Below are 72,089 nucleotides of genomic sequence, written 5' to 3'. Positions count from 1 at the left end.
ATCTAATGATAAAAGGTGACATTGCAGCCCAATGAAATTCTACGTTATTTTTAGTAGAAGTCACAAATTTGTGAAATTCTGGGTTATGGAAATGTTGCTATTAAACATGTTTAGAAATAGAAAAAAAAAACACATTAATAAAGACCGTCCGCCCTCACGGACTGAATATCACTCGTGTTGTACATATCTGTAGACAGATATCTAAACAGATATGCCCACGAAATATGATACGTCATCAATCCTAAATGACACGTGATACATATTTAACCAATAGGAATTCGTTTTATGATGAATGCATAAAAAGAGTGTCTCTCTTCATGTAGAGATGAAATACGAATTAGTCGTATACCTATATACCTACATTTTAATGAAATAACGTGTTGTGAAATTCTGATGTGAGCAACATGTAAATTAGTCAATGCGTTGTTGATTTCCGACAAGTGCAGCCTCCAACAGAATGGTTCAACAGAATCCTTCACGCCTACCTTTATTACACAACCACAATTCGCAGCTTATTACAGTCTGACACTTAATCACAATTTTAAATACCAAGTAAAAGACGTGTTTTCAGACGGTCTAGAAAGTTATACAAAAAGTATCAGTCCTTAGAATACATAAGTGTTTGCCGTAGGATCGAAGGAAAAATGTCCAAATAACCAACATCGTTTTCGTCGTTTTGGCCATACCATTCGATGCGTGGATCGTCAAAAACCTGATGACATAAAATACTCAGCATATTTAATGTAATATGCATTTTTTAAATGTTATTGGTAACGAAAGTATATTCTAAAAGAAGTTTCAAATAAATACAAACACAACTGCATAGCTGAGTGGCAAATGATCACGGTAATGCAATCTGGTCCTGCTGCGTTTCACAATTGTTGATTATTCCTTGGTAGTGATTATTAATAACGTACAAAAGTAAATTCCATGAATTCCTATGAAATGCAAGTAAAATTCAACTTATCGTATGTAAATGCTCGATGCGATACAATATCCGCCATGTTTTGTCTCTAGCAAGCTGACCTGATACGTCAAATCGCTAATTAACCAATCAAAATGCTGGGTGATGCCAACTTGTTAAATTAACATAGACCATTCAAATATGTTAATGCTAATGAACGCAACACGGAAGAGATTTGCCGATGTTGTAGTAGGATCTTTTACCTGAGATTTTAAAGGGAAAACGGCATGATTTTTTTTAAATCAAGAAATTAGTTGTTTTCAAAAACGAAGCTTACCCATTTACGCTAACCACAATAAACATCCTACTCTTGAATAGGTGTCAATGACTACGGTAAAACCTGTATGATCGTGGGTCAGGGGTGAGTGTTGTTTTGACTCCTAATTGCATCCTAAAGTGGAACAGAACATCTTCGCGTGGTTTTAATTTCGCGGTTTTGGACTCACCGCGAAATTCGCGAAATTAAAACCACGCGAATATTTTGTATTATGTTATATAAAAAAATAATATACATGATATTTGAATTATAAAAATTAAACCTAATGTCATCAAATACTAATTATATCGTTCCACCTGTCAAACAAAACAGTTTCGGTGATAGACCATTATATATACTGAACGCAATCTAAACAGAGTTCAAAGTCAACTCAATGTTAATACAGAAACGATGTGAATGTAATAGGTAACATATAGAACAATCAATGAACTACCTAAAGCTGTATTAGTATTTCAATCAGATCAGATATATTGTTGATATAAATATATATCCCTTCGGATTATCTGTGTAGGAGATATTGAGACACAATTTACAACACACACAAAAATTAAATTGGGAATGGCTCACGAGCGAAAATGTATATGTTGAAGTTACCATATCGTATACTCGTCTTAATATCAATCCAAGGCATAAATTAGTTTGTTAATAAGATCAAATAAAAATAAAAAAAAAACAAAAAAAAAACACACACAAAAAAGCATACAGTCATGGACCTATATGCTGCGAGGAGAATGGTTGATTTAATCTACAGCCTATCAACACTTACCTTTCGAACAACATAATGTGATTAATTATTCACTATAACGTTCCATTCGGATAAACAAAAAGTTTAAAAGATAGTGAATCCAACGAGGGATTCCCAACGGTTTTCCTCATCAACCAGTGGCAGTGTTTTCGGGATTACTGCCGTTTTAGAACTTGGCATCCGTCCAAATTCTACGTCACAAGTCTCATATGACATGTGGTAACCAGTGAGACTCATGTTTTATGATGGAGACACAATATAATAGTCGTTACAAGATTTCGGCAAAAGATGTTCGTTCATGCAAAGTTGAAAAACAAATCAATCGTATACGTATATCATTCATAATATCTATATTTTAATGAAATAACGTGTTGTAAAAGCCTGATATGAACAACATGTAAATTACATAGGTATGTATTTGATGTATAGATGAATAGTGGTACTGAAGCATCTCTTCGTCATTTTTCGGATTGTTTCCTTGGGGAAATTGTTTCTGTTGGAATATAGGTATTTTTACGAATATTATCAAAGAAATATAGTAATTTGATGTGGTATCACCATGGTAGCCATAATATCATGTAGAAAGTTTGTTGCATTGCTTCCAGGTGACACATTCGCCATCTTGTTTTTATGGAATGACGTCATCCGTTGACTACAGCATTAAGTCAAATGTGAATTAAGGAATGTAAATTTGATGATTGTATTAATTTTACTTTTCTACATAAATTTAGAAGTAATAAACATTGTGATTAGTATAATCTGCTGTAAAATTTATATTTAACAATCTACGAATCCCTTCCAACCACCACGACATTCTGAAAATGAACAAAGAGGACGTTTATCAGTAATTGTGTAAATATATATTAGCGGCTGTTAAGTTCACAATGCAGAAGTGAATAGTTATGAAAATCAATCAACCTCATATTGGATCGTGCAATAGATAATGATAAAATTAGCCCTAGGGAAGAGCATTCGCAATGAATTCATTTAATTAGTTGTAAAGGCGTTCAATCAGACTAACACACCGTAAACGCGGCCATTGAACACAGAAATAGTGTAAAATGAAGTGGTATTTTAAAAATAAATTATATATATTTAAGGTAATTTTTCAGTGCTTTCCAAGGCATTACGTTGTCCGAATCCATATTACTGTAAGATGTTAATGTGTACATGCCTGAGAAAACCTTTGTTATATTTTGGGCCAAATGACAATAGTTTTCTTTCCCCACTGCACAGGTCTTTGTCAATATATTTGAAAACATATGACAAATATTGCGTTATTTATTTTTGTAAAGTCCTATCGTATGACCCTTTAAACATCATAATATTTTTTCCGCCAATCCGCCAAATATTTCTCCTACACTTAAAGAAAAAAACCTGCACGCTTCTTGTTAATTTTTGGAAAATTAGCAAAAATGCCCATGGGTTAAATAGGGTGATCAACATTGTAAACATTTTACATGGAAGCAATAAAAATGTATATTTAGTAAAGGGTGAAAATAGTTGAAGCGTTAAAATAAATCATCGTCACAGTAAATGCAATATGTTTGGTGATGAACCAATCGGACGGGTTTCACAAAAGGTCCATCAACTAATTTTTGTCGGGAAAAAATCTCGCATTTATACTTAGATTGTGTTTCAGAATTTGACATTTTCCATTGAATGCAAAGGTGAACATTACGGTACTATACAATCGGTACTGTTGCAGTAGATGTATGTTTTTTCTTGCAGTTATCATCCATAGTAACGAATTTTGTGCACATTATAGTCTCTCCAATCTACGCTGTTTTTTCTTTTTGTGCGTGTTTTTATTTAAACTTTTGTTATGTAGACACTCTAAATGTATATACTTTACTTTAAAAGTTACTTATAAAAGGTACATTGAAAGTTTAAATTCTACGTCACCAGTCTCATATGGTACGTGGTAACCAGTGAGCCCATGTTTTATGATGGAGACACAATTCATTAGTCATTACAAGATTTCGGCAAAAGATGTTCGTTTATGTAAAGTTGAAATACAAATCAATCGTATACATATATAATTCATAATATCTAGATTTTAATGAAATAACATGTATCGTAAATCCTGATATGAACAACATGTAAATTACATAGCTTTGTAGTTGATGTATAGATGAATTGATAGATAGTGGGACTGGAGAGAATTTCTCTGCCATTTTACGAAATGTTTGTTAGGGAAAATTGTTTCTGTTGGAACATAGATATTTTACGAATATTATCCGAGAAATATAGTAATTTGATGTGGTATCACCATGGTAGTCATAATATCATGTAGAAAGTTCGTTGCATTGCTTCCAGGTGGACACATTCGCCATCTTGTTTTTATGGAATGACGTCATCCGTTGACTACAGCATTAGGTCAAATGTAAATTAAGGAATGTAAATTTGATGATTGTATCAATTTTACTGTTCTACATAAACTTAGTAGTTGTAAACATTGTGATTAGTATAATCTGCTGTAAAATTTATATTTAACAATCAACGAATCCCTTCCAACCACCACGACATTCTGAAAATGAACAAAGAGGACGTTTATCAGTAATTGTGTAAATATATATTAGCGGCTGTTAAGTTCACAATGCAGAAGTGAATAGTTATGAAAATCAATCAACCTCATATTGGATCGTGCAATAAATATTGATAAAATTAGCCCTAGGGAAGAGCATTCGCAATGAATTCATTTAATTAGTTGTTAAGGCGTTCAATCAGACTAACACACCGTAAACGCGGCCATTGAACACAGAAATAGTGTAAAATGAAGTGGTATTTTAAAAATAAATTATATATATTTAAGATAATTTTTCAGTGCTTTCCAAGGCATTACGTTGTCCGAATCCATATTACTGTAAGATGTTAATGTGTACATGCCTGAGAAAACCTTTGTTATATTTTGGGCCAAATGACAATAGTTTTCTTTCCCCACTGCACTGGTCTTTGTCAATATATTTGAAAACATATGACAAATATTGCGTTATTTATTTTTGTAAAGTCCTATCGTATGACCCTTTAAACATCATAATATTTTTTCCGCCAATCCGCCAAATATTTCTCCTACACTTAAAGAAAAAAACCTGCACGCTTCTTGTTAATTTTTGGAAAATTAGCAAAAATGCCCATGGGTTAAATAGGGTGATCAACATTGTAAACATTTTACATGGAAGCAATAAAAATGTATATTTAGTAAAGGGTGAAAATAGTTGAAGCGTTAAAATAAATCATCGTCACAGTAAATGCAATATGTTTGGTGATGAACCAATCGGACGGGTTTCACAAAAGGTCCATCAACTAATTTTTGTCGGGAAAAAATCTCGCATTTATACTTAGATTGTGTTTCAGAATTTGACATTTTCCATTGAATGCAAAGGTGAACATTACGGTACTATACAATCGGTACTGTTGCAGTAGATGTATGTTTTTGTTTTGTTTTGCAGTTATCATCCATAGTAACGAATTTTGTACACATTATAATCTCTCTAATCTACGCTGTTTTTTTGTGCGTGTTTATATTTAAGCTTTTGTTATGTAGACACTCTAAATGTATATACTTTACTTTAAAAGTTACTTATAATAGTTACTTTAAAAGTTTAAATTCTACGTCACCAGTCTCATATGATACGTGGTAACCAGTGAGACTCATGTTTTATGATGCAGACACAATTCATTAGTCATTACCATCATTTCGGCAAAAGATGTTCTTTCATGCAAAGTTGAAATACAAATCAATCGTATACGTATATCATTCATAATATCTAGATTTTAATGAAATAACATGTAACGTAAATCCTGATATGAACAACATGTAAATTACATAGCTTTGTAGTTGATGTATAGATGAATTGATGGATAGTGGGACTGGAGAGAATCTCTTCCTTGGGAAAATTGTTTCTGTTGGAATATAGATATTTTTACGATTATTATCCGAGAAATACAGTAATTTGATGTGGTATCACCATATTAGTCATAATATCATGTGGAAGTTCGTTGCATTGCTTCCAGGTGGACACATTCCCCATCTTGTTTTTATGTAATGACGTCATCCGTTGACTACAGTAATAGGTCAAATGTCAATAAAAGAATGTAAATTTGATGATTCTATTAATTTTACTTTTCTACATAAACTTAGTAGTAGTAAACATTGTGATTAGTATAATCTGCCGTAAAATTTATATTTAACAATCCACGAATCCCTTCCAAGAGCCACCACATTCTGAAAATGAACAAAGGCGACGTTTATCAGTAATTGTGTAAATATATATTAGCGGCTGTTAAGTTCATCGGAAATGCAGAAGTGAATAGTTAGTTATGAAATGAACCTCGTATTTGATCGTGCAATAGATAATGATAAAATTAGCCCCAGGGAAGAGCATTCGCAACGATTTATTCATTTATAGTTATTAAGGCGTTCAATCGGTCTAACACACCGTAAATACGGCCATTGAACACGGAAATGGTGTAAAATTAAGTGGTATTTTTAAAAATTATATATATTTATGATAATTTTTCAGCGCTTTTCAAGGCATTACGTTGTCCAAATTCATATTACTGTAAGATTTTATACAATCGGTACTCTTGTAGTAAATTTATGTTTTTGTATGCAGTTATTTTTCACAGCAACGAATCTCGTACACATTATAGTCTCTCTAATCTACGCTGTTCTTGCATAAATCTTTTACTTATTTTCTTATATACTTTAGTTTAAAAGTTACTTACGTTTCCTTTTTTTGTGAAAGTATTTTTTAAAATTTATTTGTTATTCTATGTACCTTCTGTTGACTTTAGTGTACTGTGCTATAACTGGATAATTGGGTGTATTATGTTGTTTTCCTTACTTTTTAAGTATATCGAATATAATACATACTGTGGACTGCAATATATCTACGACAGGTTTTCCTTTTTTGTGTGTAATTTATATTTTATACATATATACACATTTTATATTACACATTGGCTACTTACTTTTACTTTTCACAGGGTTCTCTTGAATTTCGAGCTGTGTTAAGTAGTCTCTGACACAGGCGTTTACCACCTCTCCCAGCTTATCTATACCCTTCGGAGGAAGCAAAAAAAAATGAAGATAAAGCGAATGTATTTTATAATTATCTTCAAATAAAATGTAAAATAAAATGAATTCGAACAAATGGTCACTTCGGGCAGCAAAGTTGGGACAGAAACAGTACATATGACATTTGCTTACCACGATACGATGTTAGCAAAAACGAAATATTTAGAGTGGTCTTGAAGATGTATCGAAAAACTAGCGAAATCATTTGGGAAGGGGCCCAGGGTCACGCACAGCTTTGGTCAATTTACAGTGCCCATACTACGTCACCCTAATTCGGCCTGGCATGAATACACCTACTCGAACATACATTGTTTGTTTCATTTCCAGCAAGTGAACTAATCGATAATATTTCACAATCATCATTAAATGAGATCGATGATGATTAACAGATCTAGAAAACAACTCTAAACAATGTAGAAAAAAATAAACTCCCGAAAATGCTAAATAGGAAAAATACAAGATGCCAGTTTGTTGTAATATCTCGTCCTTGTAATGAGAAAAATGTCAACTACCTGGGGGCTTATTTCAAAATAATATTTCTTTGCGCATGTTTAATGCCAGGCATTTTTTTAGTTTTTAACGATCAGAACGTTTGTACGTGAATAGACCCCTTCTCCTCCACTACAAATACGTTGAAATGATAAGCTTCAGCCCACCTACACCTCTTTCGTGTAGTGAGACTAAAGACTGATATCGACAATAAGCAACAATTCCAGGAAAGTTGTATCTGCTATACAGCGAGTAGAGAAACATTGTAAGAAACCTACCTCTCGAACAGTCTCTTCCTGTGCAACACAAGTCATCGCCATCATCACCGCACATAAACACAACAACATAACGGTCTTCATCTTTACTCGTCAGGTACACGGGCTTGTCAGTACAGGATAAATTGTCGAGAACAGTGGCATGTGAAACACGGAGTCGATTGCATCCACTTTATACCTCATATTTCCGCCTGATTGACGTAAAATGGCACTTTAATGTGTATTGTTACATTTGAAGGGAACACAAACATTGTCAATATAACAGGTTAACCCATGTGACTAATTAAGTAAAAATATGCACGAACACGATTCCAACTGTTGGGCATACCAACAATGATGCTAATTAAATGATACGCGAGCGTTTGAAATTATTCGCGAGCGAATACAGGAATGACGAGACAAAATGTATATGTATACTAATTGTTTCATTCCTTGTTATTATATGATACAACTAGTATGTGTGAATAAATACCCTCGTTAGCATTGTATTTTCGCGATAATTGTTATATTAGCTGTCTAATCGTTTCCGGTCCATATCGTAGTAAATTAAAATTATTCTCACTGCTCATTGCATGGACACAATGAAACGTGAGTCGAAAAGCTTCTCCGCAAATACAAATCTTTTCATATGAACACGAATTAACGAAATAAAGAAACATCCAGGGCAATCAGAGTAGTAATTAATATACTTTTATTCCAAATGTGCAAAATGGTAATTATTTAAATAAAAAAAAAAACGCGGTGACATATGTTTTTCGTCGGGAAGTGTAGGACTATTGTGCAAATAGAAAGATGAGGTGTTGAATGCAATTTTCTTTTCAATATGGAAATATAACCACGTTTTGCAATAAACACATGTCTATGTAGTGTATATTACAGGTTAGTCTATGTAAGCTTGTTAGTCAATATCTGTTTAGTAACATTAGTTTTTTAAAGAATTTGATTTTAACGGAACTGTACAATGTTTTGATAAAAGGGATTTAGACAAGTTTACACTATGTTTTTTTTTAAATATTATTTTGAATTTTGTTCAAAAAATATTATTTGGGAATGATTTCCGTTGGTTTCCCTCCTATGACATGGAACCTGGGCTTTCACAGGGTGGATTAGGTATATTATTTTACTCTGTGGGAGCTTGCATCACCAACAAATGTAACCACATATATAATATATTAACTATTATTATACATCTGTCATCGTAACGCCATAGGTTACAGCGTGCCGTAATTTTAAGGAAATGCGAATTCCAAATATGGAATGAGTACGCGCGTAAGCGTCCTCTAATAATATAAACAAAAATGGCTTCCATCGGGGTTTGAACAGATTCTGTTTCAAACCTTTTGGATTTCGGCATTCCCATGACGTATCCTCGGAAGGAAACGGTGTATAATAATAAGGTTATTCCGAGAATACTTCAAAGTATGTACTCAGACAGTACGCCTCGCATCGTCCTCCGCTGCGCGTCGGTCGATACTCCAGCTGTACTGTTTTCGTGCATACTTTGAGGTATTTTTGTAATAACTTTATATTATACATCTACCAGCGAAAACAATATCATTTACCATTCCGTTCATAGTTAAAAACTTTCTTTGTTTTCATTGGACGCAGTAGCGCTATTACGGCGTATGGTAACCGCGAACTCAATTTAAACGTTCATATACCACAAAACATTTCTTCTTTGTCTCTTCGGGCCGTAATCTCGCCATCAATTAATATTTCAAGCGGGAAAAATAATAATAATTATGCATTCAGACATACTAAGTGGCACTGTGAGATGTATAAACGCCGGCTAACTTGAGCGGACTTTGAGCATTTGCTTTTGAGAAATGGTGGATCTCCATGGTTTTGACATATTCCAGCATAATCATATCAAGTCTGATGTGATTTCCAGCAATAAAACTAATGTTTTGAAATTGTTGAATTGTTTTGCAAAAGTCAGAAAGTATCTTTGTTTCCAAATGTAAGTCAATGTGTACTGATCCAAAAATACATTACAATGTTTACTTTCTTGTATTTTGGTGATCCTTATATTGATTTAACGTTTTCTGTATTTGTTATAGATGATTTCATTTTCGACAACATTAAATTATTTTGTATTGTGAAACTAACGCACGAATTGTGAAAATAACGCACGTGAAAATTAATATCAGAAACCATTTCTTGTCTAGTATTTTGATGTTTTTTTTCGTGTTTTAATAATTATTCATTGAGTGTAGAAGGTAGGGTTCAATGTTTTGCATACACATCACATTGCTAACTTACTCATATGTATTTAAGTCTATTATGTGCGAGTCTGCTCCATCGACGAAACAGGTACTAATAACGTAAACTCTTGCATGATGTTAGATTGTTACCCTAAATAATTTCCGGTACAATATGACGGCAAAATATTGTACTATCAATGTCAAAACAAATTATTTTGTGGATTTTAGCTTTAGCAACGCTAATTGCCGACAACTATTTATAACTCGCATATCAGATTTCTTATAACGTTATTCGGTAGGAGAGCGGTACTAACACTATCAAAATATACAGCTTTGTTCCACTGTTTCAACGTCGTTTTGCTATATAGTTTTGTTGATGCCTGGGTAACATAATTACTAAATTTGTCAATTCAAACAATGAGATTTTACAATTCGTAAAAAAATGCGACTACACATAGTTAATTTGAAATGACGTCTGATAAATTACATATACTTTATCCAAATTAAAGGCACATAAACGAACACATGTTTTAAATTCGCAACTCGGCAAATGCGCATCGCTCCTCTTTACGGCACAATGTACTGCCCCCCACAGATGAATGTAGGAGAAACCGTAAAACAGTAAGATAACATTTTCATTTCGGTTCCTAAATTTATCAGTTATTTTGTGTCGCGGATTAGTTTGATTCTAAATGCTAGCTCTTCAATGTTGTCTTTAGTTTTGAACTCAGCAAATGAATCTCAGACAATATAATTCGTATCTCAGACGTCAAAAACAACATGCAGAATTTCTGCACACAACACTAACTTTAGCTGACACCTGAAACTATCAGAACTATTGGGATTAGTATATTTCCTTATTATAATTATTAATGTACAGATGATTTTCAAAACTCAACTCAAATGTTAAAGACCTTAAAATGTAGCAATAATGAAAACAGACAATACACAATATCTCGCAATACCGTCCATATCAAAACTATCTACCGGGAACATCTATTCTCCGTGACAATTATATAACAAGTACCTGTTGCATAATTTAGTAATAAGATTTTCACCGACTATTTGCCACGGTTCCAGGGTACTCCTGGAATATGACGATGAAGTACTTGGTTATATTGACACTTTGTGCGTTGCTTATCAAAACAGTGTTTTACCTAATATAATCTTCATATATCAAAATTGGGGATGTCAGGAAACCGTTTAGATGGGATTACATTCGGATCGGTAAAATCTCACATACGCACAAGTGACGTGGACTCCCAGCATTCGACATAGTCTGTATTTTTGTTGTTGCCAGAAACAACCAGTGTTCACGATGTTAGTTTCTACCAAAATCATTATTTGAAAGTATTTACACTTGCGCTGAAAAGAATATAAGAAGATCATTTTTAAGAATATACCAGTATGTATATTATAGTTGTAATCAAGACTGTTTTATGTTAATTTTCAGAAAAGTGTTTCTTTACACAAACTGATATAACAACTTCATATCATTTCTTCGCAGTACACTATGGCGCATGTGTACTACAGTTGCCACTGGATATAAAAATAAACCGAAAAATAATTTCAGGCATCACTCATACAGAGTGCCTAATTATTTGTGAAAGAGCTTATCGATCCTAGCACGTTATTACCTGAGTACTGCGATAGTTTGGGTTAATTTGAATTACATCGTACAACTTTAATTAACGCATATATTCAAAATGTTGAGCTGAACCCAGCGATCGTGACATCTCGAAAAGAAAAAAAAACACAATTTGGAAACCAATAACAATTGAATATTTCTGTAATCTGAGTCTTGCCTCTGCTTAATGGCGTCAATTAAAATATCGGACTGTCCACCGGAAACGTATATTCTCGGTGACAATTATATAACGAATACATGTTGCATAGTTTATTTAATTTTCATCGACTATTGGCCACGGTTTTAGGGTGCTCCTGGAATATGACGATGAAGTACTTGGTTATATTGACACTTTGTGCATTGTTTGTGATTGCTACGTGTTCCGCTGACCGGTTCGACACTAGTGTAAGTTACGGTTTGTTTGTTCGTTTTGTTTTTGTCGGATGGAGATAAACCGCTTTGTGTTCGCAATTTAGACTTTAAAAAACTCGTAAGAGGGGTCACGGCATGTGATCCATCTCGAAAGTTTCCAACATTCGGTACTTAATAATCGTATTTGAACTTTTCTGCAAGAGATGAATTCTTGTGTCCTGAGTCATTGTGCAATAAAATTATTTCGTTATTATACGTTTGGCGTGTTTTCCATGGACAACTTGGACTCTTTGGAAATGTAGACAAATTGCACATAATGATCAGTGTTGATTTTTCTCACAAGAACGCCGATGGTGCGAGGCAAAACAGTGTAGTGTTACAGTGTATTATTCGTTCATGCCTTGAAAAGCTGAAGAATAACTGTTGTTTTTGTTTTAATCATTGTATAAATAAGCCTTTATTTTTTTAACTGCTCATAAACATATTGGCAAACTGTAGATTCAGAATTCGCCGAGACACCGTAGTACTTGGTCATTATTGATGTATTGTCCAAATCACTGACCAGTACGCCAGACGCATTTTCACGAGCACAAATACATCTCAATAAACTTTACATAGTAAGTTTTGACAGCATTACGAAGACTGAATGCCACTTTAATCAAAAGTACTTTCGTTATAGAATGAATTGCTGCGGGATTTCGAAGAATATTTAAACACAATGGACAGATCATCAGAAGAAGATAGCCCACTGCGTAAAAGAGGTATGTGTGTAATTATTGGTTTGCAACGTGAAACTGTGGTAGCGTATATTCTCATTATAAACCTATTCCACGTTTTTAATGTTTATGTCGTTGTTGATACAAAGCTCGTATCGAATCATTAAAAATAAATATTGACCGAAACTGCAAGGCAACTATTTTATTATTTTTTTAATATCACTAGGAAAAACCTTTATCAATGTCAAAGAATATTTGATAACCTTTCTCACCGTTTTCATTATTATATAACTAGGAAATACTTTTATAAAAATGCAAGAACTCTGTGTCAACTGTTACTTTAGATATATTCACAGCTCAAATCGACATCACAATTAATATTATTAAGCTAGAGAGGGGACAGTGTGTTCACCACCTATTGTAGAGTATTGACGTCTTGAGTGTAGCTGTGTATTAAAGCGCGGTGGTCGTCGCGTAGCGCGTATTCGAATTTCATGTAAATAAACAATGTATTTTAGACGCGTTGTATACGTTGCTATGAGTCTCATATCGGACAGGACGCAGCGCGACGACTACCGCCCTTTAAAGTCCTGTGATTCAATTTCAGGCTGGTGGTTTATTTTTGTCTCTCCGATTCAAATGTTTTGAACTGCTTGTTGCCTGCAGCGAACCCGATGTTATTGACGATATCGACTATTTTGCCGCTCAGGAAATTTTATAGATTCTGACCCGATACTGCACATGGAACTCTTGGAGCAATGCGCCATATCCATCTATCGGTTAAAAGAGAACTAATTTCTTCCTCGTTTAGGTTTTCAACTTTTTAGGATAAAACTGTTTCTCTGTGCAGTACTCGTGTTCTTCTCATGGCGCCTTCTTCGTATTTTTCGAATGTCATCGCACTGTTTTTTTTTCGATTTAGCTCATTATCAGAAACAATAATTTCCAAATCGAAACATGTATAGAATGTTGGAGTCTGGGCTAGACAACACTGGGTTTGTTTTGTTTGTAAACATTGCAACAGCGAGGTAACTTGATTGTTGACTTATTGTGGGGCTGTGTAACGATGCTACGTGGCGACTACAGCGCTATAGATATGTAACAGTGATTATAGCTTAAAACAATCAAATACGTTGTTTGTTTACAAGAGTGTGATGTACGTGACGTCTTTAACGCTCCAAGTATTTAACACGAACTTTTTTTTGTAGGTTGTGTCCGTTGGAAATGGTGGTGTCGCTGATTGAAACCTGAATTCGATTATGAAACGCGTTTTGCTGCATCATGGAAACAATTGCAGAAATATGCCGACGATGCCCGTCTCTCTTTCTTTCGTATGAATGTCCAAATTAAACTGGACGCCTATAACAATTGTCCTCGTTATTTATCCGAGATTCTAATATACGTTCTGTGCTTATTTCGTAGTGCAAGGCTTTATGGATCTTATCGAGCGCTCTTATTGAATTAACTTGTTGATTTGTTATCATTCTTCGAACAACAACATTTTCCTCTTTATTTTTATTCAGTGTTATAATGATCAACGTATATAAATCATAGGTACGTGTATTGTAATAAATAAGTGACGTCACCAGCGAAATAAAAAACAAACAAACAAAAAACTTAAATACATTGAGGGCGCTCGACTTTTGTATTGTGGGACACCTTTAATGTACAATAACATTATCTAGTTTATTATCGAAAGAGGTTTGAAGTGTACGTAAAATGAGATCGTGTTTCACTTTGATTTCTCTTTAGGCTATCTATGATTTGTTTTTGAATAAATTATTGTAGGATACTGCATATTATAAGTTTTAGTGTATATGTTGTTGGTGTTTTTTTCACACCCATCTATTACATAGATTCATTTGAAGTATACAGTCTGGTAGTCTCACGGACATTTCGAAGCAATAACTAAAATTTCCTAGATTATCTTTATCTTTAGACAATGTTTCAGTCTGTTCATATTTATGTTTTAAATTTGACATTATCTTCGTTTCTAGATTGAGGTTGTCATGGAAACTCAAAATAAATCAGCACATATATCTTTGGTTTAATTTTTTTATCAGACAATGGTGTGTGTTGTATGTTACACTCGCTCTGGTGTAAATGTTGTAACAAGAACACAATTTAAGCTATCTGGTGCATTCGATGATCTTATCACGTTGCAGGGCACTAAACGGGTCAATGTTCTACACTGAAAATTTGTCTGGTCAGCGATATGATTCAGTATTAATCTAGAATATAAACTGGGCCGATATCAAATGTTTTATTATGAGGAAATCTCATATATCCAAAGAGAGTCCGAGTGAAAGGATTTATTTGTTTAAATATAACCAGATAGAGATGGCCACATCAATATGGTCCAAAGTGACCTTGCACAAGGCTATATCACATAAAATGCGATTGAAATTGGCCACTTAATGAGAACCGTAAAAAATTATAATGCACAACGCACACAATTATGGTACGTAACACGTAAAACCATCAGTGAGGGGCCGTCTGATAGAGGCTTAGCCTCTGAAGATGACGACGTATTTGACATGATATCCCTTAGAGACTCCGGTAAGTTGTCGTCTTCGATCATAATTTCAATAGATAACGCTTTTTGAACACCTGGATGCAACCCCTCGGCCATCTTTTATATTTGCAAGTTAATTAATATACAACGTCAGTATTGAGCGAATATGATATACTTTCAGTGCCAATTTTTCGGTGACCGGCGTTAAAAATTGATTCTGATGACACCGGAAAAGTTTTATTAGAAACAAAGATCGGGGGAAAAGATCGATAGTCACAGCTATTGTCGCTTTAAAATCTAACTCGCAAACACTGTGAAAATACGAGTATTGAAAGTTTGAAGACATTCTCTGAATCCCGCCAATAATCATGACTTGTCTGTGATTTAACACAGTTGACATAAATCAGCGTACGGGAAAGTATTTTTTTAAACATGTCATGTGAAATTACTCTGCATTATGCTGTGCAGTTATCTCCCCCGGCATTTCAACGCCGAATTTTCGACTTCTTCGTATGTGATAAACAGTGTGAATATCACCGTGATGGTATTCACTAAATACAGCGATGAATTTCGTGTAAACAACCAATGTATTTCACGTCGACAATCGGCCTTTTAACAAGCTATGAAACATTTTGAAAAATACCAAAAAAGAAATTGAGACGATAGGTACATATTGTCGATTACGACACGTACAAATATATACTATCAAAGAATCATGAAGTAAGACCCTGGAATGGAAAGTATTGCCCCAAATATACCACAGAATTTATATTGACAGAATGAATAAAAGTGTAACACACACTGAAGCAAAACACATCGGTTATATAAAAGAAAACAAAATCAAATCCTATAGTCAATAATAATGTCGAATTATTACTAAATGTGAAAGGCAGGTTTACACGATGCAATTCACGAGGAAATACAACGAGTAGTGCATGCGTTGTCCCATGAGTTGCCTCATGACAGTGTTTGATATATTTGTGTATTGATTGGTGGATTGCCGCGTGTAATACAGACTTGGGATTAAAACAATACAATTCAGTAACAAAAAAATAACACACAGGCACGTGGTTGATCATGGGATCGCCTGCCCGCTCGAGATATTAACGACATCACCCACACTTGAAATCAACACTACATATTTACGCCTGGTTACGTATTAAATATATATTTATGATTTATATCGTTAGCGACTTGACATTATTCAGTGTTGTATATCAAACATACAAACTTACGTATGATTATTCGAGAACCAACGTCGAATATCTTGATCTGAAAATTTTCAACAATGGTCAAGCCGTAAGTGACATACACGTGTGACATACACGTTCAAAGGTGGCTACGGACTGGGACAAAAATAGTTCTATTGTGGTATTTTGTCTATCATAACAGAACCCACACAGATGATCTAGTTGATGATTATTCATTCAGAAACTGATGAACTCTAATCAGTCCGTCCCTGTACAAGTTACATCTTGTCATCGTAAGTCGTTGTTTTATGGCCGGATCAGTGATTATTCTACAGCTACCATATTATATTACAATACGTATTATGTTGGGGAAAACAAATAACAGTTGTTATGGACATGGAAAATTTGCACTAACAAAAACACAAACCGCGACAAGCTTCTTACAAACATAAAATCACTCGCGTCGTTGTAAATGATATTACATCAAGAAAAAGTGTAAGAACACCAATGGGATATTGAAACGACCCCAAATTGTGCATGGAAACATGAACATGTCAACGTTCTCTGATTTGATAATATCAACAAAATTCGCCGGGAACGCGCAGAATACTGTCCAATAACGCGATGCGAATCATACGAGACTGTGAGCAGGCATCGTCGAAGCAAAACGAGCAACGTTGAAAAACAGAAGTAGCGAATGCCACACTGCGGGTAATGCGAACAGAGACTTACTAGACAGACACGATTTTGTTATTGATATCATTAACAACTACAGAATCCTTTGGAAGTATTATAATTTTTAAAATGGATGTCTCGCCTTCAAAAAACGTAGAGGCCTCGGCAATAAGAATCGCCATGGAGTTTGTCACGGCAGCCGGGTAGGCAGCATATTAGACATCGTCATTACCCGATCTTGTGCATGGTACGTCAACTGAATATATTATCTGTCCTTACTAGTTAATACGCAAACTGATTAAAATTAGAGTACCTGATTTATGTCTGTTTGACACTCGTACATTCAGCGGGTCCGGTGACGGGGAGTGAAACATACGTCCATTAATTTGAGACTCCTCCCATCTAATCTAACGACGTCGAACTTGTCGTCTCTGGTGCGCACTTTAACGAGATGTGGGTAGAACATCTTACTCACCGTAGTTTGAAAGAGAATTCCCACGATCGTTGAGAATTGTTTGTCCCACAATCTCATGCTCATCACATATTTGGTGGATGTGCAGAGTGTACGTTTGTTTAAAACCGCCGAGTGAAGAGCTGGATATGCGTTAACCCCCCCCCCAAGCCCCCTAAAGCTTGTTGCGAGGCTGATACGCTGACCACCACACCACGCCCGGATTGCCATGTATTTACCTGTTTATCCTACAGGTCTCTACCAATCTATATGTAATAATGAAGCCATGTAGCAACTTTAATCTTTTCTTTTATCTCAATAGCATACGAGACGAGAAAACAAAACGTCACTCCGTAAACACTCATATATTTTTAACAAGAAATGTACCTTTGTTGACCAGTCGCGAATCAAATAATGTCTACAATTTGAATATATGCAAATGATCAATATAATGGTTAAAGTCTAATAAAGCTACTAACATTCCAAAATGTGATGCGCTAGATTGTTTTTATTCACATTCTACTTTTGCGAACTGTCGCTTATTCTGCAGATAGAAACTGAAGAGTACACACTGTACAAAACAGCTGATCAACGGCCACGAACAGTGGTTTGAATAACAATAGGGGAAGGCGGTCGCCCCCAATCAAGCTGAAACACTTTGGGTCAGCCAAATTTTCCTCTCAAAATGCAGGAAATAGCGTTTCAGAAGGTCAAGATTATTTTTTTTTCGGAGGAACATGCCCGGACCCCTTAGTAATGGCGCAAGGGATGGTGCCGCCACATCTTGGATCAATTGGTAAAATGAAATTACAAGTACATGTATTCCATGTATAATAAAACACAGATATAATCAAACTATTAACCAAAATACAGAATTAGGCGATACAATTTACGTTCATTACTATGGGCCGATCTATTTACGGAGAAGCATTTTCACAATTCAATTTCATCATTTTTGTAATGATCTCGACTTATACTCAAGCGTGCACAATTAAATCATGGACGTCAGATTTAGTGACACATGTCCCAATTGGCGGTGTGTCAACTGGGCACGGGCATTTAGAAACGTAAATAGAAAATCCAACTTCTGATTTCGAGATACGCAAATACGAACAAAAATCGTGTGTTGGTGGCATTCTGTAATATTTTGTACATGTTTTATACAATCCGTGAATGAAAAAAAGACAATTTGATAACGAATACTATCTTGCATAATAAGTAAAATATTTATGCACACAATACATAAAAGACATACAACTTTACGTGAAACATAAAAAGCATGACATCGGTGCATATCGAAATGCACGAAAGATATCAGAAGATCCATTTCTTGTAAAATTGAATGTCGGGTCGTCTATTATTTCGTAGACTGGATAGATTATAACATTACTATGGTTATACCGTCATTGCATATGTGTAGACTGTGAAGATACGGCGTATACCAGACATCCACGACTCGAAGATTGTTAACAGCTTCCGATCCAACTACCCTTCCAGAAAAAGCAACCTAGAGCAAGAGCAAGAGAAAGTAGTCAATAAATTGAGGAGAAATTTTAAATTCACGTAAGTAAGGCTAGATGGAAGGAATATTGAGATAATATATTTCTCACGACGATTCTTTAATAGCTCAGTATTTCTTTGATAAAGGTTTTGTTTTCAGTCGAAGGATACAAATGTGAATTTCTATCTCGATGTCGGTTTGTTCTCTGATACACAATCCTACAATTTCACAAAATACATATGTGTGTGTGGATATAAAATGAGTTGTCCAATGATCATATAATAAACGGGTCACATGCGTCTGAATGGCCAATCAGTCGATACTCGCCTCTCTTGCTCGGTGGTTTCGCATTCTCTGTCCTGGCGGCGTCACGTGCCCTTAGATATTCTTCGAAGTCCTCTATTAAGTCGGTCTATAATAAAAGTAATGGAATTCGTCACCAAATATTAAAAGAATGCAGGGAATTTTTGAATCTGGCATTCTACATCACTGATCCAAGTTGGGCTGATCGATTGTCTTTTAAACCTGAACGAGCAAATAGTCACCTACGCCTCTGAGAGGGTCTGCTGTGAAAACTAGAAAAGTCAATCAAGATACTTTTCGGTAGTGTGCGTTTGTTTCAGTGGCAATGGCCTAGATAAGTGAAATTTAATTTTCGAATTAATTCTACGCACCGGGTAGTAACAAATTTAATTAGTATTTAGTGACCGACGCCATTTTAGGCACTCCATAGATGTGATGTATATATAAACTGTGAAATAGTTTTGTTTTCATGAAACTGTAATATTCTTAATATCAGAATTACTGTCGCTCTCCTATGGTGGGAAATCTATGGTGTAGCCATTCGTTTAATCTATTGTATAATGCGTTAACGAAATTCATTTTAGGGCAAAGTTAAAAATTGCAAATGTTGAAAACGATGCACAGGTTTTCAAATACACCAATATTTAGTACAACAAAACATACATTTAGACTTTTGAAATTAATGGCCATTCGTTTATTTGATTTCTAGACTGTTATGGAAAGTTCGTCCAAACCACAAAGACGCCCGGATACAAAGTAAGCGCTGGAAAAAACCGTCTGTTTTATGCTAATTATCCAGTAGTGTAGAAAATAATATTATTGGCTCATACTATAATTGCGGGGGGGGGGGAGGTAAGGGCCACGTCACAAAACGTTCGACGTTGCGAAGAAACGCACCAGTGTACCACGTATTCCTTAGGGGTTCTATGTGGGAGCTGCTTGTGGAACGCTAGTCCAAGAGTTGGTGAAAACAGCTCAACAACACAAACTAAACTATGATACAATCCTGAACAAGAAAATGTATATATGTTGTAGAGGTAATCTTTTCATACGATTCAGGAGAGTCTAACTAATTTTGCCGGGTGCGTTTGCATTAGATTTGTCGTACCAGGGTGTGTGCAATTGTGGCATCTTGCTCCAGGGATATGGATACATTATTGCAATATTTTGTTTTAGCTTGAGTACTAGTAAATGATAAGAAATACTGTATAGCAATTGTGTTAGCAAAACAGCGATGAAAATTGCCCAATAAATTATTCTCGCAATGACGGGGGGGGGGTCGTCACGGGAATTTAGTTCTAAGCGACGGATAACCACATACGTTAAAATCGCAAAATCTCATGTGTAGACGCTTGTTTGTAAACATCGACCCGCTATGGCCGTCTGCCGCATGCACAAGTCTCGATCACATTCCCGCCTGTTTATACTGACAAAAGAATGGGACATCGCTTTCAATTTCCCATGCTGGCTACACGCTACAGCATGCAACTTCGTGGAAATACGCTTTGCAATCATTGGTAGGCGTAGTCTCAATGACAAGTTTCAACTTTTAACAAAAACATAAAACGTCTGTTTCCTTTTCCCACGCTTATATTGTTTCTATCGGCGTAATTGTGGTCTGCACGAACTTTTTATAACAGACCTGCTGTGAAATTGATAATTGAAAATTGAAAACAAATTTCCAAATTTCATTTCCAGGTTGAACACTATGGGTGTCATTGCCATCATCTCTTATAATTCTATTGTTGTGATGAAAATCAAATAAACGAATAGCCACCAGATGCACTTCATTGGGGAGGGGGAGGGCATTAATTTCAAAAGTGTAATGTTTTGTTTTGTTGTACTAAATAAAACAGCAAAATATTGATGTTTTAGAAAACCTGTGCACCGTTTTCAACATTTGGTATTTGACACTTTTCCCTTATTCTCAAGTTCGTTAACGCATTGTACAAGAGAATAAACGAATTGCCACCATATGCCACGGATTGTGGAACTTGCATTCGACCATTTTGGAAAGTGCTATTTTCGATTATGGGTAGGCTGAATACCCCAGAATTTTAGTGACACTAGTTGTGAGTAAATAACAATTTTCAATAATTGAGTAATAAAATCGTAAAACTAGTTTATTTCATAAAGTCGTACTTTGGATTCACAAAATGTTAATAGGTATATTAAAAGTTGAAATATTCAATGTCACTTGTGAAATCAATGCAATGTTAAATTTGCACCGTGCTTGTTTTTGTTGTTGTTTAAATTAGTACACGATAGTCCGCGATTTCCGGTATTTTAAAATATCAGGTAAAAACGTATATGACATAAAGCCGCACATACTTCAAATTCCACATCCTCAACTTTGAAAAATTTGAGAAAAAATGATTTTAAATTTAGTAATTATATAATCAATGCGTCACTAAACTGTAAATATAGCAATGGCTACAAAAATAAATATATTTATATATATTTTTTTCGTGAACGGCGATCGGTTATGCAAATGATCAAGGACGCTATGGGATGTCTTGACTATGCAATCAAAATTGCCGTTAGTTTTTGGCATATAGAGTATGCGAAATTGACTTATGCAAATACAGGATATCAAAAGATTAATTAAACGATTGTAGTAGTTTTATTTCTTTCCAGGCGAAAAACAAATGAAAATTACTCTACGAGTTTATCTTATAATCTAGGGTCACTCATGTGACATCGTCTATTCATCGTCTAGTGCATGTAACAATTGCTAACATGTTTTTTGAAGTGGACTAAAAGTGGGATAAAATCACTTTACATCCAACCTATTTCGTTCTACGATACCTGTATTTCGCTTACCTTCAAGTCGTCTTCGTCGGCGTAACAAAAACCAACTATAAACAACACACAAAACGTAAAAACAATAAAGTACTTCATTGTAAACTTCTGTACAAGTCGACTATTCAAGGAAAACTCTAGCTGGTTATCGATGTTTGAATGGTGATAACTCAGTAATGTGTATCTTATATAGGTTTAGAGTTGGCGAATGAATCAATGGTTTTCAATTGTTTTCCGGTGTATCATAACCAAAAATTGTAATTAACGCAAACTGACAGGTGACAATGTTTTTTTTTATTATTATTATGAAGATATTCATCTTTCAATGACTTAAATTGATCTTGTTGTCTCATTTACTTATGTTTCAATTCAGTTTATGGGATACAGTTTGGTTTTGGTGAATACATGTGTGAATGTATGAATGGGTAATAGCGTATAATTAATCACGCGCCTTTACAAATCAAATACAAATGCGTTATAAAGACGGTGACGTGAGGGTGTGTGTTGACGAAAAATGTTTTTTCCACGTCTTCCTGTCATATCCAATTATTGCTTGGATGTATAGTATCAAGCTTTAGTTTAGTTTGTGTGTATCTAAGGCATTAATGACACTCCAGATTTCCCTGTCCTTCAGTTTACTAATTAAGTTTACGGAAATGGCCTAAATTGTAGTGTATGTTTTATGAAAGGTAAGAGAGTGTACGGAGAAAATGAAATAGGCAGTTTTCACCATAAGGAGATAGTTGAGGGTCTATTGTTGGAGTAGCTACACCACATGCTATCCAATAACGACTGTATCGAACGGAGCAATGGGCCAACAGTGATTACCTTCATCGCCAAACTTGTCAAAACTCTTCTTCAAAGCGAACACACGGTGGTTTTCCTGGTGAGAAAAACAAAGTTAAAAAAAATTTCCCTCTTAGCAGACAGAATTATTCGCGTGTAGTTACTTCAAGTTAAAAGCAGTGTTAAAATGTTGATTATTTAAATAACGCCGATAGTCAAGATAAACAAAAAAAAATCCCCCTATACAAAGCAGAAGTATAAGTATCTAGTTAGAGTCAATATTAAATGCCGGTAAAATGTTACTTAAATAACGCAGATACTCAAATTGATATATGTAAAGAGATTTGGTCAACACGGTGTTTAACTATTATTGTATACATTTATTTGAAAGTCAACTTTCTACCTGATGAAAAGTCATCTAACTTTTTGAAACATCAGTTGTTGTTGTTGTTGTTGTTAATGTTAATAAAATGGCTTAGTTCATTTCTGTCTCAGTACGTCTGGAAATCCTAGGATGCAGTTGTAGCATTATTATTCCCCGTCAGTCACATCGACAACTTGTATTTGGGGGTCCGTTCCTCCGCCTATTGCTATCTTTCGGGAATGCTTGGCCATACTGGTTGATGTTTGACAAAGAAATGACATAATTACATATAAACCTATATTGTAACAAATAACAGCACATTTTTTTTTTCATAGAACAACATCACAAATCAACACGTCATCAACCGTTTCTCGGCCGAGTCTGGACGTATTTCAGTATTCGACCTAAAAAACGTGGATTACCCTTTCATACTAGACTCTTACCTTCTACCCGAAGGACAATCAATGAAGCTTATCATCGCCCCTATCATTATAAAGTGAAGACATCACTCCAAACTGTTCCTATTTTTAGGGCTTTGTCCTTGTACCACTAAAATGTTACTTAACTGTTTGTTTTGTTTTTTGTTCACAAATTTGCAATATATAAATTAATTTATTCAGCTTTTTATGCTGAGTTAAGAAGTAGTCTGACGCATAATAATTTCCCGAAGAACACAGACTTTGCTAATACAACAGAGATGGGATAGTCTCACGTACGTAAAGAATTAGACAAGTTACCTCTCTCTTTTGTCGCCATTATAAAGTAACACAGAATAAATAACATTTCACTGTAGTTAATGTATGTTCAATTAAAATCCAGGAGAAAAATAATATAATTCACTTTAAACTCCAAAAATATGAACACCATTTAAATTCACATTTACGTCACCATTGACATACTGCATAAAAACGTTTGTTATTGACAAGGCAAAATGATTATTTTATTCATAGTTACGCACGTCAATGTATTATTCTTCTGAAATTTCTTTCTAAATATTATTTGAATTTTATATTTTACTTTATGTCGGTTTATAGGACATTGTCCGATAATGTGATGAATGTATGAATGGTTAATGAGGTATAATTCACACATCTTTACAAATCAAATACAAATGCATTACAAAGACAGCGACCCGATGGTGTATATTACAATTTGATTGAAGTGCATTAATTTTCAAAAATACTGTTTCAATAATGTCATCTTTACCTCTGTGTGTTTGGCTGTATGACAAATGCAAACATGATGAAAAATAACTTTTCATAGAAGAAAGTGTTTCGTTCAGGTTTTATGTTGATATTATTTAACAGATTTAATTCATTTATGGATGGATGATTCACCAGACACAGTCGTAGAAATGTCATTATTAATTTCCGTCGGACGTATCTAAAACGAGGACTAACGTGTTCAGTTTCGTCCGTCCATCGACATTTTCGAATGACCGCCACATTATGTCAGCAAAGCTTTGTCAGGCGGGGTAGGTCTATTTTAGAAAATAGGACTCATAATAATTTATTTATTTTTTATTTATTTATTTATTTAACACTTTATTTAAAGAGGGTAGGCCAATATACAATAAAGTTATTTTCATTGGGCCCTCTGTAGGGACAAAAAACACAATATACACACAATAGGCTTGAGCCATTTACAACAAATTTTTCACTAAGATGAATTTTGTAAGTTTTCTTAAAAATGCCTAAAGAGGCTGAATTTCTGATATGGACTGGCAAGTTATTCCATAGGGTTACCCCTCTATACTGAAACGTCCTCTGACCCATGGATGTTTTCCTTTTAGTAATGCGTAAATTATTTTTAAGAGAGGAACGTGTACTATACCTGTGTGTTTAGGAGATAGAACTGAACATTTCGCTTATATATAAAGGCACCAAGCCAATGATTGCCATATACATTATGATACCTAGAAAATATGAAATTCGGTAATCGATAGGCAAAATACTATGTTTTTTTGAACAGTTCAAACGACGATTGGCTAAAGTTGTCAGAGGAAATCACACGGACTGCCCTTTTCTGAAGCTTATACACCCGACATAAATTTGATTGACTTGTATTTCCCCATACTATACAGCAATAGTCCAATAACGACTGAATAAATGAAAAATACAATGTTCTTCTGACGGAAATAGGTAAGAAGCTTCGAACTCTCATAAGAACATCAATTCTTTGGCTAAGCTTTTTACAAAGCATATCAACATGATGATCCCATGATAAAGTTTTATCTAAAACCACCCCGAGCGACTTTTCGAAACTGACTGTTTTAATTATTTCACCATTGAAGTTAACCAGAAAAACTTCACCAATATTATTTAGCCTTTGACGGGATCCAACAAGCATAGATTTTGATTTAGATGTGTTGGTTGACATGTAATTGCAATTAACCCAACGCAAAATTGGCCAAACATCATGATTAATGCACTTTGTGACTACATTGATACTTGGTCCAGATGATAACAGAGTTTTATCGTCCGCATACATATCAATGGAACTGTTTTCAAGAAATAATGGTAGGTCATTAATAAATAGAGGAAATAATAATGGTCCTAAAATCGAACCCTGTGGTACGCCATGTCGAATATTGACAGCATCCGACTGTTTACCCATCAAATACACAACTTGCTTCCTGTCAGATAAATAAGAATTAAACCAAACAAGGGAGATTGAAGAAATGCCATAAATTGAGAGCTTATTTAATAATACCTGTTTATCTACTATATCAAACGCCTTGCTTAAATCAATGAAAAGCAAACCACACAATAAGCCATCATCCATATTGCTAAGTAATGCATCGCATAGCTTAATCATAGCTGTATGGCAAGAATGTGATTTCCGAAAACCTGACTGCGATTTAGAAGTTAAATCATGACTATTCAAATAATGGTATAAGTGATCATGCACGTGTTTTTCAAAGATTTTTGAGATTATTGGGAGAAGCGAAATTGGACGAAAATTACACAAGTCCTGGGATCCGCTCTTGTGTAATGGAATAACTTTGGCATGCTTAAACATGTCTGTAAAATACCTGATGAAATGCTGAGGTTGAATATATAAACAATACTTTCACAAATGAATGTGACAAACAAACTTACACAACATTATACCTTTGTCTGCGGAAAAAAAACATAGCTTTCACCTTAATATTTACTACTTTTATGTGACGTACAGTAAGTTAAACTTGATGTCTTGTTCTTGCATCGACGTCAACCATGATCGACCCAGGAATATTCGGACGATTGAGGAAAGCGAAACCGGGTACGTCCGACAGGAACCAATAATGACATTTTCTAAAACTGTCGGTATTTTACAGCCGCACCCATACATAAATTAATCAAGTTACTAATATCAGCTTAAGAAAATAATTTAATATTTAAGTATATATGTCTATGGTGACCACAGCTATGCACAAGCTTACATATGTCAACATGTATATCATTGTTATTTTAGTCAACCGAGTACGGGTAATATGATCTATATTGGTAACTAGTTATGACTATCTTCAACGTGACCCCTTCTCTCTTGAACAAGTTTGGCACGCGTTCATATATATATTGGCGAATATGACAGGATACATGCACATTATTGAATAAAACACACACCTGTATGTCTTTGTAGCGTGTTTAAATGCGCTATTAATTACGCCCCACTACCATTCGTTCACGACATATTCTGACAGTCCTATAAACTGACATAAAGAAAAATGGCATTACTAATTCAAATGAACCTCTAATGCATTCACAAATAATGTAATAAATTATTAAGAGCTATGATTGAATGTTTATTCCATTTATTGTTCTCTTGACAATAATAATTCTATGTAGTATATCAATTATAACATACATGTGAAATTGAATAAAATATAGATTTTTATTTGTTTTGACTAAAGTACACTTGAATATATTGTAGATTTTAATCCATGTGTTAACCATGTGTTACCACAGATTGTATTTCTCCTTATTTATCCTCTACTGGCTTCAAGAGGAGCAGCTGGGAAAGTACTGATTTCTGACATGAAAGATCGTAATTGTATTAAATTATACTGTTCTCATTCAGTTGTATTAAGAAATACATGTGTTACTTTCCGAATTATAATGCAATGATCCATTCGTTTCCAAATCATCGCTCATTCTCAAGTGTTGAGACATCATTGTAGAACCTCATTTGTTTGTCATTTATAACTAAACTACTTTCTCATGCTAACCACCTCCAATTGTTCACAAATCGCCATGCACGTTTTGAATCTTCACAAGTAAATCACACTTCATTTGTTCCAGGGAAACGCATATAATTAATGATATTCCTGAATAATTAATATAGGGGTAATGTGAATACTTTACATACAGAAACTGAATTGAAGCTTGATACTGTACATCCGACAATAATTGGCTATGACAGGAAGTCACGGAAAAGATACATCAACACACACCCTCACGTCATCTTTATAACGCATTTGTATTTGATTTGTAAAGCTGCGTGATTAATTATACGCTATTACCCATACATACATACAATATTTCAGTGAATTTTTTAACAGTGAAGAATGAACTGAATTGAAACAAAAGTGAATACAACCATAATATCAATTCTAGGTGTTGAAATACAAATATCTTCATATAATACAATTGTCATCATTCGGATGTGCGTTACTACAACCTCTGGTTATGATACACCGTAAAACGATTAAAAACCATTGATTCATTCGTCAACTCTAAACCAATATAAGATACACATTACTAAGTTATCACCATTCAAACATCGATAACCAGCTAGAGTTTTCCTTGAATAGTCGACTTGTACAGAAGTTTACAATGAAGTACTTTATTGTTTTTACGTTTTGTGTGTTGTTCATAGTTGGTGTCTGTAATGCTGATGAAGTGGTTAAGGACCATCACACATTTTCCGATTTAGTTTAAACCAGAACTTTTTGCAATTTGTGAAAAGAAAATCGCTAACAAATGTGAAATGACGTTCAAAATACAACCGACTTCATATCGCTCATGCGTTTCAGCTAAACTACCAGATATATTCGAATTGTTCTAATTTGAAAAAATAGAATATTTATTTTGATAACGCATTTTCCAAACATCATAGATACATTTCAGTTTTACATTTTAGTTTCTCGATGGTTATAGAATGTTTTCAACTAATGCTTTATTAACATTACTGGGTAAGTCCACTCAACCGATCTAAAATGCGGAAAAAACAAATTAATTCTAACGGGATTTATTACACTGTCCTCTAGAATAATTTTTCATGAATATACCATTATCACTGATGTCGCATTAGTGGAATATCCACAAGTTGAATTCAGCTAATAATATCATCTAGTGGACCCCCTGAATGGAAATCACCTTTCTGGTCCAGAAATATGCAAAAAAAGTTTTTTTGTTCAATATGGCGTTCATCGTAATGACGCACAAAAAACGCACAAAATAAAAATAAAAATTGAATTACTCGTTTGCTTTTAAAGCAATACCCATATATTGTGAAATTCTGGGGTAGGCGAACATAAATCATTGAAAAATAAACTGATTCGTGCGCACGTTTTTTTCAATGAACTACTGAAGTATAGTAAAAATGTTTTGTAAAATTAAACATTTTGTTCATCTTGTAGTACACGCTCAAATGTATCAATTATGTCTCCTCAATTTATTGAATACTTTCTCTTCTCCTTTTCAGCTTGTTTTCCGTGGAAAGACAAAATGCTTGGAGACTGTTAACAATTGTAATCCGGTATATGCCGTCGCTTCACAGACAAAGAATATATAACATCAATTATATAATTATGTGTTTAATCGACGTGATGAACGCTAGTGATCAGTTAATATAGTGAAAACATACGAGTCGAAAATTTTACGAGAAATGCATCTTCTGATTTGCTCTGAATATTTCGATATGCAGGGAAGTCCTGTTTTTCTGTTTCATGTAAAGTTGTATATCGTTTAATGTGTGCATAAATATATTGCTTATGAAGGAAGAAAATATTCTTTATCAAAATGTCTTTTTTTTCAATCGCTCTCGAAACATACAATTTGACCCGAAGCAACTAGTTTTTTCATCGAAATAATGTATGGTGAATTTGGTATAAATGCTATAATCGATTTGCAATTACTGTCACCCAGAGTCAAAATGGTGCCATAATGGTGTCAGTGCCCGGCCTCTTTTACACTGAATCAGTTGCCGATGATTCATTTTGCACACTTTATATAGACTTGGGCCCAACAACCGAAACCATCCCCCCACTTAGGGATTTTTGCACATCATGTTTAATTAGTTAGATGGGACCCTCAGCTATCGAAATCTGCCTGCTTACCATATTAATGGTGGGTGTGGGCCGTTGACGCTGCAGGTCTACGTCCTTTCTACAACAATCTGACGCATATCACGCAAGGTGTGCCGGAAGTTTGTTCAAAATTTTGAACGTTTCGAAGTCAATCGTCGATTGCCGCATATTTTACGGATATATTAAACCGTTTCAGGGACCTGTTTACTAAATAATGATAAATGAAACTTAGAAAACTTGTAAGAACAAACTGGGCCCAAAATTGCGCAAAATTGCTATGAGTTTACGCTGCTAGTGTCTGGTTCGGTCGGCGTTCTACGCGTGATTTTATTGCGCTCAAGGACGTTCTATTTCCGAAATCGGAAATTACGCGAGTACTTTCGGACTTCAAACTCAAATTTGATTATCGGTATCATGTGTTATTTTCTGTTGTTTTAAAGATAGAATTATGTATGAAATTACTATTTCACTGTCTAAACAATATTTAACTAAAATATGTGATTAAATGCAAGTTAAACTGTGAAAAGCAATATCAAGTTCCGTGTATAAACACAAGTGTAAAGAGGCGGCGGAGCGCTATTTTAGCTAAAAACGGCTAGTAAGCGTTACATGACACAGATCTGTGCTGGGACAGCGCTTCCTGTGACAACACAACGGGGTGTGGGCGCCAGATTGTTTCCATGGCAACGCAGTGATAAATATTGGAATTTTAGAAAATGTCGTATCTCTAAAACTAAGCAACATAAAAACACAAACTTAGTGTCTAGGTATATAGTTCTGATAACGCCCGATTGATTGCAACCATTACCTTGGTTATACAAGGTCATGGTCGCAAATAAATCAAAGGGAAATAGAAAAAAGCAGGATTTTTTTCTAAAATTTGAGATTTTGTACTAAAATTCTTTTTTTTTCTTGAGCTATTTCATTATTTTTCAAGAAAATAATAAAAATGCTTTGTTATTCAACATTGTATTTATTATACTTCATTATTAAGGTCAAAAACATAGCATGTGATCAATGTCAAACATACAGTTTTGCTATACTTCTACTATAGTGTACATGTTACTATTATACTTTTACTTTGTAATCTCTATAATGCCACTTTTCATTTATCTTAATCATCATCATCATCATCATCATCATCATCATCATCATCATCATCATCATCATCATCATTCATCATCATTCATCATCATCATCATCATCATCATTCATCATCATCATCATCAGCATCATCATCATCATCATCATCATCATCATCATCATCATCATCATCATCATCATCATCATCATCATCATCATCATCATCATCATCATCATCATTCATCATCATCAGCATCATCATCATCATCATCATCATCATCATCATCATCATCATCATCATCATCATCATAGAATCACACCCGGTGAATGTGTGAAATGAAAGCAATGTATTGCATAGCTCATAGCCAATTGCCTGGACTGCTGAGCTGATGTTAATCAACCTTTGTTTGTCTGCAACACCAGTGTCCGAGATTAGTGGTATTCTGATATTCTATGAAAACTTTATCAGCAAGAGAAAAACATCTGAATCAGGAGTCCAGACTATGGTGGCATTTGAATCTATGCAGTGTATTGCAATATGACAGCAGTGGAGAATGATTCTGGTGTCGACTTACTCCTGAAAAATAATATCAAGGCATTGTCTAGAATCAATAACATATCAAATGTAAATTGGTAACATTGGTGTAGCAGTGGCATACTTGACTATATGTGCTTTAATAATGCGTATTTTAGAATTCTGGGATGTGAAAGTCAAGTGCCGTGGCATTCCCTCTCTATATTCTTGCTACTCTGAGCCTGATATGTATCTGTGGTAAAGTCAACATGGGTAGTATTTGGTAGTTGTGCTAAGATACGCCGAGCCAGCTCTTTGTAGGATGTGTGTTAGTGATTGGAACATGCATTTCCATAAATAATATGAACTACAGAATCTGGCCTGCTTATCACAGTATGCCCCTCTTCTTTTGCAGAAGTTTTGCCTTGTCACTTTTGTATGGTGCACCATCGGCAGTGGCTGGACTCCACCTTTTCCATGCATAGATCATGATTCATTGCAAGTAGTATGAGCTGCCCAAATACCAGTTCCTTTGTCCTCTTTGTTGAACTTATTACAGACTCTTATACTGCCATTGATGCAAACGACTTCAAGTTTAGTCTCTTGATTGGTGCATTAAAAGTGACTGTCTTCAGCACTAGTCTCTCTTCTATGAATCTCTTGTATGCGTTGGTGCCATGTGTGTCAACTGCAAGTAAATCAATGGATATTTCGTCTGAAACTGGTCTCCCTGATGACATGCAAAACAGATTGTGCACATCAGGTATCATGAAGGGATTGATGAAGTTTTGGAAGGCAGTGATCATCTTCTGCACTGCATATTCTCCTTTTACAAACTCTGATGTGGTGACATTTTTGTGGTAACTCATCTCATCATTTCCAATGCCAGCAGATTCGAGTGCCTGTCGATTGTCTGCTCTTGTATGAAACTCCATCTATGATTGGCTGCCAAGTCTGTTCTATTGTTATATCAACAGCATTTCAAGTATTCGGAACACGAGATCGATTCACACTCATTTCATTATTCCCAAGAAGCTTCATAGAGCCAGGGTGTGCGTTTAAAAGGTTAAGGAGCACATTCAAATACAGTGATGTATACCTTGCATAGTTTGGCTTTTCTTGACTAAAGAAGAGAGGGAACATTTCATGCAGACAGGCCATATGAAAGGTGATATCATTGGCTTTAGTAGCCCTCAGGAAACTCATAAGGAGCCATGCCTTATACATATACTCTATCCGTAACTGTGGTGTTTTACCCTTTTCTCCAGCACGCAACTTGTACTTGTACTTCTTTACCATTCCCAAGTTGAATGATGACATTCTTGACTCGATTTGGATACGTCCATACAATTCCATATGCAGCAGCTAGATCGAATGAAACAATCGTGTAGGGTTGACCAACAACAGCAGATGATTCCTGAGAAATCTTTATCACATGCATCACAGTCATGCTTTCCATATATTCCACTATTGATCCTCTTACTCCCCTCTCTCTCCAGTAAGAGAAATCCAACCTCCCCAACTAGGTACTTTTTGGATAACTGTTTTTGGCAGTGTTCTGCACAGCATCCATAGCAGATACTTTGACGGCTGAAACATATTCTCTTGTTTGTTGAGGCTCAGTAATCTGAACACTAAGGCTGGGTTCAACATGTTTTTTGAAAAAAAAACACGGCTCCATTATTTCAACTTCATCTGTCACTGATCGCTTCTTTGTCCTAGCCATGTCAGGTAATTCATAATTGTCATCATTTGATTGGTCAATGACTGTCTCGTGAATCACAAGCCCATGTGTTGAGTGAGTTGTTCCAGCATCAGATGTTGTCTCTTCGTTGACATCAAAATTGTCCCAACAGGAGTGCAGCTCTTTATTACCTTGTGTCTTGAAATGGACTGTCATGTGGAATTGAACTACCATTTTATAACCATGTGGATAGCAGTCAGGATTTCTAATATAACTGAATATGACACACATTGCCCAAATCTGTTCACCAACTTCACGATGTCTGCTCTTTCTGTCAAATGCCATAATGACATTCCAAGCAGTATATGCTTAGGTGTCATCCATCTGAAATGAGGGACAATTGATTCTGGCCTCAACTTTCAAACAAAAATCATTTTTCAACATTTCTTTTGTTTACACCATGACCCTGGTCATGGTCATAATCAACATGACATCATCAAAACTATATACATATACATTTATTTTGAGTTTGTATGTTGTTTACTTGTCATTTTCTTCATTTTCCTTATTTCATAAACACATTGCCATGGCAACAACCGTGGCTTTCACACCCACCACATATGTTATGGTAATCAACCTGATTAAGATAGGTGAGGGTCTTGGCTAACTAAAAATTATGGTCATTGAAAATCCCCAAGGGAGAGAGGAGGTCTACAGTAGCCCATAGACTTATATAATTGGTGCAAAATAATACTCCAAAAATTGGTATGGGAAAGTTTTGTATAATAATGCCCTCCTTTTCAAAATTAATTCTTATAAAAGACATAAACGAAATCAAGGTCATTGTAACAAAATAAACAAATAAACATACGGTATACGGTCATTTAATTACTTTTTTATTGATATGTAAGCAGAATCACGGAAATGTGGCTATTCAATTTCAGGTTACTCACTGAATGTTTTAATGTGAGGGGATGAACCAAGATCTACATTGGTAGATACAGAAAGCATGCTTATTAAAATATAACAAATAATATTTTATGTACCATTACTTATACAATTGTAACAATCATTATTATAATGTTATGGAATGGGAATTGTTTGTTTCATTTAGACGTATGCTTTTCGAGATTGTTTGAATAATTTAACTATATGATAAGAGGTTAAGTTAATGGATAGATCGTGTTGGTCATGTGACATGGGAAACAAAGTCATTGAAATCGAATCCGATTTAATGTTTTTAACAGTTCACCAACACAATAACTAATTCACCAAACATAATTTAATTTTCTGAACTCTATTCCTTCTTGGCTTATTTCTGTTATAATTCACGACCATGATTGTGAAAAACTGCATCTAAATGATAGTCGGCTAGCAATCCAACTAGTCAGTCCACATAAGATGACCCAAAAGCTAGCTTAAAATGTTGGTAATGGCCCTGTCCTTGTATTCAAGTAAATATGTACAGAATTTGTTAAGTTATGAATGAAAAAAACAAGTGCTGTAGCATCATATCTGTATATTCGCCGAAATCTAATCAATTAATCCGTGTTAAGAGCACCTCCTCTTGACAAATCTCACGAGAACCCATTAATACGCCTTTGAATTATTAGTAAAAAATCATTCCCAAAATTACTGTTACTATGACAATGCAACCCACATCTCTAACAAAGAGTACTCAATTAGTCCGTATTAAGGGCAACTGCTCCCAATAATTTAATAAAAATCCATCTCTACGTTTTTAGTAAGAATTCATTGTTATTTCCATTTCAATCCTACCCATATCCAGTATTTAAATGGTGTACGCTAGTATCAAATATAACCTGTCCAAGAAGTTTTTCGGAATCAATCAATAACTTGTTGAGTGATGATGCTGAAAATCACGGTCGCCAACATCATGTCACATCGTTCAAACCCTAGGCCTTTCATGATAGTCTCAAAGTAAACCATGCCCAATAACCAGGTACACGGCTTAACGATCACATTTTTGGCTTTTAGAAAGAAATATGGATTACTCCAGTATTGCAACATCGGGGTTCATTCTGAGTAAATGACAGAATATAAAGGATGCGAACCACGTTGTGTACGTTCGCCATGCCCTCTGAAATTAATGCGAGTTTTCTCATAAACCAAAAGCACGAACCAAACTACCATGCAAATCACGATTATTATCTTTTACACGCATATTTTAAAGAATATCATCGACGCCCAGTAAAAACACTCTGGGCTTATAATACTTTAACGGGCTTCCACTCTCAGAATACTGTGGTTCAAACGCATAAGGCTCTAAGTTTTAAAAAGCACATTGTGCATATAAAAGTTCAATTTATACTAGTAGTACACAATGCTTGGCAGCATGAACGGATATGTACAATGGCGTATACGAATGCGATCAGATACTAAAACGTCATAGCTTTGAAAAGTACCCGGATGTTAAATATGTTTTTTAGTTATTTAGCAATTTCATCTTTTGAGTTTTTAACTGAGGTAATATATTAATTAGAATACATTTTCACCATCTTTATTATGACCCAGACTTCATTGATACCTATTACACATCTACTCATATTGTATTACATTACAAATTTGAATCACATTGTCACTCAGAGACGCATATCACGGATCCAACTTTTGACTATGATGAGAGCAATTGTGCATCATTGATAAGTTGTTATTTCCGTTTGTGAAGTAATTGGAATAAAATAACAATAACAGGCTAAGAATTCGCCCACAAATATTGTCTTGTATTATATCTAATATATTTAAGACTTACATCATTACATGAAACAAAAAAGCATGCAACCCTGAATATTGATATAGCATAGCAAGTCAGTGAGTATATTTCTTGCGAAAATGAAAATGGAATCATCAATTTCACAATAATTACTAATCCGAACGTTCTTTATCATTGAATACGTATAATAGGCGAGATATCCATAAGACGGTTAACAGTTTCCACGCAGGCTACCCTTCCAGTAATAACAACCTACATGGTGGAAAAATAAAAAGAAAAAGGAAAAGAATTGAGCGTCTGAATTGTATTCAATATGAATTATATTCTAAAGCTAAATAATGCATATTTATCTTAATAACGTCGACAGCTACTAGTGCAATTGAATCGTGTTGTTTATTCTATCTTAAATTACATTCACAATTCTGCAGTTTTACACCATATGTATAAGTATTTAGAACTAAAATACTATGACTAATGATGTTGCAATAAACTAGTCACGTGAGACTAATGGGCTGATATTCACCTCTCTTGTTTGGTATATTCTCATCGTCTGTACTGGCGGCGTCGCGTGCCTTTAGATATTCTTCAAATTCCTCTAATAAATCCACCTATAATAAAAACAACATAATTTGTCACCAAATATATTAACTATTCGAACGCTACATTTTACACAACTGGCTTGTTCCCATACTATATCATACATGGGTCGTGTGGCCAAATTGTCTCATATTCAATATGCAAAAAGTGTTATTTATTTTTGATAATCACTACGCACGTTATCGACTCGGCAATGACGTATCTTACAACGTTTTTGGCTGTATATCTGTTGTGTTTATGTTTTAGCTGGTATTCCAAGGTCGACCGAAAACAAGTTACCCAACAAAAATCATGATAGTTTTCTGAAGCTGAAATTGAACAGAAAAACTGCCCATCATATTTAGACGTTTTAACTGTGTATCCGCTTCCACCCAGACTTTTCGTAAAGTATATTCAAACCGCATATCGACAAGCGGAGTGTTATTTTGTTTTAGACTAATTCAACAATTTTCCAAAAAGTAACAAAAGTAATTTATTGAACGTCATAAGCAGGGCTGTTCTCAAAGTTTCGCTAACTTCGACCAAGAGCGCGCATGCGTATGTGTCGTCAAGGGTAACCTTTAATGCATGATATCAGCCTCATATTTTAAAACAAATAACGCAATCATTATTTGTCTAATAACACATCGCACATCGTGGAACAATATATGATGGTGAGATAATCATATTGCGCTGTTTTACTTGAGGTCCTGGTACTAAATTCAATTGTAAACACGACCCGATATCACGCGAGATTGAGGTTAAAATATGTATGTTTATTACATCTCACTGCTGTGATTGGTTGAGACTTGGTCTCATGAGATATTACATGGTATATTGCCTGCCAAGTGGATATTACGTGGGTATATCACATGGATGACGTCACTGAAACTACTGCGTAACGATAAAGCGCCGCACTGGTGCTGCCCGGCCACTGTTGCTCTCGGGGTTGCTTTTAAGGTTTTAAAGAACTTTAGCCATCCGAAATAAACAGCGAACGTGTCAGAGCGGATATTAAGTAAGATACTGTGTTTTGACGTTCGGGGTATTTTTTATATGAAGCAAACATGTACGGCAAAACCACCACTGAATCGTTGCAGCCGTGATCGCTACGGTGCGTTCTACGCTGTGAGCATTTGAATGTTCTGTCATGAATTTGTTTTCGCGTATCTGTTAACCGACTTAATTAGCTGATTACGAGCGAATTGCTGTGTTATGTCTGTCATCGTTTAGGCCTACTTGAAGTTTTGGACGGAACATGGCTCAGTGATTTGGAACTAATTACGAGATAACCGTCGCTATTCTGACTACGATTTCTGACAGTTGGTATCCGTAGTTATTAATGTAGTGAACGATTAATCAAAAGATATGACGTATTCAGTACTTAGTGTGATTGGCTTTATGATTGAAGGTTACGCCTTAGAGTCTTTTTACTGCTTTGTAAATGGTTAGAGTTTTGAAAATGAATAAAGAGAGTTTTAGTTGGTCTTGGCGAGTAGACCAGAACAGAGTCCAGTCCTGGAGAGACTTGGGGCGAGTGTTGACGCAGTCTAAGAGAGTCTTGGGTCTGCCTTGCGATAGTCTTGGGGATTTTTCCCAATGTGTGTTAAAGAGTGCTCGACTGATCGACTAAGACGAGAGTTGAAACGTATTTCGTTGTGTGTGTCTTATTTGACTGTAAAGCTTAAGTGAATTTCCAGATCCCGTACCTCAAGGGGACGAGATATAGAGACGACACGAGTTTCCCCCCGAGTAGAAGAATATCCCCCTGACAGTTCCACGCCGATGCCAACCGAGACTCATTTTTATCTGGCAAGTGGTCAAATAACTTGCGTTTCAGGATTTCTCAATTCATTTCAAAAATGTTATACTGGATAAATTGTGTGATGCACACTGCTGCAACACGGTTACTAAAAAGAGTATCCATGGCTGAAAACAACATTTACTGTGTGTATTTCGCAGTTTTTTTTTAAAAAAACAATGTATGTATTCTATCGAGTAATATGAAACTTTATAATACATAAAATAAAATATTGTATACTTCAAATATAAGTGTTTTTTGGGAGAGCTGGTGTTAGTAATGTATGGTAGATGTGAGTATGCATGGTGGATGACTGTTCGATGTAAAAAATAACTAATACATGGTCATTTGGGCAATATCACTATTTGTTCGAGCTGATGGTCTTCGGCCCTGGCATCATCAATATTATGGCCATTACCATCATCCCTTCGGCAGGCAACAAATCGTGATATTACCCTCACAATCGTGTTATTATATAAATATATGAATCTGTACGCTCTAGACTGGCACAACGTTCTAATTCTGGAGCATACACACTTCCATCTAAATCTCCGAGGAGGCCAGTTATAAAAGCAAGCATTATTATTAAATCGATTGCTACAACGTCTCAGAACTTAAATTTGGTAATTCCAACCAATTTATTTAATGGCAGAACACGCCGGGTGTACTTGGGAACATTATATTTTAAGTACGTGTGTTTTATGGAGCATTGACTATCAGATTATAATGTATAAGCACATTAAAGTTGCGCCACCACTGGCGTACCATATAAAGTGAAGTATAGAACTATTTCCCACGCGATACATGTAATATTGTCAATATACGAAATATTGTTGTTGTCTATCTTGATGATGATGTTAGCAATATATTAATGGGATAATAGTCTAAAACCCTCGAGTTACTGAACAAATGTGAGACTAGAAGTTAGATATTATGTTTATAAAAAATAATATTATTTGTGTAGAATTCTGTGAGAACCTATAGGCGGTCTTCACATGTGAAGAAAAATGCGCTTACTGTTTTCAAATCGAAACACCTATCCCCAGTACTTGTTTGGTTTAGCAACGTGGTTATATATTTTAATGAGTTGACCATGTTTTGCAACGTTACAATATTGTATAATTATGTTCTTCTAGACCATACGTTTTAACCATTCAACTGTCATTATTAATTCCACAATGCATGCAATTAAATATTAAAACGGAGACTGCAAACAAGCTATTCTCTATCCGACCGACCAATTTGTTTCTACGAGCAATTTGCTTACCTTCGAGACTTCTCCGTCAGCGTAACATACACCAACCATGAACAACGCACACAGTGCTAAGATAATAACGTACTTCATCGTAAAATTGCTGCACAACTTTGGTTGAACTTCTATAAAATGTCTTTCTGGTTATCGATGTATAAATGTGGAAAGCTGGGAAGAGTTTATTTTATAGATTCTTGAGTTGGTCAATGAATCGGTGTTTTCTTTTGTAATCAATATGTAATTCAAAAGGTGCAAATAAAGCACTTCCGAAAGGTGTCAATATCAACATAGCGATTAGTTAATTGAATTGGTCTTGTTATTTTAATCGTTATTGTTTCAATTCAGTTTATTCAACATAGTCTGATAAGTTATAGAATGTAGAAATGTATGAATGGGTAATAGCGTATAATTAATCACGCACCTTTACAAATCAAATACAAATGCGTTATAAAGACGGTGAGGTGACGGTGTATGTTACTTTTTGATTGACAAAACCACGTTTCTATGCCTTGCGTGCTGCGTACTTGCTGTCATTTTCCTTTTCGGTGTACTTGGCAGTATGCCAAGTTTATGTGACGAATGATGAGCGATGTCCATCCTGATAGAATAAACGATGAAAACAAAGGACAACTTGGTCGGCATATTTTCACTTACAGGATGTTCATTTTAGTTAACATGGTGGTACAACTGCTGATCATATTTCTCATACACGTTTCACGAATTAACCTTAATCGTCAAATTTACACCTGCTTAATTATTGTGGGCAGCATAGTATCTAAGTAAATTTTAAAAACTTAATTATGTCTCGTAAAATGTAATAAAGTATTATTTTATGGTGATTAAATAAAAAAGAACACTCGCATCAATTCTGTACTGGTGTGTCTAAAAATCAACATATAATGTAACAGAAACTGTCATGTTTTATATTGTAAACATCTGAAGATTAATTGTGTTGAGCTGTTCAATGATTGACTGTATTTTTGACATACAGGTTATTTTTCCTAATGGTGAAAAACACTGGACATTTGGATTGTATCTGCGTTATATTGGATTGAATCGGGTTTTTCCTAGTTACACTGCTTCTCTGGAAATGTGATTTAAATATAGAGTTGTCTTACACATAATTTGGGGTGCATCCTAATTCAAAATAATTGCATTCAATTAAAGAAACTTAACTCCGTAAGCCTGTGTTATTTGAAAGAAACCTTTATAAATCAAACATTTTATCCAGTAAAAACATTTTTTTAGATCTACAAGTTTTCAATATTAACTTCGACAAAAACATTTTTTTTTCACATTTACCACACCGGATACAGATATATATATATATGTAAAAACCAGCGAAGTTAGTAGAATTTTTTTTTCACACTCTGAAAGGGCGATAATTGCATGAAATCAGTCACAGCTGATTTTATTTGCATTATCTGAAGTTGTCTACCACGATTAAAAAGTTGTGCACTATGGGGAATTTTACTGTTACTACGAACAGTCATAGCTTGTTTAATATATGATGTGATTGGTGTATTAATTCTAATATTTCATTTGTATATGAGCATTAATTCTTCTGAAGCCACGGAATATACACTGTAATCTATATTTCATCTCAAGTATAATATCAGTGTTTAGTTTTGAACATTAAGTCATTGTACACCGGAGATTCAACCATAGATGATATACTATGGGAGATCGTTATATCTTGGCTACACATGGCAAAAACAGTTTCCAATCATGTTGGTGGGCCCGGGTATCAGTATATAAAGTAACATAACCCACTATATCTTTTGTTATGTCTGCTAACTAATTCGATGACTAATACTTCAAAAGAGTAGCGTAAAACCGCTACTCAACATCAAAACATATGGGTGTTGAGAGATTGTATTTGTCATACATATCCATTTTGAAAAACGATTCCTAGCTAAACCGACTCCTCTCGGAAAGACATAGCAAAGAAAATGATAAACTCATTCCAGGACACGGCATAATATTCAACTTACAAAAAGACAAACTCCTCATTGGTACAACACGTTTTGATACAAACACAACGCACGGCCTTGAGAACCACTTTGTTCCACGGTGTGAAAAATATGATTGACTGTCATTTTGTTTTGTGGTAAACCGCACACACAAAGTCTGAAAACCACAGGTGAATCCCAATGATTCATACCTTTCAGTTAAACCTCTGTAACAAATAAATTTATTATTTGTCTGTCTATCTTAACAATTCTGTCTCCACTGCATTGTATTACAGTTTACCTTGAGTAGCCATCTCTCGTTACTGTCCTTACTGGATTTCAATCATCACGACTCATTCACATTCAAACCTCACTTTTATTTCCTGGAACAACGCATGAAGAATTCATCGTGAAAAACGCATTCTAACGGTTCCAAGATACCGTACATTTGACTTCACGTGAAAATTCGGCAGCTTTTTTAAACGGTTTAATTCAATGTGACATCATCGCATGTTTATGTAGGTTCTCATGAACCCGACCGTAATCGACCCAGGAATATTCGGACAGTTTAGGAAATGAAACCCAAAACGCGAGTCCTCGTTTTTGATACGTCCGACAGGGACCAATAATGACATTTTCTAAAGTACGGTATTTTACAGCTGCACCCGCATTAATCAAGTTATTAATATCAGCTTAAGACAATAATTTAATATTTAAACTAACTTTGCAGTATATATGTCTATGTTGACCACAGCTATGCACAAGCTTACAGATGTCAACATATCATTGGTGTTTTAGTGAACCGAGTATGACTAAAATGATCTATATTTGTAACTAGTAATGACTATCCTCAACGTGACCCCTTCTCTCCTGAAAAAAGAAAAACGTTATTAAACAAGTTATTTTTCAGTTACCTTGCAATTAGCACACTTTCATATATATTGGTGAATATGACAGGATGCCTGTAAATTATTGAATAAACCACACACCCCCACGTATTTGTAGCGTATTTAAAAATGCGAGATTAATTACGCCCTATTACAATTCGTCAAACCCTAGTATTATTAGAGGGCGCTTACGCGCGTAATCATTCCATATTTTGAATTCGCATTTCCTTATATGGTATGATGAAAATACCAAGTAAAATACCTCAAAATTACGACAAGTTATGTAAGTAACTTATGGCGTTACGGTGACAGACGTATAATAATAACTGTTATTGCACAATTTCTACTCGTGGGTAAAAGTAGAAATACTCTTATTATGTACGAACAAACATTGAACGCGGACCAGCTGTTTTGTAATACAATTTAATTACCAACAGTTTACTGTCCGCACAACTTGTTCCAGGTTGACTACGGATTAAAATAAAACCCAAAATACAAACTTTATCAGGCCATAAAACTTGTTCAAATATCGTCACAAGAAATGGCTCTATTATTATTTAGGTATGGGTAATATAAGAAATATTTGTATCAGCATTTCAAAACCGATTTTCTTCAAAGTATCCTTCTGCACGATTCCTTCTATCATATAAAGGTCAGCCTAAGTTGTTGTTTATCTTTATTTTCCATCTAGAAAAACATCGCTCACCGTCAAGTGCTGAGACATCATTGTAGAATCTCATTTGTTTGGAATTTATAGCTAAATTACTTTCTTATGCTGACCACCTCCAATTGTTCACCAATCGCCATACACGTTTTGATCCACACACACTTCACACTTCATTTGTTCTGGAAAACGCATATAATAAAGAATTCCTGCATAATTAATTTAGAGATACCGTGAATACCTTACATACACAAACTGAATTGAAGCTTGATACTGTACATCCGACAATAATTGGATATGACAGGAAGTCATGGAAAAAATACATCAACACACACCCTCACGTCACCTTTATAACGCATTTTTATTTGATTTGTAAAGGTGCGTGATTAATTATACGCTATTACCCATTCATACATACATTAATTCAGTGAATTGTTGGACAGTGAAGAACAAACTGAATTGAAACAAAAGTGAATAAAAAGATGAGATCAATTCTAGTCGTTGAAATACATATATATTCATATAATACAATTGTCATCTTTCGGATGTGCGTTGATTACAACATTTGGTTATGATACACCGGAAAACGATTGAAAACCATTGATTCATTCGTCAACCCCAAAACTATATAAGATACACATTACTGAGTTATCACCATTCAAACATCGATAACCAGCTAGAGTTTTCCTTGAATAGTCGACTTGTACAGAAGTTTACAATGAAGTACTTTATTGTCTTTACGTTTTGTGTATTGTGCATGGTTGGTGTGTGTTATGCTGATGAAGAAAACGTAAAGGTAAGATAAATATAGCTATCGTTGACATGAAGTGGTTAGGGTAGACACCATCACACATTTTTGGATTTAATTCAAACAAGACCTTTTTACAATTTTTGAAAAGAAAATCGCTAACAAATGTAAAATGCCGTTCAAAATACAACCGACTTCATATTAAATAAAAAAAACTACCAGATTTATTCGAGCTGGTATAATTCCTAATAATATCGCAATATATATTATCAGTATTTTTCCCCATCTAAGTAAATAAATAATACAACTCGATAGAATAGAATATGTATTTTGATAACGCATTTTCCAAACATCATATATAAATTCCAGTTTTACATTTTAGTTATAGTATGTTTACAACTAATGTTACATTAACAATACTGCGTAGGTCCACTCAAACTATCAACAAATATACAACAAAATAACAAATTTCTAACGGGAATATTACACTGTCCTCTAGAGATTTTTTTCATGAATATACCGTTATCAGCGATGTCGCATTTGTAGACTATTCACATGTTGAATACAGCTACTAATATCATCCAGTGGACCCCTTGAATGGAAATCATCTTCCCAGACCATTAATGATATGCATTTTTTTTCAAAATGGCGTTCGTCGTAGTGACGTGTAATTACTTTATATATGTGGGTTTTCTTCACTCATAAAAACGCACACAACTAAAAGAAAAATTGAATTACTCGTTTTAAATTACTTCTGGAATGAACATCACACAAGACTAATGTGAATATATATATAATACATAGCAGGAAAACATAGTAATGCCAAATATTAATTTCAAATATCAACATACATGTTCAATACTTGTTATATTATATTATTATAGACAGAATTATTCGAAGAATTTGAAGATTTTTTAAAATTACTTGACGCCACAGATGATGAGCAACCACCAAGCAAGCGAGGTAAATATCAACTGATTATTTGACTAACGTGAACAGTTTAGCGCAGGATCCTTGGAAATACCAATATATTGTGCAATTGTAGGTAGGCGAACATAAATTATTGAAAAATAAACTGATTCGTGCGCATGTTTTTCAATGAACTACTGAAGTACAGTAAAAATGTTTTGTAAAATTAAACATTTTGTTCATCTTGTAGCACACGCTCAAATGTATCAATTATGTCTCCTCAATTTATTGAATACTTTCTCTTTTCCTTTTCAGCTTGTTTTCCGTGGAAAGGCAAAATGCTTGGAGACTGTTAACAATTGTAATCCGGTATATGCCGTCGCTTCACAGACAAAGAATATATAAAATCAATTATATAATTATGTGTTTAATCGACGTGATGAACGCTAGTGATCAGTTAATATTGTGAAAAAATTCGATTCAACAAGAAATACATCTTCTGATTTGCTCTGATCATTTCGATATGCAGGGAAGTCCTGTTTTTCTGTTTCATGTAAAGTTGTATATCTTTTATTGTGTACATAAATATATTGCTTATGAAGGAAGAAAATGGTCTTTATCTTTTTTTTCAATCGCTCTTGAAACAGACAATTTGACACGAAACAACTGCTTTGTTATCGATTTGACATCTATGAACAAACTAATGTAAGGTGAATTTGGTGTAAATGCTATAATCGATTCACAATTCCTGTTACTCAGAGTAAAAATTCTCTGAATGATGTCATAATGGTGTCAGTGTCCGGTGATTGAGCCTCTTTGCAACTGAATCAGTTGTCGATGATTCATTATGCACACTTGTTTGAACAAACATGGGAGGGTTACATAGGCTGAGTGAATCCAAAACGTTAAATAACAAATATAAAGCATGACCGAACTTCGGTGTTACAATAATAGTTATCCCAAGGACGCACGGGGCATCCAGCCTTTGTGACTAATTGTTTGTTCAAAGTGTTTGTATTGGTGTGTATCTTCCATTTTTGGTATGAGCTTACAATTTATGTTATACTGTACAATTAGTTATTACTTTATTCAGTTGATTCCTAATTGAAAAGACATCTAACAATGACAATTCAGTTTCTGTGAATTTATTACTATGTGTTCTTACAATGTGTTTTCATATATTTTATTCCCAAAAGATCTCCATTTAGGTCGTGCCTTCTCGCGACGAAACGATCCTGTGACATCATAATACAAATGTCTAAGCGAAATATTCGTTTGACTTTATAGTCATTATTATTTCATGGAATTTAGATAAAAACAATAGCGATGCCATGACAGGCCTTCCGATCTGACGGATTACATTCATAGTAACACATTGTCAATGAGTATTAATTTACAGGAAAGGTGTATTTACATTTTTTTAAATATTCATATTCGTGATATTCGACGTTGATTCCAAAGTAAACATATAAACGTTTGCATTAGTAGACTCGTGATAATGTACCCATGGATCAGGTTATCGCTGTTACGGTTTTGTTGAAGAAAATGAGCCAGGATCATTTTGCAAAAATCTCAGAAAAAAGCCAGAATTTGCATAATTCCATTGGTAAAGACATTTTCCACTTCCAAGTGTAGGAATAGCACTACCTGAAATATACTACTGTAGTATAGTACTATAATTTGACTTTAGGAAATTCCCAATTTTGTAAAATTACAGATGTGGTGACCGTAATATCATGCTAGAATAGTTCAGCATGGTTCAATATGGCAGTACCATCATAAAGATATATCTGTCTATTGTTACACGAGTTAATTGCAAAATTTCACCATGTTCACCGATTTATTGATTTTAACATATTCCATATTTAGGTTAGCACACATGTTTTGAAAACTTATGTGTTTAAGGGCTGTTAACAACATCGTTTATGTACACAGAAATTTAAATTATCCCTGTTCCATCTATGAATCTGTGTTCATTGTTTGTCATTACAATGTTAATGTCATGAGGCAGGCACGTGGGTGGTGTTCCAGTCATTAGTTTTGATAAACCCCCTCCCTGCAGGTAGGCTGCTGATTATCTGCAATAACTCGACTAATATGGCGTCATCACCAGCATCATATCTCTGTAACCATCAATGACAAGACCATGTTGAAATGTAAACACAAACATTTTATAATGGATTATCTTCGGTTGTGTTTTTACAATACATATTCACGTACAAGAGAATATAGGTTTGGTTGTACACTCCACACTAGTCTCGCTATTACTGTAACTCTGAAGTTCCATCATACTTTATATTCGTTATTTTACGTTATTTGTTGCATAGAATACATAAAATGTTAAACGACATATTTGTCATGGTGAATTAATGTCAAATGACGCATTCAATATGGTTTTGCAAATATGGTTTTGAAACAGTTATTAGATGCTGCTATTTTAGAATGTTAGTCTAGAATGTTACCATATTGACGGTGTTTCCATGTATCAGAATAATATTGGTCGTCCGATATAGTGATAATTCTGCTACTAGTATGCACTAGTGTGCTATATGGACATTTCGGAGAGTACAGAAGGAATGAACAAGAAAACAACATCCCAGTGAATAAAATCCATCAATATCCACAGATCGGTCGACAACAAGGTGGGCATGAAAAGGACATTCCCCTTATAACATCATCGTTTTCGTTGTTGATTTCATCCTGCAATAGAGAATTGTCAATCCCCATTCTATCAAGTGTCGTGACTGTAGTTAACGCTAACACACTGATGAAGACAAACAAGATGATGGCTACAAAAATCTTCATGTTGTTGATGGATGTAGGCTGCCGTTATTGTGTCGTGGCGCGTGTTATCTGGCTTTTCCTTTATATATAGAATCAGTGTATCAGGTCACTATGTAACCGTGCAGCGATAGAGGGCGCATAAACATATAGTATTGATATATGTCATTTTGTTCACGCAGAGCTGTTAAGTTTTGACATTATGTGTATTAAATTGTGCACGTACACATGCATGGGCTACTCAATATCAGCTAATCAGACACTAGAATGTTGTTGTAGCTCAATATTATGACTCTTTATTAAATAAATCTTGTCCATTCCACGGTCGATTTGTTAAAGCATGGGAAACAAAGTCATTGAAATCGCACCCGATTTAATATTTTTAACAATAGTTGAGCAACACAATTACAAATTCACCAAACATAAATTAATTCTCTGAACTCCATTCCTGCTCGGCTTATTTCTGTTGTTATCATTCACGACCATGATTGTGAATACTGCATCTAAAAGATGAAATAATGATAGTCCTCTGACAATCCAACTAGTCAGTCCACATAAGATGACCCAAAAGATAGCTTAATGGCCCTATTCCTGTATTCAAGTAAATCTGTACAGAATTTGTTAAGTTATAAATGAAAAAGATCAAGTGTTGTACCATCATATCTGTATCTTCGCCGAAATCTAAACAATGGATTCGTGTTAAGAGCAACTCTTCATGAAAAATCTCATGAGAAGCCATTCAAACGCCTTTGAATTATCAGAAAAAATCATTTCCAAAATTACTGTTACTATAACAACGCAATCCACATATCTAACAAAGAGTACTCGTTTAGTCCGTATTAAGGGCAATAGCTCTCAATAAAATAATAAAAATCCATGTCTACGTTTTTTAATAAGAATTCATTTGCGAAATTGTTATTTCCATTACAGGCATATCCAGTATTCAAAGGGTGTCTGCTAACATCAAATACAACCTGTCTTTGGGATTTTGGGATGGTGCTGCTACTGGTTTGTATTGTGTTCGACCATGCATAGTTAAGCGAGTACAGACGTGATGAGCATAGTAAATACAAATAAATAAAAAAAATACGTCACTGAAAAATGTTCATCAACATAATGTAACATAAATAATGTAGTGCACATTCTCTTCACAACATCAACATTTCTTGTCTGCATAAAAGCCAATTCAACATGCACAGAATGCGAGAATTGTCATGCGTAAGAAGACATTCTTACATATCTGACATTTCAAATCTACTCCTCGCACACTCCGCTCTTCAGCCAAATGTTTTTTGCATACTCTCAACTTAAGTGGGTGAACATTTTCTCGAGCAAATCCATGCCTATACTTTACCATTAGACTTGCATCAGAAACCTACAATATATACCTTTAGAAAGAGTCGTAAAAGTCCCATATTTACCAAAGTCTTTGACAACAGTTTAATTATACGGCGCCTTCTGAACAATACGTCGTATTTGATACTGGCGCTATATAAATTTCTTTGATTGATTGATTGAATGTGAATATATCTGTCACTGCAACACTTATTTCTTATATTTGCTCGATTTGCATTAAAAAGGTTTGTTTTTGGCCTGTTTGTTGTTACACCACAGTACATACCACTGTTAGTGAAGACACAGGTGGTAAACAGAGGTTTAAATTACGAAATGTCAACATGAAAATTGTTGATAAAATTAAACACCTGTCACACCTGATTATTTAAATGATAGGAGTTGTGATAACTTTGCACATCCTGCCTCCCAGATGATTTCTTACAAATATTGAAACAGTTTGGATTGCTACTTTAAAATTGCTAAAGCATAGCACATGTTGTTAGGCTGCTTTTTAAAGTTTAAGTTGCAGTTGTTAAAGTTTAAGTCAATATATAGTACAAAATTCACAATTTGAAATTGTGAACAGGTAACGAGAAATTAACTACCAAATATGAATATAAGTGAGCCTCCTTAATTAGGAGGCTTCGTGTGTTTTCCTTCAAACGCCACAACTGAAAAACATGGTCATATATTGTCATTGTATGGTGTGTGCATAGCAGGATGCCCCTCACAGAAGCTTTGCAAACTTGTTTGGTTTAGTGAATACCATGGATTATTAAGCTGTTTTTGTGTCACTAATCCATCTATGAACAGTCAGAGAACACGTTGAAATAGCAGAACTGTTTTGTGTGCCAAAATTGGTGTTTGCTGTATATTTTTTTCTGTGTGAATACTACATACGAATACAAAACAAATTATAGTTTAAGTTAGTAGGCATACCAGTTAGTCTGCATATATTAAACATGACCACCACTGCTCAGAATAGTTCAGACAATTCACTCTTCCAGATTGAATAATATCATTGTACAAAATACTCCTCTTAGGTTTAGATAACCAATTGCTTAATTGTAAGTAAAATGTCGTCATTGGGAAAAAGGCAACCAATTGAAGAACAGTGTTTTGAGAACTTCAGTCAAGCCATTCGGTACTAGAACTCTTGTGATATCATTTGCCGTTTTTGTCATCAGTAAGGGCTTATACTTTTCATACCTGTGGGGAAAGGTATTCTATATCACTTGACAATAAAGGGCGTGACTATGAACTGATTTTCTTTCGTAACGTCATCACCATCAGCTTCAATAATTGTCAATATGTGTCATCCCAGTGATGTGTTTGAATAAGTTTTAATCTTACGTTATTGCAGTTCATCTTAGATGGCTTGTGCAAGTCTTGTATCTGTGTTAGTGTTTTCTTGTGTTATTTTGTAAACCTAGTTTTTCGAGTGCAAAATAATTTTCGAGATTTCTACGAATCTGAGGGTTTTTAATCTGTTGTTGACTGGCTATGTTTACTTCTTTACATCAAAACAAAGCGTTGTTAGAAATAGTTCTATTTGTCTCTGATAAAAGAAAGTTTGGTATTTTGTGTGCATGAGAACTAGTAGCAAGACCGCTGCCATCATAATAATTTGACAATATGTACTTTTTCCTACTGTATTCAATTTGCAATCTCTCTAATAAAGTGTCGGACACACTAACTACCGTTCCACTCATCAGGTTACTAAGGCGTTACCGTCTTTACTAAGGCGTTCATCTTGAAATATGTAAGCTCGTTTTGTCTGCAAAAGCGTCCGCTAGAGTAATGAGTTGATATATATGTATTGTGAAATCGTATGCGCATGAGCAGGTATGACAACAGCGAGTAGTGTATTTGTACCAGAGTGCGAAAAAGCCGAAAATTAAGGAATGTCATTAAATTGAACGTTTTAAAAGTATTGTACGTTAAGTTTCGTGTGTGAGGTATTTGAATCAGTTTCCTAGGTGATGTCCAATATTATCTATGTTTATTCTTCAGCGTTTTCAAAACTACAAATATAATAATGGGAATGCCTTTTCACCATCTTTATTTAAGATCTCGACTTTATTGATACCTATTATTCCTATCCAGAAATTGAAATGACGATTTTTATATATTCATTATTATAAATCACATTTATACATTTTATATAATTATATATTCACAACTGTGTATATTCACTCATACTGTAATACATTATAAATAATTTTTATAATGATCAAGATGACAAAATTGAATCACGTTGCAATATCACTCAGAGACGAATATAACGGATCCAACTTTTGACTATGATGAGAGCAAGTTTTTAATTCCACTTGTGAAGTAATTAGAATAAAATAATAATAACAGACTAAGAATTCATCAACAGATATTTTCTTGTATTATATTTAATATATTTATGCACATTTTAAAAGACATCCAGCATTACATGAAACACAAAAGCATGTATCCCTGAATATTGAAATAGCATAGCAAATCAGTGAATATATTCCTTGTGAAAATGAAAATGGAATCATCAATTTCACAATAATTACTAATCCGAAAGTTCGTTATCAGTGAATGTGTATTAGAGATATCCATGAGACGGTTAACAGTTTCCACGCAGGCTACCCTTCCAGTAATAACAACCTATATAGTGAGAAAATAAAAAAGAAAAAAAATGAGCGTCTGAATTGTATTGAATTGTATTCAATATGAATTATATTCTAAAGCTAAATAATGCATATTTATCTTAATAACGTCGACGTCTACTAGTGTAATTGAATCGTGTTGTTTATTCTATCTTAAATTACATTCACAATTCTGCAGTTTTGCAACATATGCATAAGTATTTAGAACTAAAATGCTATGAATAATGATGATGCAATAAACTACTGTAAAATGACTAATTTTCACTGGGTTTAAATTTCACTGATTTACCATTTCAGGCATATTCAGTGGGTTTTAAATTCACGGTTTTATCATTTAGATAATGTGTTCTATGCTAAATTTTACATATTCACTGTGTTTTAATTTAGCGCATTTTTCCAGTCAGCGAAATAAGCTAAATTAAAACCCAGTGAATAATTACCCCCTTTACAGTAACTGATATTCACCTCTCTTGTTTGGTGGCTTCTCATCGTCTGTACTGGCGGCGTCGCGTGCCTTCAGATATTCTTCTAATTCCTCTAATAAGTCCACCTATAATAAAAACAATATAATTTGTCACCAAATATATTGACTATTCGAACGTTACATTTTACATAACTGGCCTGTTCCCATACTATATCATACATGGGTCGTGTGGCCAAATTGTCTCATATTCAATATGCAAAAAGTGTTATTTATTTTTAATAATCACTACGCACGTTATCGCCTCGGCCATGACGTATCGTACAACGTTTTTGGCTTTATATCTGTACATCTGTTATGTTTGCTAGGTTTTAGCTGGTATTCCAAGGTCGACAGAAAACAAGTTACCCAACAAAATTCATGATAGTTTGCTGAAGCTGAAATTGAACAGAAAAACTGTGCATCACGTTTAGATGTTTTAACTTTGTATCCGATCGCACCCAGACTTTTCGTAAAGTATATTCAAACCGCATATCGACAAGCGGAGTGTTATTTTGTTTTAGACTAATTCAACACTTTTCCAAAAAGTAACAAAAGTAATTTATTGAACGTCATAAGCAGGGCTGTTCTCGAGGTTTCGCTAACTTCGACCAAGAGCGCGCATGCGTATGTGTCGTCAAGGGTAACCTCTAATGCATGCTATCAGCCTGATAGTTTAAAACAAATAACGAAATCATTATTTGTCTAATAACATATCGCATATCGTGGAAAAATATATGATGGTGAGATAATCACATTGCGATGTTTTACTTGTAGTCCTGGTACTAAATTCACTTGTAAACACGACCCGATATCACGCGAGATTGATGTTAAAATATGTATGTTTATTACATCTCACTGCTGTTACGCATGCTGTGATTGGTTGAGACTTGGTCTCATGAGATATTACATGGTATATTGCCCGCCAAGTGGATATTATATGGGTATATCACATAGATGACGTCACTGAAACTACTGCGCAACGATAAAGTGCCGCACTGGTGCTGCCCGGCCACTGTTGCTCTCGGAGTTGCTTTTAAGGTATTTAAAGAACTTTAGCCATCCGAAATGAACAGCGAACGTGTCAGAGCGTATATTAAGTAAGAAACTCCGTTTTGAGGTTCGGGTTATTCTTGATATGAAGCAAAAATGTACGGCAAACCCGCCACTGAAACGTTGCAGCCGTGATCGCTACGGCGCGTTCTACGCTGTGAGCATTTTAACGTTCCACACCGATGCCAGCCAAAAACTCTCTGTGCTGTGTGACTTGTGAATAGAAGGTATGGTACGTTCGTGAGAAAGTAATTTTAATCACTTCCACAACACTCTGACGTTTTTATCTGGCGAGTGGTCAAATAACTTGCGTTTGAGAGTTTCTCAATTCATTTCAACAATGTTATACTCGATAAATTGTGTGATTCACACTGATGAAACACGGTTACTAAAACGAGTGTCCGTGGCTGAAAACAACATTTACTGTGTGTATTTCGCAGTTTTTTTTAAGAAAGCAAGCATTATTATTAAATATATTGCCACAACGTATCAGAATTTAAATTTGCAGATAATATATAGGTAATAACCAATTCCAGCTGAAATTTATTTGATTTCAGAACACGCCGGGTGTACTTGGGGACATTATATTTTAAGCACGTGTGTCCAATAGAGCATTGACTATCAAATTATAATGTATAAGCACATTAAAGTTGCGCCACCACTGGCGTAATCTAGTGTATTCATAAAATATAACCTATTTTCCCAAACGATACATGTAATATCGTCAATATACGAAATATTATCATAAATGATGTTAGCAATGTATTAATGGAATTACAGTCTGAAACCTTCGAGTAACTAAATAATTGTGAAACTAGAAGTTAGATATTATGTTTATAAAAAAATAATATTATTTGCAGGATTCTGTGAGAATCTATCGTGGCATTACTCAGAATGATTTAGGCGGTCTTCACATGTGAAGTAAAATGCTCTTACTCTTTTCAAAACGAAACACCTATCCCCAGAACTTGTTTGGTTTAGCACCGTGGATATATATTTTAATGAGTTGGCCATGTTTTGCAACGTTACAATATTGTATAATTATTTTCTTCACGACCATACGTTTTAACCATTCAACTATCATTATTAATTCCACAATGCATGCAATTAAATATTAGAACGGAGACTGCAAAAAAGCTATTCTCTGTCCGACCGACCAATTTGTTTCTACGAGAAATTTGCTTACCTTCGAGACTTCTCCGTCAGCGTAACATACACCAACCATGAACAACGCACACAGTGCTAAGATAATAACGTACTTCATCGTAAAATTGCTGCACAACTTTGGTTGAACTTCTATAAAATGTCTTTCTGGTTATCGATGTATAAATGTGGAAAGCTGGGAAGAGTTTATTTTATAGATTCTTGAGTTGGTCAATGAATCGGTGTTTTCTTTTGTAGTCAATGTGTAATTCAAAATGTGCAAATAAAGCACTTCCGATAGGTGTCAATATCAACATAGCGATTAGTTAATTGAATTGGTCTTGTTATTTTAATCGTTATTGTTTCAATTCAGTTTATTCAACATAGTCTGATAAGTTATAGAATGTAGAAATGTATGAATGGGTAATAGCGTATAATTAATCACGCACCTTTACAAATCAAATACAAATGCGTTATAAAGACGGCGAGGTGACGGTGTATGTTACTTTTTGATTGACAAAACCACGTTTCTACGCCTTGCGTGCTGCGTACATGCTGTCATTTTCCTTTTCGGTGTACTTGGCAGTATGCCAAGTTTATGTGACGAATGATGAGCGATGTCCATCCTGATAGAATAAACGATGAAAACAAATGACAACTTGGTCGGCATATTTTCACTTACAGGATGTTCACTTCAGTTAACATGGTGGTACAACTGCTGATCATAGTTCTCATACACGTCTCACGAATTAACCTTAATCGTCAAATTTACACCTGCTTAATTATTGTGGGCAGCATAGTGTCTAAGTAAATGTTAAAAACTTAATTATGGCTCGGTGATTAAATAAAAAAGAGACTCGCTTTAATTCTGTACTGGTGTGTCTAAAAATCAACATATAATGTAACTGTCATAATTTATATTGTAAACATCTGAAGATTTAATATGTTGAGCTGTTCAATGATTGACTGTATTTTTGACATACATGTTATTTTTCTTAATGGTGAAAAACACTGGACATTTGGACTGTATCTGCGTTATATTGAATTAAATCGGATTTTTTTAGTTTCACAGCTTCTCTGGAAATGCAATTTTGATATAGGTTGTCTTGTAAATAATTGCATTCAATTAAAGAAACTTAACTCCATAAGACTGTGTTATTTGAAAGAAACCTTTATAGATCAAACATATTACCAAACAATTTGTTTCGATTCTAGAACAAGTTTTCAATATTAACTTCGACAAAATCATTATTTTGTTCACATTCGCCGCACCGGATACAGATAAATATACAATAACCAGCGCAGTTAGTACAAAGGGCTAATTTGTTTTGTTTGTTTTTTCATTCACACTCTGAAAGGGCGATAATTTCATGCAACCGGACACAGATTTCATTTGCAATATGATGCTTTGAATCACGTGGAAGGTGTGGCAAGAGGTTCAGTGCGAACACTTAAATGTGCATAGATGGCTTGAGTTTTAAGTCTACCACGTTTAGAAAGTTGTTCACTACGGAGAACTTTACTGGTAGTACGATCATCATAGCTTGCTTAATAGAGTTCTGTATGATTTAAGAATCAATCCTAATATTATTTTTGTACATGAGCATTAATTCTAATTCTAATTGTTTTCAAGCCAAGAAATATATACTGCAATCTAAATTTCATCTCAAGTATAAAATAAGTTTTTAGTTTTGAACATTAAGTACACCGTACATTCATTAGTAGATGCTATACTATGGGAGATTTGTATATCTTGGCTACATATGACATCAATTAATATTTTCCAATCATGTTAGTGGGTCCGGGGATCAGTATATGAGGTAATAGAACCCACTATATCTTTGTTTATATCTGATTCGATAACTAATGCTTCAAAAGAGTAACGCAAAACCGCTTCTCACCATCAAAATATAATGGAATTGAGATATAGTGTATTTGTCATACATGTCTATTGTCCAAAACCATTTCTAGCTGAACTGACTCTTCCTGGAATGATGAATGCATTCCAGGATATGACATAATAATCAACTTACAAAAAGACAAAACGTTCTTAATACTGACAAGAATGCACGGCCTTGAGAACCACTTTGTTCCAAGGTGTTAAAATATGATTGACTGTCATTTTGTTTTGTGGTAAACCACACACACACAGACTGAAAACCACAGGCGAATCCCAATGATTCATACCTTTCAGTTAAACCTCTGTAACAAACAAATATATTATTCGTCTGTCTATCTTAACAATTCTGTCTCCACTGCATTGTATTACAGTTTACCTTGAGTAGCCATCTATCGTTACTGTCCTTACTGGATTTCATTCATCACGACTCACTCACATTCAGAACTCCACTTTTTTCCTGGAACAACTCAAGGAGATGACTGGAGACCATATGTTCATAGTTATCAAGCCCCTGCTTGTTCCGTATAAACTCATCTTAATTTCCAAAAATTGGATGACGGATCTAACATATCATACTGTCTCGCCTTGGAAATGGAACATTCATTGGGGAATTAAATTAAGTCCATTTTGCTACAGGCGATAACTGTTGCATTGACGATTTCACTGTCAACTCCAAAAACGTAAGTTTCGGGTAGTCGCCATCCCGGCTGTAACACTGAAAATTGCCAAGAAGAATTGACACGCTCCATGATTCCATGATTCCATGATTGATCAGTAACTAATACTTCAAAACTAATTTACTTCAAGACTTTATTTGTGAGCCAGTGAGTTTAAAGAGTAGTGTCAGTGTTTGCCTAAATGAAAAGTCACAGACCATGTGATCTGAAAAGTTAACTACTATTACTATGTCTACGATACGAAATACCAATCTAGAAATGATACGAATATTTTCTTGCAATATATTATATCGCACATGGAGATACCACACTAATTTACATGAAATATGATTGCAGACATTCGTGCCTCTCCAGTGAAAATATACAAGTAATTTCTGAAGACGTATTTCTGGCAAAATTGAATAAAAAGTCATCTATTTTCATAATATCTCCAAATGTTCATCATAACCACCACGTTTAAATGCATACTAGCATTACTATTGATTTAATATAGTTGTTGCACAATTGATGTAGTACTGCTTTTGGAGATTTATCTACAACTTCCAATAATTCTACCCTTCCAGTTTCTGAAGTCTACCACGTTTAGAAAGTTGTTCACTATGGAGAACTTTACTGGTAGTACGATCAGTCATAGCTTGCTTAATAGAGTTCTGTATGATTTAAGAATCAATCCTAATATTTCTTTTGTACATGAGCATTAATTCTAATTCTAATTGTTTTCAAGCCAAGAAATATATACTGCAATCTAAATTTCATCTCAAGTATAAAATAAGTTTTTAGTTTTGAACATTAAGTACACCGTACATTCATTAGTAGATGCTATACTATGGGAGATGTGTATATCTTGGCTACATATGACATCAATTAATATTTTCCAATCATGTTAGTGGGTCCGGGGATCAGTATATGAGGTAACAGAACCCACTATATCTTTGTTTATATCTGATTCGATAACTAATACTTCAAAGAAGTAACGCAAAACCGCTTCTCACCATCAAAATATATGGGAATTGAGAGATAGTGTATTTGTCATAAATGTCTATTTTCCAAAACCATTTCTAGCTGAACCGACTCTTCCTGGAATGATGAATACATTCCAGGATATGACATAATAATCAACTTACAAAAAGACAAAACGTTTTTTAATACTAACAAGAATGCACGGCCTTGAGAACCACTTTGTTCCAAGGTGTTAAAAATATGATTGACTGTCATTTTGTTTTGTGGTAAACCACACACACACACAGACTGAAAACCACAGGCGAATCCCAATGATTCATACCTTTCAGTTAAACCTCTGTAACAAACAAATCTAGTATTCTTCTGTCTATCATGACGATTGCTGCATTGTATTACAGTTTACCTTGAGTAGCCATCTATCGTTACTGTCCTTACTGGATTTCATTCATCACGACTCACTCACATTCACAACTCCACTTTTTTCCTGGAACAACGCAAGGAGATGACTGGAGACCATATGTTCATAGTTATCAAGCCCCTGCTTGTTCCGTATAAACTCATCTTAATTTCCAAAAATTGGATGACGGATCTAACATATCATACTGTCTCGCCTTGGAAATGGAACATTCATTGGGGAATAAAATTAAGTCCATTTTGCTACAGGCGATAACTGTTGCTTTGACGATTTCACTGTCAACTCCAAAACATAAGTTTCGGGTAGTCGCCATCCCGGCTGTAACACTGAAAATTACCAAGAAGAATTGACACGCTCCATGATTCCATGATTCCATGATTCCATAATTCCATGATTCCATGATTGATCAGTAACTAATACTTCAAAACTAATTTACTTCAAGACTTTATTTGTGAGCCAATGAGTTTAAAGAGTAGTGTCAGAGTTTGCCTAAATGAAAAGTCACAGACCATGTGATCTGAAAAGTTAACTACTATTACTATGTCTACGATACGAAATACCAATCTAGAAATGATACGAATATTTTCTTGCAATATATTATATCGCACATGGAGATACCACACTAATTTACATGAAATATGATTGCAGACATTCGTGCCTCTCAAGTGAAAATACACAAGTAATTTCTGAAGACGTATTTCTGGCAAAATTGAATAAAAAGTCATCTATTTTCATAATATCTCCAAATGTTCATCATAACCACCACGTTTAAATGCATACTAGCATTACTATTGATTTAATATAGTTGTTGCACAATTGATGTAGTACTGCTTTTGGAGATTTATCTACAACTTCCAATAATTCTACCCTTCCAGTTTCTGAAGTCTACCACGTTTAGAAAGTTGTTCACTATGGAGAACTTTACTGGTAGTACGATCAGTCATAGCTTGCTTAATAGAGTTCTGTATGATTTAAGAATCAATCCTAATATTTCTTTTGTACATGAGCATTAATTCTAATTCTAATTGTTTTCAAGCCAAGAAATATATACTGCAATCTAAATTTCATCTCAAGTATAAAATAAGTTTTTAGTTTTGAACATTAAGTACACCGTACATTCATTAGTAGATGCTATACTATGGTAATTCGTCGTGAAGAATGCGTTGTACAGCTTGATAAAAACATTTGCAGAATACCTAATATATAAACAATAACAATTATATAGTTTTATATATTTTAATTATCCACGTGGTTATATATATATTGTTTAATATAAAAAATAATTCATTGAAACATTAATAAACAGCTCGGTGGTGGTTATAAAATGTATTCTCACTATTTTAACAATATGAACCTAATAAGCTGCACCAACTGAACTGTCGTTGTAATTGTTAGTATTAAATTGTTGTTTTAAAAAAACTGCTAGCTCCAGCTTCATTCTATGGTAGACTGCCGATATTCCAGGCTACAAAAAAGACGTATTTTTTATTGCAGGATATAGCATGTTAAGAAGAACATAAATTCAATATATAAAAAAACAAACAAATATACAAAATAAAAGATACACACACATATATATATATATATATATATATATATATATATATATATATATATATATATATATATATATATATATATATATATATATATATATATATATATATATATATATATATATATATGTATATGCTTACCCTACATAGCATAAGAACTTGGAACACAAATACGTGTCAGATTATCAAAGTACTATAACGTATCAAAGTATTGTCACGTTTAATAAAACAGGTATGTGGCGAAAAAGTATGTTTCATGTAAAGGATGATGATAACATACTTCTTAGGGTGGTACGTGATAATATGGTCCGGGCCATTAACAATAGTTCGCACGCAAACTGAGGATAGGCGGGCTCAAAATAACTAAGTCATAGGCATACATTAGATAAATAATGGCATTTTATCGGATATAAACATAAGACAAAACCGGAATAAAATACGATGGTAGACAATTTTTTTCCCAAACCTGTGATAAAAATAGTCACAATTTGAATGCTAAAACAAGTTGCAGTGAAGTAGTAATTATGGTAAATACACACAGATCATGTAATTTGCGTGAATATTGTGGAAAATGAAGCCAATGTTTACAGTGTCAAAGCACGTAATTATTTTGTTCCAATTTGTTCGTAGCTAGCCGTGTTAATATGTTTTAAACAGTTTTTTAAGATTCTCAATTTGAAGGGTTTGAGTTGGTTCACGTATAGCGCAGTACTAAAGGAAAATGTAGCTGTTTGGTTAAAATGTTGTATTGTATTCACGAGAGGGTATACGTGTTCGGTATGAACCATCTTCGAACGAGCCTACAAAAAACCCTGACCAAATATCACGAAAATGTCGACAATAAAAATCTTGCCGCGGTGGGCGTCATTTCGTACGAGTATGCATGAGGGCGCTGTGACTAAATACAATATACAACAAGAGAACTGGTGATATGTGATTTGCTGTACAGCTTCCAGAAAATTATTACAAGTTCCAGAAGTGCATACAAGTCGTCAAAACGTACAGTTTGGCGACAGTTGGGAATGATACCAAGATTTAACAAGTCACGGCGACTACTTCTAGCGAGTCACCCCTCTAAAAACGTCATTACTGTGCGAATGACATTGAACTTTGCTCTTCCATAAAGCAGCAGTTTCCATCTTCAAATAATCAAAATAACCTTGATACCCTGGCGAAGCATGTCTATTGTTTCACATCGACTGTCCCAAGGGATTTTCGTCTTCGCAATTTCTAAAGATAAACGTCCCAGGGTTGTTTTGTTTACTAGAAGGACATGTCTTTTGGCAGCATTGCACAAAAAAGTAGCAAATACTGTTACTGAAGCACAGAATTTGCATGAATTTTTCTCCCCGGCCATTCATGCAAACTGCAAACGAAGTCTTTTACCTCATCCATAGTTGTTGACAATTTGCAACCGCCTTGATGGATGTAATGTGACGTATTTTGACCCCGGATTATGACCTTTCATTCTGGCTAAATTTACTGCTCTTTCATACCAGCTCAATGTCCTTTAATTATTACATCCAAATTTCATTTTATTTAAAACCAACCTTTATTTCACAGTCACTTTAGTTGTCACTTTTCTAAAATTAGTTTACAGATCAAAAGAATGTTCACTCCCATCATGCAATCTCCCATAGTACTTCCGCAGACACAGAGGCGATCGCCAACATATCTACAAATAACCTCGCTCTCAGGAGCTGAGGAATAATACTATGACACGATGAAATGTACAGGCATTGTAAATGTTGTGTTGGACTCATCCCGAGCACGCGATACTGTGCGACGACCAACACACATTAACAACTAACAATATGGATGACGTTGACAACATCAACGACTCAACGATATTGTTATTCCTGCGTAATTCTGCTTGCCGAGAATGAAACAGAGAATAACACCGGTTGCACATTCATTGAATAGTTAGTTCCCCAGATATAACGAAACAAACGTAGACATGCATGACAATCAAAGTGTATGATCAAATCCGGTTTCGTGCCAATCATCGCTTGTAGTTCTTTGGACGTTTATACGCCTGTCGTCCAACGACGAACTTGGTAGGGGATGTTACGACAAACATATCGGGCAGATCAGAGAGATTTGACAGGTGTGGTGAGTTGCGATTGCCAGGAGTATTTAAAGGAGGTGGTAAGAAGGAGGGTCGCGTCAAATATACGTTGGGTGCGCCCAAGAGGTGTGGTCATATTATTCGAATATGTTTAACTGTCAATTAACAGAACAGTTGAAATCGGATGTTTGGAATAGAGCACGCGAGTTTGACACGTGTCTGTTATTTTTACGTTGAATTATTTTGTGAGAAGCAAAGCCTAGAATAATTATCTTTACAATGCATATTCTTTTCGATAACGAAGTTAGACGCAATTGTACTCGTTTATATGGTTATTGTGTTAACTGCGTAGGTGGGAACTCTGCATAATCATTTCTAAAGATCGAGTGGAATTTGAAGGTTATGGTATGTATCATTAAAAGCAATATATACACAATTGACAATTATGGAAGTATATAGATCTTTTGTAGGTACACCGTAATGGTTAAACGATGGTTATAGAGTTAAGCACGCGTGTAATGTATAACAGAATGTGTGAAAGTAGCAGGTGTAAAATTACACGGCATCTCACTGTGCTCTGTGTCCTCCTCTTGCAGTCACTGAACTCGATGTCAAGAATTCCAAACAATATTACATCAACACGTACACCGGGGTTGTAACCACGATGAATATAAATTAGCTTAAAGTCGTCACCTACGCATGCGTCAGGTGGTCATAGCGTGTCATTGTTAGCGTGTCAATTACCCATGAGCCTTTGCGTTCTTAGCGTGTGTTGTTATCGTCGCTTGGTACTCAATTCCCGCGCTTGCGCAGGTGACGACCCTCCCGCTTTTATGAGACGTTTGTCCACATCCTGTACTGATTTAATCACAGGAGACCAATACAATACGTACATGTTTCGGAAGTTTCGACGCGGGACGGCAGAAATGTTCACACGGGATACACATTATATCGCCAATGTACGAGTAGATGGCAAACTATAGATATATTAAATAGGTCTCTTCCTTTTTTAATATTTACAAATATTATTTTCGACATACTATCTCAAGATTAACTTAAAACTAGAATATTTTCATAATTGAACGATTATTATTATTTTTTTTTTTTTAAATTCCTTAGCGAGCGTGAAGTAGTGAACACGTTTATCTCTATAATTTGGTTCGTGGCCCGATTCCCCTGTCGGAAAAGAAAAAAACACATATTAATATGTTGGTAATTTTGGAATCTGATCTGAAAAATTGATCTTGAAAATTGAAGAACAATCTATGTCAATTTTAAAAAACGTTGTATTGCACTGATCATCCATAACCATAATTATTAGATGTGTTGAATATGATTTAATGATGAAAAAAATATAAAATGACAAGTTTATAGAATACCTGTTAAAACTTGCACGTAAATCTCATCACATGTGTTATTCTTCCCTAAACATTTCAATGTAAAATTCTCTTGCGTACAAAACTGTGAAAATTTATTTTTATAAAAATGTTGAATAAATTTAAGAATGATATGTACGACACGCTGTTTGGCGGATTCTGTAGCTTTGGCGTATTATCTTCAAAATGGTCTCATTGTTTACACTTACACTTATGCTCTACCAAAACATGTAAAATATGGAACAATATTAATGATTTTAAGGTACACTTGAAAACTTATTAGTTCAAGAAAGCATATAATTTGTAATTATTCTTTCTTTCTTTGGTATAGTTTGTAGTTTAATGTCATGCGCTGTTGATCTGTTATTACTGTAAATAGCGCAATATAAGTAAATACATTATTATTATTATTATTATTATTATTATTGATGGGTCTAAAGTGTAACGCTCTTCCCAATATACTAAATATAATGGCGTGAACTGTAATTTAGAAAATTATTAACAGTCTATTTCGATGGTCGATATACCATAGACAACAGTGATCGCAGCGATCTCGTTGAGAGAGCCACAATACTTAATTTTGACAATCAAAAAGTTCTCCGTTCTTTGCGTATGTTGTCACCCTGACCTATACAATCACGGTGTTTGGAGCAGTAGATGCAATGAAGAGAAAAGAAAAAAACTGTTTGAGTGTCGTGACTCTTTCGCTCTCTTTTGGTTCTTTTTGGAATTTGCCGCGTTTATGACGACCATCTAGCTCTCGTTGACTGTCAACACAACTACGCTCGTGGATAGAATGGATAGAACGGGTAGAAACAAATACGTCACTACAAAGGTGACATTAGTTCCGGGGAGTTAGTAGTTTGACTAAATGAACAACAGCCTCTCGATTAGTGTAATTAATGAGTAGTGTACGTTTGCAGAATATCATTACAATACGCGACACTTCGGAAAATGATTAAAAGATTTGCTATTTATTTTAACAAAACTTAATTTTCTCTTTGAAATATTGTTAAATGACGCAAATGAACACGATTATAAACATCATGATATTGTTGCTAGTATTTTAATAGGTTTGGTCGGGTAATTAAAAAAAATAGTGTATACAGAGGCTTGGCTCTCAATGCCATGATCATTATCGTTATTTTTAGAAATGTTAGACCGGAAACACGGGTTATTCAGCTTGCACGAATGATCATCTATAAAAACTCCGAAAATCCGGCTGTGACAGTTTATACTTCGAATCTACTGAGACAAGTATTCAACAACGTAACGGAACCAAAGATGAAGTTTGTGTTCTCACGATATGTGCGTTGGTTGTTATGGTAACGTGCCAGGAATTTAAGGATGCGGAGAGTGACGAGATAAGAAACTTGTTACACCAATCATTGTATTTTGAATAAGTGTAAGATTTTTGAATTTTCGATATTAATTAAAAATTAAGTCTACTTCGATTTATTTGTAATTAAAATAAGAACTATTCATCCAATTTACCGCGTTCTTTTTATATTTGCATTGATTTGAAATATATACATCACGTGACAAGTTTATAGCTCATTATTTTATCAGGAATCTTTTATGGTATACATTGCTAAAACACGATTTTCAAGCGTTTTAATTTTTTGTAAATACGATTATTTAAGTTAGAAATACAAATCTTAAAGTAGAGATGCAGGTTGGGAGACTATATTTCCAATTGTCTCTAATTACTGTAATTACATGAGTAAAATATACTTTTTACCAATCAAGTTATATATCATTTGAAAGAGTTTTATTTAAACTTTTTGAGTTTATGGTTTACAATAATATACTATGATACCATATTAAGTGGTGTTGATTTTGGGTTAAAATCATGCATTTTAGGTGAAAGTGCATTTAAAACTATTTAACTTTTGAATGCATACCCTGATTTTAATTTAAGAACACTTATTTAAAACTTCTGTTTACTAGGAACATAATGGCTTATTTATTAGTGCTTCCATTGAAAGGTTTTTACACAGTGCTCTTTGAAACATTCACATTTTATAAATCGTTCACAGTTAACAGAGCCGCTAATTGGCAGCTCTATTGTTTCTGTTCCAGTAAAGACAGTGAAACCATACGAAGCCATTTACTTAGGATATACCTGAATAATTACCCCCGAAAATTTCATCGAAAACAAATGAACCGTCTTGAAGTTAAATAGTTTTAAAGTTGAAATTTGGAGTAAAAAATGAAACTGAGATAATCGCCATTTTGTAAGAAAAAAAGATTTAAAACGAATCATTCGCTTCATATGTGTAACAGAAACTCATAGAAATACACCATACACCGTAATTTGTCGATGTTAAATCGTCAGGTAAAAAAATAAAATAAAAACATTTACAATTCGAGGGAAACGGACAAAAAATCGTCCGCGAAGTCTCAACCTAGCGTGAAAACTGTCATGGCGTCGTGTTATCAATTCCACTGAATGAGGGACACAATGGATTACGTAAAGCCGATGACTTATTCATACAGTTATATAAACATGGCGATCGCCATTGGGTGGGTTGAGTCTAAATTTACCTTCCCTCAAACCTTTAAAAAATACTTTGTATGACGCCGTTTCCGTAGACCGTGCCAAGTTAGACGACCAGGTTGAAATGGGCCCTAATATTTTACTACACAACGGCTATTCGCAAACGCCGGTGAAACAAATTCGAAATAAAGTCACATTGGAAAGGGAATTATTGTAAATCGATGCAGGTTTCATTCAACTACAGACGAGACAGGTCGATGCAAATTAAACGAACTCTGACCTCTAGAAATACCTCATTCATAGAGTTCCTTAGTACCAGAGGTCGCCGATCACGACCATACAACGTAGTTTGCGACATCGCTACCGGTGCATGCTAGCTGACAAGGGGGTTTCCGATTAAGGTAACCAAGATGGCATCGCAGAGTGCATGATTTGTCCGCGGTGTTTAAAAACAGCATCTCATTGCCGATTTTTCGGTAATTTCCAGTTTTTTTTATTTATTTTTAATTAACCGAGCATTTTATGTTTGTGTATTTTGGCACTGAAAAGTTAGTTATCGATGACAGCAACAGCAGTGTTGTTTGTCAATCGCATCACAATTCTATCAGCACGATAATCATTACATCGAAACGAAAAATGTTTACTTCAGTTTTAAAATGCCGTTGGAGTAAAAATTTGTGGAAACATATTTTAGTTTCGCCCACAATGCGAAAAAGCTTGAAATCTATGCACCAAGAAAACAAACAAAAAATGTGGCCTTGTTTTGCGCGAAAATTAAATCGTCCTATCGACGCTACCTCCTACATGAAAATAAATGAAAAACCAATTTATTTAAGGGTGAAAAAGTTTACTTATCAGTTACAAGTGTATGTTTTGTTTCGTTCCGCTTGCATGCTGGAAGCGTCTACGTCTTGTCTGTTTTTTTGTAGTTTGCTAGTTGATCGCGCTTGAGGTAAGTAAACAGAGAGCCAGGACAGGAAGTCGCACACCGGCTGCTCCGTAACTGAGGCCAGCAATCCATTTGCATATAACATCAACAGTGACCTGTCAATCAAAGAGCAACGCAAACAAACTTTCAGGACTTTTAATCACATACGCGTGCCTCGGTTTCCTATATTTTAAAATTGATTTTTGAGTATGTTCCAACAATGACAATGCTCCGAAATTTTAACACTATCTAGCCAAGACTGTCTGGGTGAGAAAAAGCAAAAAAAAAAAATCACGCAAAATGCCCACGAACCTGCATCTCTACCTTAAGTGTAAAACTAATACAGGGAAAATATATCATCAAAAGTAGATCGATATCTTATTTACATGTAACCATAGACAATGTTTGTCCCATGTAACACCTACAACGCGTGTAAAATGCATCGTTTGTTTACGTGAAATTTGAAAACACAACGTCTATGGCGCTGTATAAAGATTGTGCCGCTGTGCGACGATTGTTACGCTTTAAAGATAAAGTATGGATAACAATATTTGTATAGATGTTTTTTTTTCGATATCGTATAGTTAGTGAATCCAAATGCAGAACTTGTAAAAATATTTAAATTTATATATATTACCTTTTCAATCAATGTTTTAAAACTATTTAGTGTCAACAAGCTTACAAGTGTTACAATTTGCTGTTAATGCGCCCTCACCGATAGCCTTTAATCAAACTGTGGCTATCGGACAAGCGAGGGCGCAACTCGAATATCAAATGCCGACTGGTGTGGTTTCATTTATTTATTTACTAAATAATTGTGTGTTATATTTCACACAGAAGACAACACTTGAAGGGTTGTTTGATGAATTCGTTAAAGAGAGACTGGAGAAAAAGGCGAGCTCCAAGAGAGGTAAGTTTATTCATACTTTAAAGACCTCCATTGACCAAGATTTGAATCTTTAAAAATACAATGAATTTCAGGGAATCACGAATCAACTTGGTACATAGTGTATTCGTCTTGTTCAAAGCACGGTCAATATAAGCGACGAGATTATGCAGAATACATAGAATACATAATTACTTGAACAGAATAGAGTTTTTAGATGTGTGAAATATACACAACTCACGAATACGATATACAAGAACATAATACAGGCTCTCTGTATATGTAACGTATATCTGAATCTAGTCGATTTTTATATTTTTGAAAACAGATTGATTGAATGTTTAATAACAATGGCGCTTTTTTTTTATTCAAAACAAGATGCACTGTTTGGAAAGGTATAGTGGATTGCAGCTAACTCTGGACTCTCCTATGATTGGCTAAACCGACTCTTGACGTGTATCGCAATGAACACTATAACATTGAGAAATAGTGATAAATTAACATGAAATGAAGTTTGTTTGTGTTGGTATTGTACATAACTATTTAACATATCTCACTCAAAGCCGACATTAAATTATTATAAATATATTTAACGTGATGTGTCTGTTCTTGTCTCTATTACATTCAAGTTTTGTTCAACTCAGTTTGTATATAATGAATTCCACCGCGTTAGTTAGAAGGGTCAGATGCAACATATACAATGTATGTTAGAATATATCAATTATTAACATGAAATCATAAATTGCAAACACCACTGTACCAACAATATTATACAGGTCAAGTATATGATATGGAATATATATCCTGGGAGAGACACACAAGGCTGACTTATTCCTGTATATTAAATTGTGTATGCTGGACTTGTCAGGAACAAACTCCAAGACTTTGTTACACATCCTCGTTTAGAATAACTTGAGGTTTTGAGTATCAATATTTTATGTATACTTTGAAAAGGAACTTGAAGGGGTGTCAAGCACCAAAGCTTTCAAAACAGAGATTCGTCCGCCTACATCAGGGTCGCTGTTGGAAAAAAAAAGTTTTATCAAGTTTAGTAAGATGAATTAAATTAATGTCTGGGTTAAAGATATTTGTTAAAACAAAATTATTTAAAGATTCATGAGTTTTAAAAGATGGTACAAAATGTTTAGTATTTGGAAAGGTTGCTTATTCCTTGAAAACTATTGTTTTATGTTGCCATGGAACACTAGCTCTGTCATGGTACATAATAAACCAGGAAACAATGGGTTTATCTGGCTATGTTAAACTGTACCCATGCATGGAACGAAGAAGTATTTCTAATGCATAGACACAGTCAATTTTAACTACTCTGTACAAAAAGGCAATCAAAATATAGAAACGTTAGCAAAAAACAAACAAACAACATTTATAGAATTCATGAAGACCTAAAAGAACGAACAGTAGGAGTGAGACAAAGGGGAAAAACTCACTCTTTTATTCATGTATCGTTTGTCGGTTGCTCACGTATCTCTCTTTTTCCATATCCCACTGTACGTACTACTACCGGGTAGGGGGGAGTGACCACCAGTCGGTTGCATTTGTAGCCTTGCACGTTCTCAGTGCGGAATAAGCTGAGATATTAAGCATGCTTTTTTAACAAGCCTGCTGATCTAGTAGAAGCCATACTGAGGTACAGTGAACGTCAGTTCAAAACACACATGTTGTACTTTCTATACATGTAGCATTTCAAGAACGACAGATAAAGCGCATTAAATCCATTTCGGAAGGGCGTTTCATTTTCTAACGATAACTTGAAAAGAAAACAGATCTCAAACAGGTAGTGGTCGTATCCCGGTCTTGTATCAAAAAAGAAACACGTGACCATTCTAAATACAATCAACTAATTTATTCGCATGCATGGCGTATATATAATAAGATTGGCTGCCGTTCACATTACAAAATGTCTTTGTTTGTGGTTGACGTCACTGTCGCTAGAAAGCAAATACAAATGATGATACTTATGAGATAGGAAGCGGCTCGTATCATGAGAACGTTGTTAGGCTATGTGCGTACAGAAAGACTGACATTAACGATGTGAAACTAGTGAAACACCTAGCGTTCCTGGCTGTGATGGTGTTTCAAGGCCGTACTCACATTGATTTCATACGTATACTGTAAAACAAGTCTTTTTTGCGAGTATGTCGCGAATTTAGCGTGAGAACTGATTCGCTAATTCCAGATGTCGCTAGGGACTTTATTATAAATTCAAAATGGCCGCCAAACAACGTCTTTTTTCTCCACACACACTTTGTACACAACACAAAATAAACGTATTCATTGTGGTCATTATTTCAATGAAAATAAATAAATGAATTTATAGTAATATATTATTACGGAAATTAGTAGTACTTAGTAATTTTTGAGTCCCAATATAAAAGGTCAATGTTCTGGATGTAACGAAGCAACGATACCCGCTTTTTCAAATCCCTGTTGAATCAGTTTTTTATCATTGCGAACAGAATCAAATTACACTTGACAGTTTTTCTTTGTTTATATGGAGGTGATAACTGCGCATTTGTTTCGGCGCGCGACAGACAAGTATTGTGAAAACAGGAAATCAACAATGACTAGAGTGATTCGCTAAATCAACATTTCGCTATTACGTCATTTTACCTAAATTTGCTAAAATTGCATGTCGCTTTTTCAACATGATTTACAGTATATATTTAAACAGCACAGATAAGTTCAACATGTGTAAACTACCACGGTCATGGTCACCAATCATTGTATTTCTTGCCATTATGTTATGATTTTCCCAACTCAAATTATAAATTAAACTATTCATTTTTTTGATATTCTTTGGTTTAATGTTTATTGATGTTAATTATATAGTGAGGCAACGGAAGAGCCTAAGTATACATTATTAAATGTGTCAATTTTAATTAACCACTAATCACAATTAGTTATATGCATCTTGAAATGCATAATTAAAATGCGTACCCACAATTCTAATCAGCGACGTTGGCCATGTATCTTTACGTATCTTCCAGTTTCCCACCCATAATCTGTCAGATGTAATTTGGTTAAGAGGCATTATATAAAAGTAGAAACGGGGAAACACTCTCAATACCCTAGAACTGAAAGACGTTGTCTATTTTGTGTAAACAAATACTCCATTGATGACAAATACAATTTTGTCCCATTTCTCCTACTTTCCATGAACGTGTCCAGCATATCCCGTTATATCATGGTACAGATTTCGATCCAGGTATATAGCTCAAGTGCTGTACGAAAGTTACCACTATATGTAATACAGTGGTTCTAAAAATTGAGTGAAATTTGATACGTATTATTAAAAGCAATATACACACAATTGACAATTATGAATGTATATAAGTCTGTTGTTGGTACACCATAATGATTAAACGATGATTATAGAGTTACGCACGCGTGTAATGTGACATGTACATCATAATGATTATATTAACAGGTGTGAAACGAAACCGCATATCACTGTTGTATGTTTCATTCTCTTGTAATCACTGAACACGAAGTTATGAATTCCAAACATGAATACATCATACATGACTACACCCGGGTTATAACCACGATGAATATAAATTACTGAATGTAATGTCTGACCATATCCTTTACTGAATTAAGCACTGGTAACCAATACCGATTCACCTGTACATGTGAATGTTCGACACGGGATGAAGAAGTGTTCACGAAAGAAATACTTTCTATCGCTTATGTAGCAGACGGAAAACTATTGATGCTGTCGTATATTGAATAGGTCTCTTGCGTTTTATTAGTAGAAATATATAATTTTGACACATTATCTCAAGTTTAACATGAAAAAAACAAATATTGTCATGGACAAACGGTTTCTAATTCCGTCGAAATGTGTTAGCCTTTGCACGTTTGTGTCCATAACTTGGTCCATGACGCCATCCCTCTGCCTATGACCAAGTAAAGCAATGACATAATACGCACAATTGATTTATGGTGTTTTTTTTTAATTATTAGATGTGTTGAACACGACGAAGTAGTTCAAAAATATAAATAATGAGTTCATAGAATATTTATAACTGAAAACTAATGTACTGCCAACACTGACACGTTAATCACAGCACATGTAATGAGGCCTCAGGCCCATTCTAGAAAATAATTTTCCAACTACTTAAGCAGGGTGAAACAAACACGCGTTTTTCTAAAAAAAACAAAAAAAAACATGTTTTTTATTCTCCAAAAACAATTTCAATATAAAATTCTCCTGCATTAAAAACTGGAAAATTTATTTTGGGGAAAATGACGACCAATCTCAAAGATGAGATGTACGAAACATTGTACGTGTATGTCACATGTTTTTGCTCATTTCTAGTTTAAAATGTGTGTAACGCTGCTCTCAATCTATTAAATATAATGGCATGAACTTCTCTACTGTCCAACAAACAGTATGTTGTCATGGCGATAATGCCATTATATCGCAACGTGCGTGTGTGCATTCTTGAAACAGTGAAAAATTGGTACAACGAATAGAAACAAACAATACTTAAATAAAGTGTGTACATGTCATGTTCATGACAACTACGTCACTATACCAGGTTACTTTAGTTCCAAGGGAGTTAATAAGACAACTATATGAATAAAGGCAACAATACAGCCTCTCAATTAGTATAATTATTGAGTCGTGTTACATTCTAAGATTTAAGTTATACGTTGAAAAATTCCTTTCTATGTTTTATTTAACGAAACAAATATTTGCGATTAATTTTTGCAAAACTTTATTTTCCTTTTGAAGTATAATTGTTAAATGACGCAAATGAACACTATTATAAATGTCATGATATTGTTACAAGCGTTTTAATAGGTTTGTCCGGATAATTAAACAATAATGTATTCAGATAGTTGCCTCTCAATGCCATGATCATTATCGTTATTGTCAGAAATGTATCACACTTCTCCAATTAGGGTAAATAGGTATTGCATATGTTAAACCGGAAACACGGG

General features: G+C 34.6%; 5 long non-coding RNA genes across 8 annotated transcripts; 2 read left to right on the top strand and 3 right to left on the bottom strand.

Moving 5' to 3' along the window:
- Positions 1 to 4,025: 4,025 nt before the first annotated feature.
- On the bottom strand, positions 4,026 to 7,975 carry LOC100374869 (uncharacterized). 2 transcript variants are annotated; one of them, XR_013420101.1, is made up of 3 exons: positions 7,837 to 7,975; positions 6,964 to 7,054; positions 4,026 to 4,516 (listed from the first exon to the last, which is right to left on the bottom strand). It is a non-coding gene; the product is annotated as an uncharacterized LOC100374869 (long non-coding RNA). The 2 variants fall into 2 exon arrangements; XR_438231.3 differs by lacking the exon at positions 4,026 to 4,516 and adding an exon at positions 5,744 to 6,214.
- Positions 7,976 to 11,950: 3,975 nt separating this feature from the next.
- On the top strand, positions 11,951 to 14,791 carry LOC146735581 (uncharacterized). Its single transcript, XR_014931120.1, has 3 exons — positions 11,951 to 12,069; positions 12,716 to 12,797; positions 13,961 to 14,791. It is a non-coding gene; the product is annotated as an uncharacterized LOC146735581 (long non-coding RNA).
- Positions 14,792 to 18,786: 3,995 nt separating this feature from the next.
- Positions 18,787 to 22,345, bottom strand: LOC144349950 (uncharacterized). Its single transcript, XR_013420100.2, has 3 exons — positions 22,211 to 22,345; positions 19,412 to 19,496; positions 18,787 to 19,090 (listed from the first exon to the last, which is right to left on the bottom strand). It is a non-coding gene; the product is annotated as an uncharacterized LOC144349950 (long non-coding RNA).
- A 13,290-nt stretch (positions 22,346 to 35,635) lies between these two features.
- Positions 35,636 to 54,034, bottom strand: LOC102807055 (uncharacterized). Of its 3 annotated transcripts, none has more exons than XR_438230.3 (3): positions 39,291 to 39,429; positions 36,170 to 36,254; positions 35,636 to 35,898 (listed from the first exon to the last, which is right to left on the bottom strand). It is a non-coding gene; the product is annotated as an uncharacterized LOC102807055 (long non-coding RNA). The 3 variants fall into 3 exon arrangements; XR_014931119.1 differs by lacking the exons at positions 36,170 to 36,254; positions 39,291 to 39,429 and adding exons at positions 51,662 to 51,746; positions 53,896 to 54,034 and having other exon boundaries at positions 35,724 to 35,898; XR_014931118.1 differs by lacking the exons at positions 35,636 to 35,898; positions 36,170 to 36,254; positions 39,291 to 39,429 and adding exons at positions 50,938 to 51,194; positions 51,662 to 51,746; positions 53,896 to 54,034.
- Positions 43,441 to 45,045, top strand: LOC144349949 (uncharacterized). The gene is made up of 3 exons (XR_013420099.1): positions 43,441 to 43,574; positions 44,411 to 44,489; positions 44,751 to 45,045. It is a non-coding gene; the product is annotated as an uncharacterized LOC144349949 (long non-coding RNA).
- Positions 54,035 to 72,089: the final 18,055 nt, after the last annotated feature.

Source organism: Saccoglossus kowalevskii, chromosome 12 (genome assembly GCF_978046115.1).
Source record: "Saccoglossus kowalevskii chromosome 12, keSacKowa6.1, whole genome shotgun sequence".
Classification (NCBI taxonomy): Eukaryota; Metazoa; Hemichordata; class Enteropneusta; family Harrimaniidae; genus Saccoglossus; species Saccoglossus kowalevskii.
Note: the sequence above shows the minus strand (reverse complement) of the source record. Positions and strands in the feature narration are given on the sequence as shown.